We start from the raw sequence: 71,778 nt of genomic DNA, 5'->3' as shown, positions 1-71,778 counted from the left end.
ATAAGTCAATGTGCACCATTATCTTTAATTAAACTCATTTTTCTCAGAATGGCCAAAATGGAGTTACGTCTTTGTGTCAATGACCCCTTGACTCAAGTTGTTGTAGCCTAAGGTACAGTTTGTTTGGCTTATAATTGGCAAAAATTATTTGGTTTTTGTTACTGCACGCATGTATCAATATACCGAAGCGTAAATTCACATAAACGCATGCCAGTCACGCATTGTGCAACTAACGTTAGTAGTGCTTGGCCATAAATGGGTACACAATATATCAATACACAATTTTATGAGTCTCTTTTTTTTTGCCAATTAGAAGCAAACAAACTATAGCTGTAGGGCCTACACATGAACATGTATATTTAGTCTTTCAATGAAAGGCATAAAGTAAGAAAAATGAATGGACATGGGGAGCCTCAAATCAAGGAGCATTTGGTTGGGTAAACATACAAAAGTTACAAAGTCTGGGATCTTCTGGTGCAAATTTTTTAGTGATATTCTTGATTTTGGGGGCCATTTTGCTTTGGTTTTGGTTACTTCCAAAATCAACATGTCTCTTAGAAATAGTAATTCTCAGCAGCCTTTTTTACAAAAAGGTGTCTTTATGTGTGATAAAAATAAAATGGATCTTTGGGCACACCAAATATATTGGGTCTTTGGGCCAGCACTTGATTCTGAGTTTCCCATCACCAGTCTGTGTTTGAAATTCACACCCACATTTAAATTCATTATTACGATTTAAAAAAAAAAAAAAAGTGACTTTTTGCGGTGAAAAAAAAGCGTGCCTTATTGGAAACTGCAATTCATTCAACATTTTGACTAATAATGAAAAAATTACCGTAATTATTTTCGGAAAATATGTAACTAAGGAAACTCAGAATCAAGTACAAACAGCTTTATTGGACTGAGAATATTGGAGTGATTATGTAGGCCTACTCCTCCTACAAAATGTATAAACCAAAATAAAAATGTGCACACTACACATTGACATAGCCAGTGGGGCTGGTACACCCCCCACCCAGAACCCATAAATCATGGACCATCATACATATCACAGGTCCTCAGTATATGACAGTCCCTGGGGCTGTGTGTACCAGCTTACGGGGGGTGGAGGATAACCATAATGCATATTAACAAATAAAATTTGCCAAAATCTGTGATGTGCTTTTTTTCAATTTCAGTCCAAGTCCAAATTTTCACATGTCTCTCTCAAGTAATTCTCAATTTCTGGCCTTGGCATTGATTGATGATGGAGACAAGGGGAGATCACCGACACCACTAGTCTGTGACATCATGATTTTTTTAGCACTTCATATGCACAAGTTTGTGCCCCCCCCACCTGGCTATGCCACTGCTGCTACATGTGACAATCAACAATTCACAGGTATCACCATTTCATATGCTATAATGTATGCCTGCTCTGTTAAGGGACGCACCATTAGATTCTCAGGTGGGGGAGCAAAAAAAAAAATTTCCCCACCAACACTAAAAAAAAAACCTTTCCCCACCTAACTTACAGTGAATAAATGCATGAATTTTTTTATTTTTTAAACTGGCTGCCCAAAACAAAAATCGCTGAAAGGCGGCGAAAAACATTTGCCCCGACCCAAACTTCTTACCCCCCTGAGAATCTAATGGTGCATCCCTAATTGTGAGTCAAGGCAGTTTTAGTTCCAAGTATTCTGTGTTCTAATCTGATTCATAATAATTATACACTTGTCATCTGTCTTTTAAAACAACATTATTATAATAACATGAGATTGTGCACAAATTGGGTATCTGAAAAATATTTTAAGTGCATCATGTAATTGTATTGCTCTCAGGGAATTATGTTATGAAAAAAGTATGTAGCAGAACTTTGTAGAAATACATGTAAATGAGTAAGGCCAAGTAAAATAAAAAGCATGTTTCACATCCAGATTTTTGAAGAAAAAAAAGGAGGAGGGGGCTTTTTATTTATTTTTATCGCAAAATCGGTGTAAATACCCATAATTAGAGCTGTTTTAGCGTACACAATAATGCCTGGAAAAAGGAGGAGGCCTCTTTTTATTTGTTGTTCTGAGAGGTAGGCCCCTTCTCAATATCTCAAAACCTTCCAAAAGTGTTTCTTGTGTATTAGCAAGGCTATAGAAAGCATCTCAACTTCCTTCACATATTTTGTGAATAACTGAATTTCAAAAAATAAAACAATAATTGAAGAAACCTCAAAAAAGGAAGCGGGTGGGAACGTGAAACATGTTTATTTTTGTATTTGGCCTAATTCCCATCAACTTAAATTGGCCTTTGGCTCCAGATTTTGTTTCCTTATTGCCAAAAAAACCTGATGCACCATTTGATTTTGGGGCTGGAAGTTTTTGAAAAAAAACTTCTCCCACTACATGAGCAAAAAAAAAAAAAAAAAAAAAAAAAATTCCTCACTGTCACTAAAAAAACTTTCTCCGAACTTTGTATAATACAGTAATGCATGAAAAAGACCCGGGGCAATACCTAGTGCAAAACTTTGGTGGTAAAACAAATTGCTCCCAAGTCAAATGGTGTAGGCCTATCTGGCTCCCAAGTCAAATGGTGTAGGCCTATCCAGTGTCCATAATACACAACAAAAACTTCTGTTTTGACTCTATCACAAATCCAATTTCCTTTGCCTGAAAACATTAGTGCAAGTCAAATTGGCCTACATATTAAAATATTGCCTTTACAGATGTGGGTGTCATTTTCCTCAGAAGGGGGATGCATCATGAAAATGGCAGTTACCAGTTAATTTTCTTATGATACCCCTATTTTGGGTTGAGAAATTGTTTTTATGTCCCCCCCCCCCCGTCTCAGGTTGTGTATGTCCATCCTATCTCTGGTTTAATTTTTTATGCCCCCTTCTGCACAGGCTCTTGATAATTTTATGACCCCCATTTCTTAGTGTATACAAATATTCCCCCTTATCGGTTGTGTAAAAAACTATGACCCTAGTGTTTCAATGACTTTCCCTTATGAAGAAAATGACAGCCTCTTAAAAAGCATAGGTCTATTGTTTCATACTATGCAATTATGTTCTTTTTATGTTATGTTGTAGAAGTTACACCAAAACTTACATTTGGGTTGAAAACTATTTAAATTGATAGGCCTAAAGATGATTGATTACCACAAACCAAAAAATGAAACTCCCAATCTGTTATGGGAATAGAAACATACCTCCAGTATGATGTCATTGATTTCCCAATTCCAGAAACATACAGCACTAACTTTTTTTGGATTAAAACTATTTTCCTGTTATGACAAATGAAACCGCTAAATCTTGATCCTTTAGTTTATAGAACCAACTGGCAATAAAAGTCAATATTTTAGGCCTAATGATTCGTCAATTTTGAAAAAACATATTTTAGGGTGTTTTGCTGTGGCAATTAAGCTCAAAGACTAATTTCTAAGTTATGCATTCTAATTTTTGGAAAACACATTTTCTAATCTCTTTCAATCCAAATTAGCAAAATTAACATAAAATATTAAAATTGCAAGCAAATTTGAAAAAACATATTTTAGGGTGTTTTATGCTGCGACAATTAAGCTCAAAGACTAATTTTCAAGTTATGCATTCTAATATTTGGAAAATACATTTTCTAATCTCTTTCATATCCAATTAGCAAAATTTACTTAAAATATTAAAATTGTGAGCAAACTGCTAGGCTATAGTCAACATTTTAAATACTTACGACTAGTGCCAAATCTGCAAAATTGCATGTTTTTGGCCCTATTTCCAAAAGTTGTCAAAAATATTAAAATTTGTCTTTTATTGCCAGTTAGTTGTAACTAAAGGATTAAGATTTAGCTATGTTTCATTTGGCAAAACAGGATAATATTCATTGAATCCAAAAAAATAGTGCTGTATTTTGAAAATAGTGCTGATTTTTCTGGAATCGTAAGTAAGAATGTTATAATTTTTCTGGAATCATAGGAGTAGAGCATGTATTGTCGAGTAGCTACTGCAGCAAAGTTAGTATTTTGTACTCAAAACCACTGTCCTAACATGATAAGTTGTGCAGGGAAGTTTAGCGGTTTCATTTGACACTTTTTGCTTTTTCTAATAAAAACCCATTTTGCTCACAGTGTATTTTAATATATTTTTGTAACTTTTTCTCATGCATTTTTTGTTATACTTTCTCATTTAGTTTTGAAGTAAGTTTGTATCTGTGTATGTGTGTGATTTTTGTGAAAAACTTTTGGAATTTAAATGCTGGTTTTGGTTGTCAGTGGGCCGGTAGAACAAAGTGTATCCAAAATCAATTAGGGGAAGTGGGAGGGTCAAGGGTTAGAACTTCCACTTGTACATACCAGCTGTCATGGTTAGTTGTGACAAGCAATCACTTCAAATGTAATATTAACTGAGTATATCAGTGTTTGTTAAGGAGTGGTCACTGTTTATACCACATGCATGGGGTATGGAGGAATTCAGACCTGGGGGCACTCAACTTTGGAAGTGATGGGGATGTGCGGACAGACACCACACTTTCAGGTGGAAGGTCCCAAAAAGTAGTCTTTCTGTGAGACTGGAAAATCTGACCAAGGGGTCATTCGGTGAGGGAGTTGAAAAATGGGGCTCAATGTGGCCGCACATCCCCTGTCACCCATTTTTAGTGAGTGCCCCCTGGGAATTCAGGAGGGGACATTAAAACAAAATTAACAGACAACCATGCGAGGGGGGGATATGAAACTTTATGTTAAGACCATATAAATTAAAAAATGTTACTTTTGCTAGGAAAGTAAGGAAATTTTGTGTGAAAAAAAGTAAATCCTCCACCTCCTTGTGTAAATAATGATTGCTCCCTTAGTGAACTATGATGATGGAGCCAACCTAAAAATCCCGCCTAAAATAATACTTTCACTTTGGGCAAGAAACAGATGCATCTGCTCTCTATCTTGAATGTCATGGGAGCTATAACAAGCCGGATAACAAGCCCATGCTTGTTCTTCAACCAATAAGGGGCATGATGTATTATAAATGGTATTTTAATAATATCTGTGTATTTTAGCATATTGCAAATGTAGGTCAAGGAACTGGATGGTGGGGCAAAGTAGGGCTCACCTCAAATTTTAAGAGAAAATAATAATTCTATGTAACACCATGTACTAAAATACACAGCATGTAGTACAGAGATGTTACACTTTCATAGTTCACTATAATTGTGTCAATAGGTTATTTTATAGGTGAAATTAAGGAAAGTGTTGTTTCAAATAAATGCTCATGCATTTTGATTAGGAACATACCCAGGTGAACATCTCAATATCAGCCTGCTCAATCTCTTGATAATGACTAGCGCCCTCTCTAGTTAATTTCCTCGGCTGTTAAACTACTTGTTTGAATATCCAGTCCAAAAGTGCAGATTGCAGAGATATAAATAATTATTAAATGCAGAGGGTGAGACTGGCAGGCTGAGTTGTCTGATAACCCAGGGGATGACATCATTATATTTCTCAAGTTTTCATTTTAAAAGAAATATCAAACTTTTGAAGTTTTCATTTTAATTTTAAAAGAATTTTATCAAATAGAGAACAATTGCAGATTTTTTCCTGCATGTAAATAGGGATGCAAATCTGTTTCTCAAAACTGACAATCCGACTCATGAGACATGACTAATTACAGCATACTTCTGAATTACCATAGCGATAGGTGAAAACAATTTTTGAATGTATTGCCTTGGACTAGACGTAGCATTGATTATCAAAGAATAGGCATGAAGACCTGGATTGTAATTTTATGGAAATTTCACATTTTATGCATTGTCTGTACATTTCACATGCACCTGTACGATTTAGTGTCTTTGAAATGAGCGGTATTGTATTCCATCTATGATTGCACACATACACGGTGATAAGTGCAGCCTACTTATAGTGCAGGGCAATATATTCAAAAATTGTTTTCACCTATTGCTGTGGTAATTTATCCTGTTACATCACTACTTCTAAAGTGAATTGGGTTGCAATAAATGATAATACAATGTTTTTAATTTGTAAACATGCTATAAACCTGTTTATGAAAATGGACTATATTATTAGGTCTGTGTTTTAGATTTGAATTTCATATTTTTGATTGAGATAATTTGGACAAATATTTGAATTTTCAGGGTAATGTTTGAAAGTGATTGTGAACCTGCAAATAAACAGGGCTCATGAATAAATAATCTGTAATAAACAACCAATGAAACTAAATCTAGCAATGATCTGTGTGTTTTGTTCTGTGTTAAGACTGATAAGGGACAGTTGACAAACACTTGTTAGGAGGGCCTGATGCAAAAAGGGGGCCCTTAAAAGTTTTGACCCTCCTAAGGGGGATTTGAAAAAAAATGACGACAACGTTCCTGGGAAAATTGAGTTCATAATGATTTTCTATGGGGTTGACCCATAATTTTCATGTCAAAAAGGGGGGAGATTTGAAAAGGGGGGCCCAAAAAATGTTTGTGATGATTTTTTGCATCAGGCCCCCTAACAAGTGTTGGTGAATGGTCCCTAACATTAAAGAGTTCAGATGCATAAGCCAATTTGAAAGGCCATGTTCAAGGATGATACCCCTTTGGGCACTACTGAAAACAAATTGACACAAAGACTAATTAAAATTCAAGTTATAAATTTTAGTTGTGCATTCTCCACACACCTGCATAAGCCTGTGCAAAATGCGACGGAAAATAACCCCACTGTTTTACGGGCAGTAGGGTCGATCAGTCAGGATTTTTTTCTGGAGGCCAAAATTATGCCAAAAATATCACCCAAAGCTTGAAAATTTGATAAAAATGTTATATTTTTTTGAAAATTTTCAGTCAACATAATCAATTTTGGCCCCAAAAGCGACATGATTTTAGCAAAAGTACAAAAAAAGAATTCTTCCAAAATGCAAAATCTGGGTCAGCTGGGCCCATTTTTTCCTCGCCTATGCATCATTAACTCTCATGGTCAAGCTTTCAAAAGATTTACTACTTTGAAGACACCTGCCATGCTTGAAAAGGTTGACTGCACCTTTAAAACCAAAGGGGACAGGCTTTATATTTGTATGATCAATGCTAGAAAGTGATCAAGGACAAAGAGATCATTTTCAGATTAAGGGTGTGATCAATTTCCCTGGAGGGTGGCACTTGACATCCATCCATGAACATGAACATGAACTTCCAAAAAGCAATTAGTAAGTTTTTAGTGGGTCAAACAAATTAGTTTGTTGGATGACAGCGAACACACTAAAAACTTAATAATAATGTTATGATCTCCTGTTGTAAAGCACTATGGACCACAATGGCATCATCCCAATGGCATAGTTCAATAACCTCAATTAAACAATCAAAGTACATAATTTTACCTCAAGTTGCAGGGTATGAGTTTTTGTACCCAAATTTCCAGAGGTCATTCAATGAATATACAAATGCATTGGGGTTAAAGAACTGTGCCCTGATAGATGAACATGTTGTGGACCCTAGTGAAAGCCTACCCCACAATTTCAAAAAGCACCTTAAACATAATTATATATTGATCTGAAAATGCACCCTTTTTATTATTACAATTATCATTTTTTGGCATTATTTCTAAATACCAGGTATTTGATGATGAATGCTGAAAACAAAAAACCTCACAAGGTCAGAAAGTAAACTTGATTTCATACAAAAAATTTTCAAGGACCCCTTTAATTAATAATTAACAAAGAATACTCTTTTTAAAATAATTTCTGGATTTTATTCCATAATTTTGCAACAACAACAATAAAACAGCGGTTGCTTGCAGGTGTGTAACGAGTTGTGATTCTTTGTGTATTTCAAATAATAATTTTGGTAAAGCCTACACCTGCACTATTCATTCTTGACAGATCCTTTGGAAAAATTTACTTCTATCAGAAAGTAATTTCTCTTTTTCGGATAAAAGGTAGCCCTGAAAAGGGCAATTTGGTTTGTCTTTAATTGGTTCTAGTTCTGAAGTGAGTTTACTGTGCTGCTGTGCCCTCTACCTGGTTGCTTCCTTAACGAATACATGTTTCAGTGGTCCTCATTGCATCAATTGCGTTGCGTACCCTCCTCGTGCACCGTATACTTGTGTATGCCGCAGTAAAACGGTTGCGAAGATATTGGAGGCTAGCTGGTGATCCTCGCTCATAGTGAATGCGTACCAAAGCCTTATGCTATTATCTTTATTATTTCCATGTCATTAGGGGCTGTGCAATAATTATGAGCCCTGGGGAGGGTAAAATGGGGGAGGTGGCAAGAAATTTTGGCGAGCCAAAAGGGGGGCAAGCAATTTTGGCAAGCCGAGAGGGGGGGCAAGCAATTTTTGGCACGCCCTAAAAAGGCTAAGGAAAGTACGGAAACGCTTAAATATGCAAATTTTCCTGCTCATTGCGCTCGCAACATGTATCTAGACCATTAATTTTGTCTGGAGTGGGACCAGGGAATGGGACATGGTTTTGGATGCCACCACTCCAGACCATGTCCAGATGGCACCGTCCATTTTATATCATTTTATAAGGCAAATTAAAATAAATAACATGTAGGCCTATATTGCCCGAACTTTTTCAACAGTTAGTGAGGGAAGCCCTTATTATTTGTTAACTTGTTACAAATTTACAATTAATTTATGTGTTTATATTTGGCATTCTGCTAAACTCAAAGGGTCACTCGAAGTGGTATATACTGTAAAATGTGAATGAAAGGGATATTCTGCCCACCCCCTTGATTGCCATGGAAAATCAATATTGGCATTTTTCTCAAAAATGCTCATTTTTTTCAGAAATCTGCTGTGCTTGTTGGATTTGCATCATTTTCTTTCCGAAAATGTATACTTTTAATTTACATCATTACTTTGCAAAACAATGTCTAAAATTCCCCACTTTGAGTGATCCTACATGCCCAGTGCCCCTTAATTATATTTTCTTATTTAATGCTATAAAGTACTAAACTATATCATTTTTCACCCTAATGTGGCAGTGATGTAAGTGCGCATTTCATTGGGCGTAGCTTCATATTGCTAGCATTCGCTCAAAACGCTAGCGTACACACATGCGTGCACAGGAACATGTTGACGTCACTGCCACATCAGGGTGAAAAATTGTATAGTGAATTTTTTAATTTGGGAGGAGTACGTCCCAATACACACTGATAGTCTAGAAGAATTAAGAACACAATACATGTTTCCAAATACAATATAAATATACAATTTATTTTAAACAATCTTGAACACATACAAAAAAACAGACAAAAAGTATATAAATATATATTTTTACATATTCAGTGGCTAACCACAAAACAACCCCAAATTGGGCTATTCCAGTTGAAATACATTACATACCACTATGGAAAATATGACCTAAATCTCCCGCATAGGGGGTAGATTCAAATGAAGTCACATCTTCAAGTAACCCCAGCCTGGCCCAGGGGTGTAGCAAGAACCTCAGGGGCCTGTGGACAAGGAACAGTGCAGGACCTTTTAACATCTCCTTTATATTCTCTTTCCCCCTTACTTCATTTTTGCTTTTGCTTAGGGCCCTTGGACTCTTGGGGCCCCTTGTCCACCCTGTCCACCCACTTGCTACACCCCTGTGTAAGCCCATTTGAAATTCACACTCCCTGTATGAAAGATTGAGGTAGTGTCTTCCATAGGGATATATGGATTTCAACTGAAATACATGTTGAACAATGATTTTGAGCATAATTTTCACGGTTCTTCTTGTTCAAACACTAAATAATTCTGACGTTCAAAACAATGCTTTTTAAGTTATTGCAAGCAAATTGTTTTGACACAAAGATGATTAAGTACTTATATGAAAGGATACTATAATGTATTTACTATCTAGAGATTCTCTAGCAGAATTTCCTATATTACATACTAGGTTTGATTTCTACAAATAAAAACAATATATGGGAAACACACAAAGTAAAAGCAACTCTAAAAGGTCTGTTCATACTACGCCGCAATTGCTTTGCGATGCGGTTATTTGCCGATATATCGATTAATTTTTGCCGCAACTCATCGCATTTCCAAGTTAAAATGTATTTAACTTCATTGCGATACCGCAAAGCAATTACGGCGTAGTATGAACGGACCTTAAGACACATTATTTTGATCATATTGACCCCTTTCTTCAAACATAATTTGGCACCATCAATCATTTCAGCTTTATGCAAGACCCACATTCAACTTGAACTTGGGTGAATGTTCGACTATATTGATACATTCTTGGAGCAAATTAGTGTAGAACTTGTGCCCCCCCTTAAAGAGGAAGCCCCACCAGAGCAGTTCTTCTGGGGTGAACCAAACCTGCCTGGTTATCAAGTTAATCAGTGACAAGGTTATCTCTGAATTTGCGAGGTGCTAATTGATGTTTTATTGTTATTGCATCAATTAGCACCTGTCAAATTCAGAAATAACCTTATCACTGATTAATTTGATAACCAGGCAGGTTTGGTTCACCCCAGAAGAACTGCTCTGGCGGAGCTTCCTCATTAAGTTTGGCCTGGCTCACCTCTTCGCAAATTTGCAAACTGCTAAGGCATTGAAATATATTGAAAATAATTTCATGCAAGAAATAAGTTGGGGTACTTAGTGGAAAGGAGGGTACGGTGATGTACGGCACCTTTGGGTGATTTTCAGGCTTTTTTGTATAATTTTGTGGTGCAATTTCAAACTTTTCTCCCAAAATCTAAGTAAAATTTGCAAAAAATGTTGCCACAATTTACCGTAATTTTGACCAAAAATAATCAAAAACCAGTCTATTTTTGTGTCTCTTTTTGGTCAAATACAATATAATATATGAGTACATTTTCAAAAATCTCAGCTGCACATCCCTACAACAAACCCAATAGAAATCAAGTTTCGTCACTATTAATAGTTGGCCCTAGTTTGACTAAAATATACTCCACAAATGATGATGCAGCATTTACCAGCATTAACATTGTAACTGTCAACACTCATCAAACAAAACAAAAGGTTGATGAAGCCCTATAAACATAACACATTTCAATAAACTTTTTCACCAGGTTCGCCATCGCAAATAATAAAGGAGACAAGTAGAAAAAGTGATCCCGCCTAGGAATTGAACCCAGGACCTCAGGTTTACGAGACCTGTGCCTTAACCACTCGGCCATGGGAGCTTCATGATTAGGCTGTTTGAAATTCGAACCCATAGGCGAATTCTGGGTTCAAATTTCAAACAGCCTAATCATGAAGCTCCCATGGCCGAGTGGTTAAGGCACAGGTCTCGTAAACCCAGGGTTTCTGCTTGTCTCCTTTATTATTTGCGACGACGAACCTGGTGAAAAAGTTTGTTTATTTATATAATTCCTGTAGATCATGCCACTGTTTTTCCATATAACACATTTCATTCATTACAAAGCAAACCTCTTCCTCCTTCCCTCCCTCCCTCCCTATCTTTAACATTGCCAGAAGTGGGTCCAGAGTACATTGTTTAAATACCTGACATATACCCAACATTTTGACTGAACCCCTTCCTTGAAGAAATTTGTGTCGTTCATAGTGCTGCATCAACCTTCCTGTTTGTTCCCTAAGGCGACAAAAAAAAAACCATGTTCTACGGCCCTGACCAACCCACAATTTTGCGTATTGGAGATTTTTTTTTTTTAATTTTGCTAAAATCCTGTCAAATCAGCCATTTTTAAAATATGCTTGTAAACAAAAAATCTTCATCAGATTTTTGGGATATTTTAGGGTAACTTTAAAGGTCCGCCCCTCTCGTAGAACAGGGTTTTTTTGGTTGCCTAATACAGTATTTACAATAAACATGTCGCTCTTATTTACATTACATTCTACTCTTCACTAAGTTGCTGAGGTCAATTGTGAGTGTAAGAAAGTCAGTCTTGAATTCTTCTTGGTCAAGGTACGCCATCGACCGCAGAAGAGACGAGGTTGACATGCCAATGACAAATGGGTCAAACGTTTTGTATATGCTGGATGCACAGCAAATAGCAAGGAAGAATTAAAAAATTAACTGTACTGTTTCACAGTTTCACTAGCTAACAAATGTCATCACATGCTTCACCTCTTCAGGGATTGGAATTTGAAACTTTCAAATAGTTTGGTCATAAAAAGAAATTTTTAATATCTAGTACTTTTAATAGAAAAACATTTGGCATAATATTGTTAAGGGGGTACTACACCCCTGGCCAATTTTGTGCCTATATTTGCATTTTTCTCAATTTTATTTCAGCACAGACAACAGTTGTGGAGTAAAGTAGTATGCAGACTTTTTATTAGACATATAATATTGTATGTTACATATCTACGTTATTTAATCTATTGCCGTTCTATTCCCAGTAATGTTTAAGTTCTAACGAATGTTTGATGACATAAAATCGATAATATATTTCTACCAGATATTATACGTAACATATTATTGATTTTATGTCATCAAACATTCGTTAGAACTTAAACATTACTGGAAATGGCCATGCGTTTTGAGTTGGGCCAGTAAATAGGTGGAGATGTTACATGCGCGCGACATTTTTGGGTTCATCTTTATCATTTTCTCAGTTAATATGCAGCTTATGTAGTTAAATTTGGTGTCAAATTAAAGCTTGTGATGATACCAATACAATAAATATAATAAATGTTGTAAAAAGTTATTTGCATTTGAATAATTAACATCTAATTAGCATAATGTGCAGGGTGGAGGAGGATCAGGAGGAGGAGGATCAGGAGGAGCAAATTTAATAAAAGTGACCCCCAGGGGTCATATGATGCAAGAGGTCCATTTCTTTTTTTCATATTTTTACAATTCACTCTAAACTACATATTATAACACCATACAATCATATTCCAGGTAATGTAATTTGCATATGATGTTATATATATGTTCAAATATGGAACTTTTGAAATATGTGGGGTGCACCTAACTTTTTTTTTTAATTTTTCAAATTTTCAATTTTTTTCCTAAAATATTTGATATTTTCAGTTTCATAACTCCTTAGTGTTATACCCTATGTCATTTTAAAGTGCATTTTTGGGTTCCTCAGTTCATTTGCAGCAAGAAAATGTATACTTTTATATGTTGGGTATGATATGTGAAAGATATGGACATTTAAATGAAAAAACATGCAATTTTCATCTCGCGAAAACATGTAACGCAATACCGGCCCAACTCAAAACGCATGGCCAAATAGAATGGCAATAGATTAAATAATGTAGATATGTTACATTCAATATTGTACGTCTAATACTCGGGAGTCTGCATACTGCTTTACAGTCAAAAATGAAGGAAAACCAATATTTGATATCAATAACTACTTGCTTTGAGTTGCTGAATTTTCAGTACAGTAGTTGTAGTCCTTGCCCCTATAATATACATATCTTACTTGTCACCAATGTGCTATAATTTTTGAGAAAAATGCCCGGGGGGGAAAAATGCAAAAATAGGTACAAAATTGGCCAGGGGTGTAGTACCCCCTTAAGTTCTCATACATCTTAAAGACAATAAATTTAAACATGTGTTTGTATCAAGTTCTCATATCAACAATAGTAGCTTTCTACTAGCATCGCTACTAGTTTTCATTCAATGGTGGTGAAAGACAGCATTTATTATAACAACTAGTTGTATTTGTTGTCACTGAAGAAAAAAAATAAGCACCTACCCAAAATGACTGTTTAAACAAATTTCAGCATATAATGTATCCCAATGGTTTTGTTCTACAAATGATTGGGATTCTTTTATTGCATCACATGCATTATGGTACACTATTACTGTGTAAGTGGTAATTTTCACGAGGGTTTTATTTTTGTGAATTTCGCGATTAGAACTTCAACCGTGAAAATAACACCTCGCGAATATATGCAATGATGTATTACAAGTATAGGGAAGGACTGGGCAATCGTAAAAATAACATTCACGAAAATGTGTCTCTCACTACAAATCAAAATACAGCTTTTAGATTTCTTAGCTCTTTTAAGCAAAATCTCTTTCAGCACTACCAACTTTTCATCCCATATCGCTGATTGGTTCAATAAATGAAATATGCTTTTTTGTAACCAATCAAAATAGTTCTTAGAAGCAAATAGTACCCACGGGTTAAAGGTGAACCTCATTGAAAATAAAGTTATATATCAATGGAAAGCTTATGATGTCAGGATATTAAAAATAATTTTTTCCGATTTTTTGATGGCCAATAAAGCTGAAAAATTAAAAAAATGATTGAATTTTTGGTCTTTTTAAAGCGCCAAAAAGCACCCAAATCAATCGTCTATGACCTTGGGAATGCTCGTGACGTAAGCTCAGGGTTCGCAGTCACGTGATGTTACTCGGAAACGTGTAAACAAGACTTGCTTCCTGTACTTTGCAAGCTGCCCGGCAAGTCTGATTTTCACAATAAAGCTTGAAATTATAGAGGAATCTTCAAGTTGCTGGTTCCTTCTATAATTATATATTAGAAATAATAGAATTATTGTCAACACATAAATTTTCCGTAAATTTTTGACAAAATCAGTCATAACTGGCTGGGTATAACTGGGTAATTGAGTTTGAATTTGGCGCTGGGATCAATCCCATGCGCAAATGCTTGCTGCTACCGTATACCGTTCATGTCATGAACTGAATAAACATGATCGAATAACAAATTAAATACTTGTTTATGACATTCCCTATATTGTAAAATGTCTGATTAAAAAAAATATCGTCTTGCAGTAATCCAAAAATTAATAAAAAGCCGCCGATTTCATCAAATCCAGCCCATAAAGGTTTTCATATTTAGCGCATTGCGGTAATACATTCTTTCCACACAATCACGATTGAAAGAAACAGATACTCGGGCAGATATTTTATTATAAAATAAATACAATTTAGGCTTAGTAGACTGTTATTTGATGGAATTCTGAAATCTGAATAAAATTAAAATATTGTCACTTGTGTCATGATTCTTTAATGATAGTACAATCAGTGTACGGTACTGAAAAAGTGAAATATTCATGTTTTATGGATTACCGAACACGATGCGTAAATAGCTGCTGAAGTGCAGGGACGGATATGCACAAACACAGCGACTCGCTTCGGGGCTTCGTCCTCCGTGTTTCATGGGCAGTGGGGTGTTTCAGCAAATTTGATCAATCGTTCCCTTATAGAACTCCTTATATTTGGAACATTTACAGGAATAAATTTGGCTGATGAAGTAGCAATAAGTTGGAAATATCAGAATGTGAATATCAAATTGGTCATTTTGTCTGCAAGTACAGTACAGTCGCGAATACTGAACACTCGGCGTAGTGAGACTCAGTCAGTCACTGAGCTCATCCCGTATGTATCTATATACGAGTTCGCCTAGCATACATGACCGGTTGTAAAGCTAAGAAATAATTAAAAAATCCTGTAGGCCTACATGTACCTTATTCTATTTCTTCATTTTCTCATTGTGATAAGTTCATCTCAACTTGATGTGACGATCTGAACTGGTAGCACTAGCAGTTATTTTTTTTGTAATCTGTTTTCATTCCGGTTCTTCGGCGAATCGTCGCTCTTCGTGCTTTACTGTAATATTCCCTATGCATATCGTGGATGGCTTGGCCTATCCCAAATCACCCGACCAGCACTTTTCCCATTTTAAATCCACACACTTTATTCAGGAACTTCATTCATAATTTGATCATGATATTTCCTTCATGTTATTCTTATTTTATTGAAGATATTTTTCATGTAAAGTAAGTTGACAATGACTGAATTAGCGTGCATTGGCCCGATGCATGCCACAGTAATACACGGACATTGTGTTTACAATCAAACCCGGAAGTAACTGTGTGTCCCTGGGCTGGCGTCATCACTAAAAACGCCCAATTTGAGCGATTTCGTTTTGTAATTTAGGGGGTGCCAATATCCAATCTTTGCATGGAGATTATGTCTAGCCTGGTACGCTATGCAAATAAAAAAGTATTCTTTTCTGCTTCCTGACATCATAAGCTTTCCATTGATATATAACTTTATTTTCAATGAGGTTCACCTTTAACAAACGCCAATTTGATCTGCATATTTGTAAGAAAATTGTACACCATTTGACAAAATCAGACTACATTAAAAAATACTAAAAAAGTGGAATTTTTGCATTCCAAGCAGCGATCACAAAAATGACAATGTGCAAATATGTTCCTTTTGTGTACTGTATAGTTCAATGTATGGAAGCTTAGAACCGCAAATTTAAAAACAATCGAAACAGTTCACTATTGGCAAAGTGCGAAGCGGAAATTTCCACTTTTAACCATGTTTACAGTACATAGAGAACACATTTTTTTCAGAATTCAACTGATTGATAACACTTGAGTACATGTGGACCTTATCAAAACACATGGCACATAGAAATTTAACAAAATATGGCACAACTATGTTTAAAAATACGTATCAAACAAATAATGCTGAATTCGGCAACTTTGTATTGGGTCACTATTAAAACAAATAATTATTTGGCATGGATAGGGAATAATTAGAAAAAGATTTAAAGATGCAGCTTAATGGTGGGAATACTTGAAACATAATATGAAAACACACTAATCATGAGAAATTTAAGAAAACTTGCCGTTTCATAAAAATAATACTGCATATTTTTACTGCATGTAGAAAAACACACTTTTTAAGTTAGGTGGCATTTTTTTGCATACAAAACACTTACAATTTGTTGGGAAAACTTTATCAGTTAGGAACACACTTTTTGTTTGTATTATCATAAAATGAAGAGCTTGTTTCCAAAGCATGTTAAGTCTACAACCACATGTTTCTCATTTACTTGTGTGATACATTCACAATTACTTTGACAAGTTTGACATTAGCAACAATGAGTTGTACCATCAACAAGCTATTATTTACCACAACAATGCTGCTTAACAATATGCAGACTATTGTTCTCATTTGGGAACCAAAGGCCTCACACAGTATTGTTACTATGCATCCATCCACTGTTTGCTTTGTAATGGTGCATCCAATTGAAATTACTATACCTACAGCGACACAACCCATTGCAAAATCGCACAGGTAAATCAGAAACATGTGTTTGTGGACTTAACATGGTTTGGAACCAAGCTCTTCAAATACTGAAGTTATGGATGTTTTCAGTCTGTACACACTTTCCTCAGAATTTGCAAAAGTCCAAACAGACTGAAAGACTTCAAACACAATTGGTCATGTACATCACATACTGTGGTATCTCAAAAGGCTGCCTTGTGTGATTTGTTTAATTATAGTCATCTCATTGTGATAAGATACACCATAAAAGTAATCTCACAATATTATTATGGTATGATTGATCTCATTATGTCCATTCTTTCAAGAAAGCATGCTGAAATATATGATAATAAAAATCATCCAAGGCAGGCTTTCGAGATACGACAGTACATAATTATTGCAGACGACGAATTAGCCATGTCCTTGAAAATACACAAAATAATCAAACACAGAGTTCAAATGCAAAACCTGATATATGAGCCTTCACTGCTGCTGACACATCCAGTTTTCTCTTATTTGACTGGCCAAATATAATAATATATAAGAAAATAATACAAAAATATGCGATACTTTTGATCATAGTTTCAAAAATTTACTGTGGAATTTTTGAACTGGGTGTCAATATAAAGCTAGCATTTTTATAGGGCACTTGTAAGTGCCCTTAAAACTCGAAACGTTTGAAAATGGCATTTAGCTGCTGTTGCATACAAACTCATCAAATGTTCACTTATTTTTTCAACACATCAGGATTTAGGGACTGCACACTGACAATAATGGGCATTATTGGCTCAGTTGATGGCGGTGGAGTTGAATCTGAAGCGGCTGTAGGCGTTGACTCCGGTACATAAGTTCTACTCAAATTGGTGGGATCTGTTGGCACTGTAGAAGTCAAATTTGATGGCATAGATGTCCCTCTCATTCCTGCATACGGAGCAGGGAGTAACCGTGGCAATTGTTGCTGATTATGTTCTACGGGGGAAGGTTCCTGCATAGGCAATGATTGTTGTGACGTAATTCTCTGATTAGAGTGTGGTGCTCGTTGTAAATGTGGCAATTGCTGTTGATTATGTTCTACAGGGGAAGGTTCCTGCATAGGCAATGATTGTTGTGACGTAATTCCCTGATTAGAGTGTGGCGCTCGTTGTAAATGTGGCAATTGCTGTTGATTATGTTCTATAGGGGAAGAGTTCTGCGTAGGTAATGATTGTTGTACTGTAGCTCCCTGATTAGAGTGTGGCGCTCGCTGTAACAGTGGCAATTGTTGTGTTTTCTCTGCGGGTAATGTTACAGTAGAAGTCTGCGCAGAAGACGATGCTTTCCATGAATTTGGATTCCAGACCATTTGTAGTTTGGGAAGGGCTGCATGCAGACTTCCTTGTACATTTAAGGGTATTACAGTTGGAACACCAGGTTGTTGTACATTCAAAACATTTGATGATGTACTTATTAATGGTACAGTTTGTATATTGCCACCAGGTTGCTGTACATTCAAAACATTTGATGCACTTGCTAATGGGAGAGTTTGTATATTGCCACCAGGTTGCTGTACATTCAATACATTTGATGCACTTGCTAATGGCAGAGTTTGTATATTGCCACCAGGTTGTTGTACATTCAACACATTTAATGATGTACTTGTTAATGGTAAAGTTTGTATATTGCGACCAGCTTGCTGTACATTCAAAACATTTAATGATGTACTTGTTAATGGTAGAGTTTGTATATTGCCACTGGGACGTCGATACAATACCATTGGTGTTGCGTTTATATTGGCTGCCTTGTTCATGATCTCCTTGGCCGTGTTCTCATCCACATCAATAACAACTTGTCCAGCAGCGTTCGTTTGCACTTGCACAGGTCGCTGGGAGGTCGTGAGGTTATGTTGGGAGGTAGCGGGGTTATGTTGAGAGGTCTGCGGGGGGACATGTTGGGAGGTTGGTGGGACATTTTGAGAAATCTGTGGGACACGCTGAGAGGTTGATGTGACACGTTGAGAGGTCATAGTGCCATACTGAGTTCCAAACGTTTGCTGGTTGATAGGTGGGCTATGTTGAACATGCGATGTTTCAGTATCAGCTGAACCCACTCTGCCCACAGATATTTCCATAGGGTCAGAGCTGTTCCTTCTGGTGGTAGAGGGACGCATTGTTTGTGCAGGTGTAATTGAAACAAACTCAAGATCAGAAGAAGCATCACTGATGTCGGAGTAGGCGTCGTCTTCAGTTGAAGCTCTCCTTGGGACAACAATCTGTGTGAAAGTAGAATGAGAATTAAGTCACCTTAGAAATCATGTGACAAGGGAAATGAGTCTACAGTAATATCAAAAATATTCAGTTTCAATTTCTTTATATCAGTAACTAGTAAGGCCGTGGTCGACATGCCTTATGTCGACATCGGTATGTATCCCGACATGTCGACATCAAACAAAAATTCTAAAAAAAAAAAAAAAAAATATTAATTTCCAAAAAAGCAAGTTATAGGCCCTAAATTACTTATTATTCAAGGTTGGAAACTGCTACTAAAAACAAAATTCCATTTTTTTTATAAAGATGGATAAAGTTGTACATTTTGATTACTATTGCTTCTATTGAACAGTCAGGGACACATTGAATTAGTATACATTGCTAGCTGTTCAATAGAAGCAAAAGTAATTAAAATTAAAAACTTTATCCAACTTTGTAAAAAAATTGGCTTTTTTTTATTCTTGCTTGAAAAAGATATTGTACATTTACATGAAGGAGATATTGAAAATGGCAATTTTGCAAGGAATTGTACTTGGAGTGAAAGTGATAGAGAAACGTTAATACGTTATATGAAAATAACGAAGAGGCGACATGAAAATACAATGAAGCTATGTTTAAAATTTAAACATGACTTTTCCAACAAATTGAAACACAGGTGGGCATTTTGTATGGAAATAATTGAATCTGTCTCTAAATAAAGAAACAATGAAGATGACCACAGACAATAAAGCTCCATATTGCATAATTCTTGTATCAAGATGAATTGGAAGGCTTTGTAAGAATTATAGGCATTAGGGTTAATATGGCATATACACCACTTGACATCATTGTTTATCAACAAAATCGAGGGACTCGTCTATCGATATGCTCGAACGAACCGCTACGCTGTTGTACTATATGAAATGTTGTGGGCGATTTAAAATGCACATGCCCTGAGCAAACTACGATGCGTACGCACACTGCAGGGCAAAGAAAAATGGAAATTGCCATAATTTGTGTGCATACTGCCGGGCAATGATGTCACATGTCAAGTGGTCTATAGTACCCTCTCCTCATAAAAGACCAGTTAACCCCACATATCTCAAACTAACCTGTTCCTGAAGCGAAGTCTCCACCTTGAACTTGCTGTACTCTGATGCTTCTGATAGTACCTTATCTTGCTCAGCTGATGATGCTTGTCCTGATGTCTGCTGCTCTACCAATGACATTGATTCATACACCGTCTGCTGCTGCTGTTGTTCTGGTTCTGAAGCCGATGGCCCTTGTAAATTCCCACTATCCATTTGGATATTGGCAGTATCTTGCTCTGCAGATGTGTCTTCCATACATGGCAGAGTCTCAGGTTGCATTCTTTGTAAGTTAGAAGCAACATCGTCGGTCCTTGTCAAAGTTCTTTCATACAAAGATTGTTCATGTTCTGATGATGCCATTTCTGTTGCATTCAGTTCATCAGTTGGCATACTCTGAGAGACCGATGTTATGGACGGTACACTCTGTTGAGGAATGTCTCCTGATTGTGTTACTGGTACTGTATTGTCAAGTGATTGTCCTGCAGAAGCAGCTTGCTCACAGGTCTGTCTTTCCTGTATTGGATGCACGCTCTCCTCGATCTCATTGTTAACTTCGTCATCAGCATCAAAATCAGAGATTGGAGAATACTCAGCAACAGATGGCCTTCTAGATACTGAAGCAGGCATGTCTTGGGGAGCTACAAGAGGTCTTTGCGACAACTCATCTCTTTCGTGAGGAACACCACCTTCATCATGACTAGCATGTCTGTTTGAGGAAACCAGATCATCTTCATCTTGTATACTTCTCAATTGAGATGTCTGTTGTTCAGCGCAAGCCACAGTGTTATCACCACAGTCCATTTGGGCTTCATTGGATGTAATGTGATCAGCATGGGTTTGGATATCACCACTGGCAGAAACCTCCGTATGTGGTGAAGACACCTGTCTTGGAGTCAATGTTCTATTATTCTCTTCCAAGGATGTTGCTGAGAAAGTACTTTCCGTGCCAAAAGTGGAAGATGTATCCAGTACATGATGAGTGCTTGGTTCATTTTGAACAAATCTGCATGAAGGTCTTGGTGCATTTTCTTTCTTTTTGGATGTAATAAGATCAGCATGGGTTTGGATATCACCACTTGCAGAAACCTCCTCATGTGGTAAAGAGACCTGTCTTGGAGTCAATGCTCTCTGATTCTCATCCAAGGATGTTGCTGAGAGAGTACTTTCTGTGTCACAAGATGATGCAGCCATTAAAAGTTGAGTGCTTGGTTCATTTTGAGCAAATCTACATGTAGGTCTTGATGCATTTTCCCTCTTTTGAGTGACATTTTCTGTCTGACATCTATCTGGGATTTCACTGCATCTGGATGTTACTTGTTGAGCACCAACTTCTTCATTTGGTATGGCACTGGATACCACGCAAGGTTGAGAAGAGGTATTATCTTGATTGCTGCTGCAAGCAGGGGTTCTCTGATGTTCATTTTGTTGCTGAATTGTTTGTGCATTATTTGCACCATGCTCAGAGTCATTTTGAGTTGGTATAACTCTGAGTACTGCTTGAGTCAATCTTTCAGATGCACTTGACACTTGAGGTGACTCCTGTTCTTCTGGCTCCTGTTTGACACGCAAACGACTTCTGACAGATGTTTGCTGTGATCCAGAAGAGGCATTGTTTTGCACTGGTGTTGGTGCGTTTAACAGGTGCGTCAGAGTTGGATAATTGTGATTAAGCCGTTCTGTAGCGGTGTCTTGTGTAGGCTGGTTCTGGGTAGGATTTTGAAGTGAGACAAGAGCCAGTGGATCATATGATTCTGGATGATTCTGGTAATATTCAATATGTTTATGGTACTCTTCTTTTAATTGCAAATCCTTCCGTTTCTGTTCCTTCATCTCTTTGATCTTTTCTCGAAGTCTGTAAGCATCTGGACTGGAAGGATCTATGTCTTGAAGTTGCCTCTCCGCCTTGTTTATCTTGTTGTTGAACACCAGTATGCGCAAATCCTTGAGAAGAACCCTCACCATCACTTGGATGATGTACACTTTCACAGGCGTCATCTGAGTATTTTCCGACTGGGATTTCAGCTGTGCAAACCTTCTCTTCAGAGAGCATATCTGCGCAGCAACACTCACATTCTGCTGGATCCGATCAAGCTGATGGAAGTACTGTTCACAAATGACTAAATAATCACCAACACTCCGAGTTTGCTGCGGCGAAGGTGATGGATCTCTTGAAGGAGAAGCCCTCCCATGCTGTGAAGGTGACGGATCTCTTGATGGATAAGCCATCCTTCCATGCTGTGAAGGTGATGGATCTCTAGATGGATGGACATCACATGAACCTGGTCTGCTTCCTGAAGGTGATGGATCTCTTGAAGGATAAGCCATCCTTCCATGCTGTGAAGGTGATGGATCTCTTGATGTATGGGCATCACATGAACCTGGTCTGCTTCCTGAAGGTGAAGGGTCTTTTGAGGGAAGATGAGATGCATTTGAATCTGGGGTACTGCTTGGAGTCGGATGACGACCTGGTCTCTGAAAGCCTGGATTCTGCTGATTTAACACAGCTTGTTGGATAACGTTTTCTTGAACAGAACTATTTTGATCAGCTGGTGGATGGGCATCATTTGTCTCTGTTCCACTTCTTTGCATCTGTTTATCTGGCACACTAATAGTTGGATTCTGCTGTCTTAAATTTCGAACTGAATTACTCGCAGTAGCTTGCAGATTTTGTATAGAATCTCTTACCATGTTGTCCAAAACTTCGTTATTTTGTTCTGATGGACGAGCTTGTGCCGGGTGTGCACTGCTTTCAACAGCCGGGCTGATACTTGATCTCATTCTTTGCAAATGATCTACAAGCAGCTTATTCCTGATGCTGCTGATTATTCTTTCATCTTGTTGATTAACAGGCTCATTATTTTCCTGCAGATTTTGCTCTATGTTTTGTAGATAACCAAATTCCTCTTCAAAGGAGCTCAGGTCTGCTGACGATGACTGGTTACCACCTCCGCTACCCCTGTCAGGTTGCTGCATTGCCCAATCACCATACAGTTTCCTTCTGATATTATCTACGAGCTTCTGAAACTTGGGAACCCATGTTTCACTACCAGTCCCCAGGTGATGATATAAATTTACGAGATATCGTTCTTCTCGAAGTGGTGTTGACTCTGTTACCGATGGCTGTTGTCTTTGCGGTTGTCTCTCTTGCTCTTGGTGTGCGAGTTGACCTTCTTGTTGCTGGGTCACATGACTTGCATGAGGTTGACTCCTGAGCTGTGGTTGATCAGGCTGGCTCTGACACCCCTGTATTTGTGGAACCTGTTGCTGCAGAGGTTGGTGTACAGACTGCCACAGTTGATGTCCAGGCTGAACTTGTTGTGATGGACGTTGTGCAGAATGAACTTGTTGCCGTACAGACTGCACTTGTTGCTGTGGCAGCTGCTGTGACTGTCTTAGTGGCTGCTGTGGGGTCACAACTTGTTGGTGCCTTTGCTGGAAATTATGAGCTTGTTGCTGTTGATACAATCGTTGCCGTGAAGGATGTGCTCCTTGCTGCAAAGAAGAGGCTCCTTGCTGCTGTTGAGTAATCCTTGGCATATGAGCCATTCGTTGGTCATGTGATGATGGCAGACTACCATGTTGCTGTACTGCAGACATGTTGGGCTGTTGATAAACCTGACTTGGAGTATTTAAAAGCTGTCGCACAGCAGTACTTGCTCTTGCATTAGGATGCTGCTGATGCTGGCTTGATTGATACTGTGGTCTTTGAGATAGCTGTTGTCTGGGTTGAAACATGGGTGCTCGTAGTAACGGTTTTGGCTGCTGATTCTGCTTTTGTGCCCTTTGCTGCTGTAGTTGCTGCAGCTGCTGATAGGTCTGAGCAGATACTTGTAGTTGCCTTTGACACTGCTGCTGCTGCTGACGCTGCTGAAGTTGCAGCTGCTGACGCTGCTGAAGTTGTGCTTGCAAGTGTCTTCGGATTTGATCATTTTGTCTTTGTTGACCATTGAGTTGTTGTTGAGTAAGTTGTTGCTGCTGATGCTGCCACTGCTGTTGTTGCTGCTGCTGTTGTTGCTGCTGCTGTTGTTGTTGCTGCGGATGCTGCCACTGCTGTTGTTGCTGCTGCTGCTGTTGTTGTTGTTGCTGCTGTTGTTGCTGCTGTTGGTGTCGTTGCTGCTGCTGTCTTTCTTCCTGCTCCTGCTGATATATTAGATGCAATAACTCACGCGCTGTCTGTTGTTGCTGGCGACGTTCCTGTATTTCTTCACTTCTGTCCATCAACTGCTGCATCCTCCTTTTCTCCGCTTGTATCTGTAGTTGATACCTTGCTGAAGTGTTTCTACCTGGACATGGTGGAAGAGGCTCCTGGGGTGGTATGTTCTGCCTTGATACAACAGGCATGTTTGTGCTACTATGATGTGCCATCTGGTGTGCTGGATGGCTTTCACCAAACCTCTGTCGCACCTGGCTATGGGGTCTCACCTGACCTTGAGCAATGCTACAAGTAGATGTTATAGGCACCATTGGTACTGGTGACACACCCGAAATTGGTGATACAGTTGATGTACTTGTCACAACTTGGGAGGTACTACTTGTCACAGTATGGGATGAAATAACAGATGAAGTTGCCAAAGACTGGTTGGAGCAAGGAGGGCTTACAAGTGGTCTTCTACTTAGAGGTCCAATTGTTACATTTGGTGGAGCCCATTGACTGCCTTCTCTTGCTGCATCTTCAATTGAAAGAGCACATTCATGCGCTGGTTTAGCTGTGCTATTATTAGAGCTTACTCCCTCAGGGCAACTGTTATGTCGAGAGCGTGGCTCTTGTGATGAGCTTGAACCATCGCTGCTTTTCTGTACATCCCACTGATCTTTCAATTGTTTCAGCTTATTCAGTTTTTGATAGGACAACATGATGCTTTTAATCAACTCATCTTGTTGAGCATCAATATCTGTTATACTTAGTCCTTCCATGTTTGACTCAGTAGAAGATGACGGGCCACTTTCTGCTGCTGATGGTTGGTTTCCCGCATCCTGTGCTAGTTGTTGCCCCAACGGCTGACTGGCTGTTGCAGATCTACTTGAAATTGCAGCAGCTGCAACAGTAGCAGCTGTGATTGAAGCCGCGCAAGTGGTGGCTGCAGTAACTTCTGTAGTTGCAATACTGATGGAGGTTGCACCATCTGATGAAGTGACAGTTTCTGTAATAGCAGTATTTATGGAGGTTACAGCAGCGCCATCTGCAGAAGTGGCCATACGTGTGGTAGTTCCAGCAGTAGCAGCCACTGTTATAGCAGTATTGGAGGTTATAGCAGTGGCATCTGCTGAAGTGGCCATACTTGTGGTAGTAGCAGTGGCAGCTTCTGAAATAGCAGTATTGGAGATTGTAGCAGTGACATCAGCTGAAGTGGTCATGCTTGTGGTAGTTGGAGTTGTTCCTTTTGCAGTTTCTGCAGTAGCAATATTAATAGAGGTTGCAGCAGTGCCATCTGTTGAAGCACCAATTTTAGTGGCAGTTAAATCTGGATAAACTTCATCAGATTCATCTTCACATGTCATTTCTAAAGTCATAGTTCCTTCGCTTTCACCCAACACATTCCGAGACTCATTTTGTTTGTTCTCTGATCCGTTTTGGAAAGTGTTATTTGTACTTTCGTTGACCACTTCAGGTTCTTTGTGCTTTCCTACAGTTGTTGGTTCATTAGGCTTTTCTACAGCAGTGGAATCCCTTGGCCTCTCAACAGCTGCTGGTCCAATGGAAGCAGATGACTGCTGTTGCTGTAGTTTGGATACAGGTGTTCCTGCTGGATCTGCAGGCACTGTTTGTTTTGCATGGGTCTGGGGGGAGATAATGATGGTAGGATCTGTTCCGAAGCACTTCTTTCACTAACATCAGCAGATGGAGCTGGGGATGGGATTGATAACAGTCCTGGTGGGTCATTCTGATCTCTCCACTCCCTTGGAGCTGGTGAGGCAATTGATATCAAGTTTATTGGATCATTGGCTTCTATTGAACATTCAGTTATTGAAGATGATGTTCCAGCTCCATCAGAGTGACGACTTCTGTTCCTTTCTGGTTTATCTTGATGTGATTGCTTGTTTTGTGGGAAAGCTTTAGCAAGCCTGGATTCATGTACTTGTCGTCCAGATCTATCCAATCTCTGTGAGCTGTGTGATGAGGCCAGTCTCTCCCGCTCAACTCTTCTATGCTTTTGCCCTGCCAATGAATAAGGTCCACTTTTTGAAGCTTCATTATGCCTTCTATCCCCAGACATGTGTCTCTGACGATTCAATGGCACTATAGGTACTACACTGCCTCTTCTGTAATCCTTATCTTTGGTGAGTTCACTGGCATCTGTTGGTAATGAATGTCTCCTTGGTGGGTGCTGAATTCTGGCTATCTTTGGATCAATCTGGTGGCTGGTTGCATCAGGATGGTTATTTCTGTGATGACTTGGACTGCTGGATACAGCAGGTTGGATATTTCTTTGATGGCTTGGACTGCTGGAGACAGCAGGCTGGATATTTCTTTGATGGCTTGGACTGCTGGATACAGCAGGTTGGATATGTCTTTGATGGCTTGGACTGCTGGATACAGCAGGTTGGATATGTCTTTGATGGCTTGGACTGCTGGATACAGCAGGTTGGATATGTCTTTGATGGCTTGGATTGCTGGATACAGCAGGTTGGCTAGTTCTTTGATGGCTTGGATTGCTGGATACAGCAGTTTGGTTACTTCTTGGATGACTTGGATTACTAGATGCATGAGGTTGTTCATTCATTTGGTATTGGTAACTTGGAGTGGAAGATGCTGCACCAGGTTGGTTACTCTTTTGGTAGCCAACAATCTTTGATACTGGAACTCGTTTGGGTTGGTTGGTTCGGTATCGGCATTGGTGTTGATTTGAATAGTACGATACAATGTTTTCAAATGGTTTACAGCACTCATCGCACCAATATATTTCCTTTTCTTTTTCTGAAGGTGCGTCGCTCCTACTCTCAGATGGCTTTGGCTGATTCTTACTCTGCCCAGCTGAAGTACTAGCTCTTCTGGGACCATCATTACTTTTCTTAGGACTATATTTCTTTTGCTTCTGCCCTTGCAAATACCGCTTTTTAAAATTGTTAAAATCTGTATCTGGAGCTTGAGGTTGCTGAGCTGATGCTGGTACAGCAGGAGATGTCAAAAGAGTGGCGCTCAACTGTCTTATAGCATTGCCTAGGAATGGCTTGGAAAGTGAGATGTGCGTGTTTAAGTCGCCTTGTTCCGGTTCGACCGGAGCATCGTCACTTGGTCTGAACACTTCTTCATCAATATCAGCTGCCATCTGATTAATATCATCATCAGGGTGATGCTCTAATAGACTGCTGCCATTGCTTGAGTGTGACATGTTCAGGTCTGTGAACACGTCACTGTATTTCTCTGCAACTTCACTAGGCAAACTATCATTGCCGATCACAGCATGAGTGCTCATCTGACTTTCATCGTCTGTTCTATTTTCTGTAGCTACTACATCAGACTCCTTTGTCTGTTCCTCTTGCTGCTGTACTACAGCATTACCATCAGCAGGCAGTATGTCTTGCTCTACATTGTGAGTTACACTAGTGTCGTCTGCATCATGCTCTACATCAGCCGATGGAGATTGTTGCTCCACAAACGCACATCCACTATCTTCCACAACATTAACACCAGCAGTGGTATTTTGCTGCTCCAAGTTGTGTGATATACTTGTACCATCTTCTACAGTTGGATCTTGCTGCTCAGAAGTGTACAACACACTTGTATCATCTACACATGTATTGACATCAGCAGAGGGCGCTTGTTCCACTTGAGTTACATTCCCTAAAGACGCTGAAGCTTCAGATAAATCTGCCATAGCAGTCTGTGGAGTGTCTACATTCTGCTTCACCTTCTTAAAAATGTTGGAAAATTTTGCTCGAGCTGTCTTCAAACTGAATCCTACTTTCGGTCTCAATTCTGCTTGACCATTAGCTGAAATCTCATTGATGTGCGACTCGAGCACACCACTGCTTGGTACTTGTTCTTGCACTGGTGGTTCTTGAGCGGACAAGTACCTCTTTTTAAATGGCATATTCCTTCTATCATCTACTTTTCTTTCATTCAAGGGGACACTGGCTTCACTATAATTTGAACATTCACTAGCACCTTCACCAACATCAACATTTTGTGGTTGCTGAACCGGCTCCATTTCACTATCCGAAGTGGACTTTGAACGTCTGCCTAATCTGATGCGAGTTAACGCTGAACTATCAATGTAACTTGAGACTTTCTGCCAAGACGGTGGACTGTAAAATTCTGCATCTTTCATTCCTTCATCTGCTGTAGGGGTTCCAGGTCTAGCTGTGTCTTCTAGCATTCCTTCATCTTCAGTCGGGGTTTGAGGTACAGCTGCATCTTTTTCCATACCAGCCCCTTCAGCTGACTCTTTTGGTTCAGCATCGCCATTTTTTTCTGACTGAGGTGCATTTTCCTGAACTCCCTCTTGTTCTGATAAACTATTCAAACAGTTCCCAGTATCCACATCTTGATCCCTGTTCTTAGAATCATTGCTACTTTCATCGTTAGGTTCAGGAAGTTCTGCAGGAATGTTGTACTTTGCACAAACACTACCTAGATAACTATAGACATCAGATTTGCTTACTTTTGGTTCCATTCTGCTTGCTGCATCAACACCTGTCTCGGTTTCTCCCGAATATTCACCAGATATTTGTTTGCTATGGGCCTCTACTTCTTCAGAGACTTCAGCTTCAGTAGATGCCTGACTGTTTCCAGTTGTCAATGCTACACTGGTTCCTGGCACAGTTGCTTCATGTTGCTCTTGATTTGCACGCTCTGTACTGTTAGATGGTTCTAAAGAGTATTCTTGTACATTAGACAGTTTCTTGGAAGGTACCTTGGTATGCCCCTTTGGGCTTGATGAAGATGTTGCTCCATGTTTTGTGACAGGCACACTGCTAGAACATTGGCTCTTTACAGGCGTTAACTTTTTGCTGGAATCAAGACCTCTCTCTGCTGAAATTACACCACTACTATCCTCTGAAGAGAGACTCTGCTTCTCAACATTGTCTGGTTTCATACTGGATGCTGCTGCTTCTTTCTGGGAGATATTACCTGGTTTATCACTGCTAGACCCTTCTGAGTTTCTCACGGCTGCTTTCTTCTTTTTTCAAAATGTCACCAGATTTAGAATATATGGAACTCATCAATGTCAGCTTTTTAGGCTGGGTCTGATCTATTCTTCCTGACTGAGCAGAAGGCTGCTGCTTTTCAGAATTTATTACAGTGGCTGAAGCTGTTGGCAATGTTTCTTCAGATGGTGTGCTTGGCATTTGGCAACCGTGTTCGTTGTCTTTCCGGTTTGCATTGGAAGACACAGATGATTTTGAGGGGTTACTGTTGGAATTTGTATTCTTTATTTTATTGCTGATTTCTCTAGGTTGAGATGATGTAGATGCTTTTGTAGATGTAGTACTTTTCTTGGTGGAATGGGAAGATGATTCGGCTTTAGAAGATGTAGATGTCTTTGAAATACTTTTGTTGAAGGAGTGAGATGGTGATTCTTTTCCTTTATTGCCAATATCTCCCGGTTTCGAAGATGCAGGCAACTTCAAATTCTCTCTGTTGGAAGAGTGAGATAGTGGTTCCTCTCCTTTACTGCTAACCTCACCAGCTTTGGAAGTACTATTGTTGGAGGACTGTGGTGATGGCACATTTCCTTCATTGGCAACTTCACTAGCTTTGGAAGATGAAGACGTCATTTTAACTTTATTGGACAAGTGAGATGGTGCTTCCTCTCCTTTACTGCTAACCTCTCCAGCTTTGGAAGATGCAGACATCTTTGAAGTACTTTTGTTGGAGGACAGGGGCGATGGCACATTTCCTTCATTGGCAACTTCACTAGCTTTGGAAGATGAAGATGGCATTTTAACTTTGTTGGAGGAGTGAGATGGCGAAGATGAAGATGATTTAGAGGAATGGGATGGCGATTCTTTTCCTTTATTGCTTGGTGCCACCATGCGGCGCTTTTTGGAAGCTTTCTTAACTGTAGCTGTGTCAAATGCTGACAAGAAGTTTGCAAATGCAGATGAATTGGCTACATTCTCCGATGAAACTTTGGTTTTAGATGTACTTGGTGATTTTGAGTGGGCTGTTGACTTAGTAACAGAACTATTGCTAGAAGATGAGGAGGTCTCTGGCTTATTGGAGGATGTGTCAGTTTTTTTACCAGATGATGACTTATTGGAGGATGTGTCACTTATTTTACCAGATGAAGGCAACTTATTATGACCTTCTTTTTCTTTTAAAAGCTCTGCACCTGCAGTTCCTTCTTCAGAAGACATACGCGATGACAAATGGGTTTCAGTGTCATCTGATGATTGTTGTAGAGTCAAAGAACTTTGACTTCCACTTTTGTTCTCTGTCAATCCCTGAGTGGACAACCCTTTTGTCTTTGTTTTAGAGCCATCTTTCCTCCTTTGCTTTGTTCGTTTCTTTGCCATCTTGGGGGCTTTACTGATTCTGCTCACACCTGCTGCATGCGATGTTGATGGCTGTTCCCTGTCACTTACATCAGATACCATCTGATTTGCTGCTGGTATTGACCCTTCAATCCCCGATGATTGTTCCATCGCCGATGAATGACCACTTTCTGACACACTATCATCACTGCTCTGTACCAATGTCTTTGATGTTGTTTTTGAATTATGTTTTCTCTTTCGTTTTGTACTCTTTTTCACACCCGACACCGATGTCTGTTCTTCATCAACTTCAGATTTCCTTGTGTCACCTGCTTCTTGAAGAACAAAATCCTTCATTTTCATTTTCTTCATCTTTTTTTTCTGACCATCAGAACTCGTTCCAGACTGAGGAGGAGGAGGATGCATCTCGCTGAATTTCATTTTCTTTGGCGATGGGGTGCCATCTTTACTATGCCGAGGTTTCTTACTTACTGGACAACGAAAGAATCTATGACGCTTCCATTCATGTCTCCTGTTGTACCACTCTAAGCAATATTTGCAAAAGAATATCTCCAGATTCTCCAGGATAACACTGCATCTCCTCCTTCTGGCATCTTCTATAAGCGCATCCGCTGATGTTACATCCTCTGTATTCATACAGGTACTTGAGGAAACTGAAGTCTCCTGGACAGGCGTTCCCTGGGGATCAGAGACTGTCTCCTGAGGTTGAGGTGTTCTCTGGAGATCAGAGACTGTCTCCTGCGGTTGAGGTGTTCTCTGGGGATCGGAGACTGTCTCCTGAGCTTGAGGTTGATTATGATCAAGGTTCCTCAATATATCAACATCCACCTGTTCTTGTCTACATGTATGCACAACAAGATGACTTTCAGTTCTCTCGTCCCTTTGAATTTCAGCTGGAAGAACTGTATTCAGACTGTCTTCATTATTTTGAATACTGGCATCTTCTAATGTGTAATGAATGTCATCATTTACACTGGTTGATTGGTCAATAGTTCTTGGTTCAATTACATCATTTTCATTGGCAGTCACATTGCCTACATTATGACCAATATTTGCAGTGTGATGATCTAACTGCTGCACAGTTCTTTGTTCAAATACATCACTTTCATTAGCAGTCACATTGGCTATATTATGACCGATATTTGCAGTGTGACGATCAAATTGCTGCAAAGTTCTTGGTTCAATTGAACCATCATCAGCTGTCAATCTGGGTAAATGATGAGCATTTGCACCGAGATTTACAAATTGCTGAACTCCGTGATGAATGACTTGCTGGACAGGTGCGGATTCCGTAGAAGTCACCGTGTCTAAATGATGACCAATGTTTGCAATCTGATTATCAGGTGGCCTTGATTCAACTGAGTTTGCATGTCTATTAGTGCTCAATGCCACATGCCCTATACTACTATTAGGCAAATTCGAAGCTGCAGGTTGTGAAAGTTGTCTGTCATGATGATGATGTTGATGATGATGAAGATTTCTACTATCACTGTGGTGATGATGATTACTGCCAACTGAGTTTGCATCCCTATTAGTGTTTAATGCTGTATGCCCTATACTACTATAAGGCAAATTTGAAGCTGCATTTTGTGAAAGTTGTCTGTCATGATGATGGTGATGATGATGATGATGCCCACCATGGTGGGGCTGCGCATCATTCCTTTGAATACTAGTACTCGAATGCATCTGATGTTGGGAGTGTTCAACATTCCGATGACCACATGTGTGCTCGATGGGTATCTCCATCACATCATCATCGCTATCACTAATTGTCACAGTTTCCACATCCTTATCGGATGTGTGAGTTTCAGTTACTCCCATCACGATAATATCGGTGTCAAATACTTTCTTCTCTGGAGCAGAAATAGCATCCTGCACATCAGTTTTTGCTGTATCAGGAACTTCAATTTTATTTTCTCCAATTGTTAACACTGGTTCACTGCTAACTTTCACTTTGCTTTTATGAACAAACGTTGCTGGTGAATTACTTTCATTTGTTTCCGAATCTTGAGATTCAGACTTTGCTTTACACAAGTTGATTCTTTGTCTTTTTGCTGGTGGCATCTCCGGTGCATCTGATCTTAATGGGCTTTCACCTTCACTTGTCATAACCATTGCAGGAGCAGACCTTGACATCATCTGTGCATCTGATCTTAATGAGCTTTCACCTTCACTTGTCGTTACCGTTGCAGGAGCAGACCTTGACATCTCATGTGCATCTGATCTTAATGAGCTTCCACCTTCACTCGTCGTCACCGTTGCAGGAGCAGACCTTGACATCATCTGTGCATCTGATCTTAATGAGCTTCCACCTTCACTCGTCGTCACCGTTGCAGGAGCAGACCTTGACATCATCTGTGCATCTGATCTTAATGAGCTTCCACCTTCACTCGTCCTTACCGTTGCAGGAGCAGACCTTGACATCACCTGTGCATCTGATCTTAATGAGCTTCCACCTTCACTTGTTGTCACCGTTGCAGGAGCAGACCTTTGTTTCCTTTTTGAAACTTTCCTTCCATATTCAATTCCACATTTCTTGCATTTCTGCAATTTTTTTCTGTTAACAACGTTTTGTGGTCGTTGACAAAATGATTAAAGAGTCTCATGTAGCTTAAAAAGTATTTGCTACATTTGAAACATCGATAGGTACCGTTCCAATAGTAGTTATGCCACTTACGCACACCATGTATCTTGTTTATTTTTAAATTGCGTAGTATTTTAATATGTTGCTTGTGCCTTTGAAGACCTTCCCATTGACTACCTCTTTGTGGACTACTCTCCCGTTGACCTCTGACCTGCTGAACTCCTTGACCTGGCTGACCCTGGGGTACTTTTGCACTTGCAGGTACCTTAAGCCTGTCTCGGATAGGATCTTCATTTGGTGTATCATGTGGCACTTGTCTTGGTTCTGCTGGCCCAGGAGGTGGCGGACTATGCTGATCTTGGGGTCTCATCATAACAATCTTGTATGTTTTATCTGCAATGGACAAAAGAGAAAAAGAAGAAAGGTCAATTTAATATTTGTATGCATTTTGAAATCATTAATAGAGTATGACATGAGTACAAATTTATTCAAAACACATAGGCCTACAATTTTTTTTTAAGTCAACCATGAATGATCCTAGCATATAGCTCTAGATCCAGAGACACTCCAAAGCCGAAAAAATAAATGACTTAAAAAAAACATTTCGAGTATAGTCCCACCCCCCAATTTTGAACAATTTTCACCCAAAAATGGGATGGAACTATACTCAAGTCAGTACGGTACACCAATGTAAGATCAAAACAAGTCATACATGTACATCAGAACTTCCACATTCCAATAGCGCTTTAGCCCTAACACTTAACCCTGCTTTTTGATATCAGAAGTTAAAGAAGATACGAAAGAGGGGGACAGATGAACAAAGAAGTCACTTGGCACCCCCGGGATTCGAACCTTTGACCCCCCCACATGCCAACCACACGATCACGGACTGGTAGCTACACGGGTTATCGCTGCCCGGGCAGCAATTCTGTGAGCATATAACACTTCTAAGGGTGATTGCGTCATCGCAGACCCTGGGATTCATGCATGCGCTTCATTTTTCATCATGTTTTTTGTGGTATAATTTGGGTGTTAGGGTTAATTTATTTAATCTTTTGGTTGTTTGATTTGGTCATTTATTCATTTTTCTAACAAAACATATAATGTTCAATTCTAGACATGGACAATACCAACAGATATCATACTATATACATTCATTAGCTATTTTAACAGATTTTCGCTTCTTTATCAAATTATTAATCTTTTTCTGCCTCTTTGTAGTAATTTTTATTCTGTAAACCTGAGACCATAGGTATTATGGTGTCTGCTGTAAACTGTGCAGTATATTTGTGTACAAATTGATGGTGTTATTTACGTATATTTTAAATTTAAATTAGCCAAATAATATGACTTATCCTTACATTTCATTATAAAAAGTTGTTTTGAAGTTGAACATTCTGATGTTCTACCCCTTTTAAAGATGCAAACAGGATTTAAGATAAATAGCACCATCAATCATTGTTCACCTTTACTTAAAAATTACTTCATTTTACATTTTACATGCATCACACAACCATGAAAAGAACTGTATGATCTATAGATAAACAACACCACCACCCAGTTTAAGAAACTGTTGACTTACAGGTAATGCTAAATATTGAAAGTCAGTAATTGTTTACATAAAAATTTGCATCTAGTAAAAAGAAGTCACTCATTCAAAACTATTTCAACATTCCCATAGGGCTTAAAATTCCATGCCAGAAAAAATGTTTAGATTGAATAAATATCTAATCTTGCTATACAATGGACTGATTACAGTGTAAAACTTCCCACAAACAAGCAACTGTGTGTTATTACCCAATGATCAATACTCTTTAGAGATAAATGTATTTGCATAACAGCAAAGATCCTAAAAATACATTTCTTTTTAAGATATTTAACAAAAGCAAAGCAGTTCAAAGAATGAACAATGAAATTGATTAGATAACACGTATATGATGAAAATGAAAACCCAGATAATCAATTCTAATATAGACCCTGGAAAGAATCTCCCAGGGTCTATGATTCTAATTACATAAGACTTATCAGACCACCACAGAAGATCATCTAGATCAAATACCTTCCAACAAACAGTAGTCAACAGCAAAGATATCACAAAGAAAAAGTAGAAGGAATGAAGTTGAAAAGAATTTATTTTAGTCCAGAATATGGGAGGGAGTAATGTGCCTGACTGACTGTCTAACACACAACTTGCGTGGACAAGAACCTCATCCCAATGGCAAAGTCCAATAACCTCAATGACATAATCATAGTGCAAAATTTGTCCTCAAGTTGTAAAGTATGAGTTTTTGTACCCAAATCTTCAACGATGAGCATGTTGTGGATCCTAGTGAAAGTATCTGCTAGCAATACTAATTTCGCATTGAAATTGGAAACAAATAAAATAAACTCCTGTCCTTGTCAATTCATGATATCCCCAACCAGAACCAAAAAATAAATTTTATGCAGCCTAATCACTAACCAGAGAAGATGTCTTACCCTTCCCATAAACCTTTGCAACATGATACATCTCCTCATTTCATCAAATAACACTCCCATTTACTTTGTACAGCCTACAGGTTTCCTTTGTTTTTATTTTGAGAATAGACTAGCTGAACATGGGTCGCTACTCGCTAGTCAAGAAAATAAACAGATTTTGCAACATCTGGATGTGCTCTGTTCACTGAGGCATATTTCATCACTGTGGCACAACACAGCAAATCAGTACAGACAATTGAAATGAAGATATGCATTATGGGAAGTGTTATACCTTCTCTGATCCCTAGACTAATTCCAATCAGCCGTCTACACTTCGTATGTACTGTGTATGCTTCGTAGTGACGACTGATTATCTTACAGCCAATATCATGACGGACTTCTGAAAACTATTCAATGTGACTTTGGTTGTGCGCCGTGGCGCGACTGACTAGCGGCGCCCGTGTACCGATAAGCGTCGCTGTACCGCGCCGCTGTGACAAGATCGCGCTCTGAACTTCTAAAACAACAAACTCGGTCAAAAGGTCAATTTGGACACAACTGCGCATGCTCTATGCCACAGGAATCCTGTTGCAAAATCCGTCACTTTTTTTCCACGTAGTTTTCTCAGTCGTCAATCCAGACGGTTGACGACTGAGGGCAGCAGTCTACTCTGATCCCTAACCTTGCCAATGGATGTACACCTTATACTTGACCTTATTTCTCAACAATTAACACAATATTTCTGTTCCCACTGTCCTACAAAATTTGCTGGTCTCTAATACTTGCTTTGGTATATTTTTGTTTTGTTACAGAATAATTTGGTTGCCTTTCACACTGCCAGATTTAGTGTCGTTGGCCGGCCAGTGGGAAAAGTCTTTGCAAAATAGTGCACCACCATGGCTGTCAATTCCTTCATTTCCAATAGGGTGCACTACACCAAATCCTTTGGTGTAACCCTTCATAGTCCCACCAAAAATAGCGCCTATGTGAAATATATTGGCATCCCGAGGGAACTGAATTTGAGTAATATTGGTTGTTTTGATATAAACGATAGAATAAATGTTCAATAATACAAAATACAAATCTTTTCAGAAAATATTCCGAATTGAATGTGCATGGTGATAGGCTCTCGGAACAATATCATGGCTGGAACTGAGTAAGGAGGCATGAGTGTCGGATGAAATTCAGGATGGCGCTGTTCAGGGGTTTAATTATATCTCTCAGGTAAGTCTTTTAAGAAACTTGTTTCAAAAAATTTAATTGCAATAAAAAAATTTAAATTAAAGATTAAAATCTTTATCTAAGATATTGGTTCAATCAAAATAATAAAATATTAGAGGAGGTAGAAAAACAAACTTACTTTCTTGTATTTTCATGTGCATTTCAATGGGACGTTTATTTAGTGGTGTGCGCCCATATGTAGTTTAACCCTATACAAAGCAAAGGGAGAGTCCCTCAAAAACCCCACTATTAATTTTATATTCAATACAAGCAGTTGATATGCAATGATGCATGTAAATTACACTAAAAAGGGCATTTTGTGATCCACAGCATCATCCCCCACTTTTCTCTAAAAAAGTTGAAATTTTTATACCACTGGAAACCTCAAGCTACATAATGTTTATGTACAAAAAATTTCTTGCAGATTAATTTGTTTAGCAAAAACATTGTGAAATTTAAATTACGTTATGGTACACCAGAACGAAATTCAGTGTAATACACTCGCACACACAAAATTGGAATCAACTGAAATTTTGGGAATATGCTTTTTTCATGGATATCTATTGAAAATTGTCATAAAAAGAGGATAGTATCACGATACTTCTTTAACTAAGCAAAAAAAGTTGTTTGGTTGTTCTTAACAGACCGACATTAATCTTGAAAATATGAAAAAAGTTTTTACTGTAATAAAGAATGCGAACCTAATTTTGGAAATTATGAGAATTGCTTCTTTTTTTTTTTTTTTTTTTAGAAATGTATTTTTTCAGAAACTGTTTTAAAACATATATCGTCACCTGTCCTGTATCATATAGTGACGGATTTGCAAAATACACATTTCGAGAAAATTGAATTTGAAAATTTAGCGATTTTCAATTGCGGCATACTCTTGATTCAAATGTTATTGTCGATTAAAACCTGGTTAAAAGTAACACAAATGTGTTTTCACTATCAGAGCATTTACTTATTCTGCAAAAATCAATATTAAATAAAATATGTCACTATCTGAAAAGGACTAATGACAATTTTGACGTTCAAATGACAAAATAAATTGTGCAAATATGTCACTACCTGTGAAACAGTTGCGCAAATATGTCACTATGTGAAAAGGACAAAACAGCAATTTTACCTTGCAATGAAAAAGTTGGGCAAATACATCGCACAACTACGTCACTAGGTAAAACGTCAAATTCTTCAAATTGCAAATACGACATACTGGACTTGCGCAGTATATATGATTGGCAAATACATTGTTATGTGATACAGACATTTCAAGGTTTCGCAAATACGACATAATTACCTAGCTGGGGGGTTTACACCCCCCAGCTAGGTATTGTAATCGTTCGGGTTCTTCCGCTGGCAACAAACCACTGTAATCTTCCCGTTTTCTTCCGCTGGCAACTAAGTGAAAATGCACATGTTTTTTTTTTGTTACCCTTTGAGATTGAAACCCTGACTTGATGCTATGTAAGAATTATTTGACTAGTGAAGATATGGTTTGGTCTTTTTGAATCATTGTTTTTCTAAAGGAATGAATGTGTTTGTTAGTTTGTTACTGTAATTTGTTATTTAACCTAAGGCACTTAATTAGTTGAAAAGGTAATTAATGACCTGTTGTTTCTGCAAGCCCAGGAATATATGTGTGGGAGGATTGATGGCTAATATGATTTTGGATGTAGTTAGTTGGAATTGAAAGGTTGTTGCAGAAAACTTGGATAATAGTGACAGTAGTTTGTGTAGGAAGCAATAGTTGAAATAATGGCATATGGGCACATGAACAAAGTGAATAACTTTAGGTGATTGCAAAGCCAAAGGTTTTCTTTAAGGTTGAATGTCAATGCAGTGGAAATAAGCAGTAATGGCATATTTATATAGGTTTTTTAATAGAAATTTGATTTTTGATATGAACCATGCAGGTGTGTTAAAGGCACTCCTTAACAGTAATTGTAGTATAAATTTATGGGTTTAATATTATGTTTACTATTAAAAGTACTAGTATTAGGCTCTGGCTTATCTTTTGATTTTGATTTTGCACCCGTATTTTACAGACTTTGGTGGTATGTTTGGAAACAGGGGATTAATGAGCCAGGCTTTAAAATGTTTAGCATTTATTTCTGTATGGTTATGTCCGACCTCTTTCTTTGTATTAATGAAAGTGTTCTCTGGTCTCTTTCTTTGTAATGAATGTGTTTTTGGCTTGATTAGTAATTCCAATGTTAGTACTGGTATATGAAACTATCAGATGTGTTTCCTTTGCAGTAGGAACTTTAATTCTTTCAGTGCCATTATCATGGCATATTTACAGGCTCTATGTTTTGCTTAAGTAAATGATTGTTGGGGATTTTCTTGTCTTCTGATGTTAGGGTTTTTGTTTTATACTTATATCTTAGAGTATGTATCTTATTTTGTTTGATTAAAAACATCTTGCATTAATATATATTTGAATCCCAGTTCCTATTAAATTTGTGTGGTTTAAAACATTAACAATTGGTGTTCTTGTATTTTACAGGGAAATTAAACATGTTTTAAGATTATAAAAAAAACAAAAATAGCTTGCAAATGGAATAGACCTACATGAATGCGGGACATGAATTCATTTGTTTTCCCTACCTTTTTTGTTTGTTTATGAAGTTGGGGAAAATAGTATAAAAGCCTTTAAAAGTCTAGTAATTGGTAACTGTAAAAGAAGTACCTTCATGATACCTCCGAGTCCACTGGGTATTATATGCATGCGTGCTTGGCAGCACTATTGTGGTGCCACATTACATTTGATGTAGTATATATGTCATGGACTGTAACATTTGAGCTGTTTAAGGGGTCAATGGGTCAGGGTATACAAGTAATATTGTAAATAATTTTTATTGCACAACCTTATGCCCTACAACAAGTTAAAACTGCATTTCTAAAAGGTTTCAGTGTTAGATGAATTGGTCACTGCATCGTGGTATGATAAAATTCCTTCTATAATCTGTGGATAAATGTTTATAATCTGTGAGTTAATGGATCATGGTTATCACCCATTTGCTGTTTTCTGTAATCATGGTGATCTTGAATGAGAAATACTAGCTAGTACTAACAAGGTAAGACTGATCATAGTTTAATTAATTTAATTCTATAGTGATAGTTACAGGACTATTCATGGGTATTGGAATAATTCTGGTAGACCCCTAGCACAAGTATAACCCTAACCTAAGCAACCCCAATTATAACCCTAACCCTAATCCTCACCGTTTATAAACCTAACCTAATCCTAACCCTAATTTAAATTTAAATTATAAGGGGCTGTCATTTTCTTTGGAAGGGGGTCATGAATATACTGGGGAGTGGGGTCATAGAATTTTAGACCAATTATAGGGGTTATAATTTTTCAACACCCAAAATAGGGGTATAGAATTATTAAGGGCTGGTGACTTTTTCGCGCTGTGCATGTATTCTTGCACACAATCTTTCATTATATAATGCAGATATTTTATGCATATAAGCGCCTTCCTTACACACACAATTAAATTTTAACGCACTCCACACACTTTCTTTGCTCTAAAGTTTTGCTGCGCTCCTCGCCTTTGTTCCGCAATGAATAATTTGTCTTGAGTCTGTGTAGGTGGAAGTGGGTGGGTGGGGGGGGTCATAAAAATTTCGACCCAACATAGGGGGGTCTAAAAAAATTGTGCCCATAATAGGAGGGTCATAAAATTTTTACTCCGGTCACCGACCCCCCCCCCCCGACGTAAGAAAATGACATCCCTCTAACCAAACCCTAAAACACAGGGTGCACAGGGTAAACCAGAATTATACCTGGGTAATAATAATAATTCCTATTCATGTTTTAGTCCAAGACACAATCCCAGCAAACACAAAATGTTTTCGACATCATTCACAAAAGGTTATAAAAGGTTGTCAGAAAACGTTTAAATGTCGGGTTATATAAAGGGTATATTAAGGTTATAAAACGTTTTCATAAAATAAAAAAACATTTTATGATATTCTACTGCTCAGCAAACAAAAATGTTTTACAAAAACATTTAAATGTCGGGTTATATAAAGGGTATAAAAACATTTTAATAACATTCCAAAAACATTCTTGAAAACTTGATACAAAACATTCTAAACAGAATGTTATTTTGGGGTTGAAAAAATATTTTGCGAAAAATGTTTGCCCAAAATATTTTCAAAAACGTTTTAAAAACATTTTCATGACCTTTATATAACCCGACATTTAAATGTTATTGAAAGGTTTTGAAAAAAACATTTGAAGAACATTTTTTGTTTCCTGGGTTCAAATATTTTAACATAATGTTATTTTAGTATTGACACAATATTTGGCAAAATGTTTGCAAAAATAGTTTACAATAACATTTTTTGAAAACATTTAAAAATATTGTTGTAGTGTGTTTTCATACAAAACGTTTTAAAAGCGTTATCATGACCTTTATATAACCCGACATTTTAATGTTATTAAAAGCGTTTTACCTAAACCAAAAGCCAAAATATAACTTATTTAAAAGCGTTTTTAAAACGTTTTTGTGTTTGCTGGGATGTTTATCATCACCGTTCAACATCTTTATTACCACTCCCGTTTACTAACTGCTCCTGTTTACTCTACTACATAATAATAATAATAATAATACATGGGATTTATAAAGCGCCCTACGATGTAAAAACAGCCTCAAGGCGCTGCACAGAATCTTAAAAACTACATACACTAATACAATATCAACTAGGGCCTACATGCTAAAAACAAAATAGTATACATGAAAAATAAGCATGATAAACTCATTATACACACCATAATATACTAAAACATAAAATAATGTACAAGTTACACAATCAATAAAATACCGTAAGCTTGACCAGCAAACTACTGGTATATAAAATTAGTCTACACTCTGAAGACACAAGTTTAAAAAGTAGCAAAATGAATAAGATTAAAAAACGCTTTTAAAAAGGCAATATTTGCACAAACCACATGCCACCTTATTTCACACTTCTAAAAACAATATAATTCAGAACCTTGCAGAAATGAAATTGCACAACTGAAATGAGATGACGATCATATTGTCTAACAAGATACATTGAAAAGATGAGTTTTGAGTCCTTTTTGAAAGAGTTTATGTTTGATACTGAACGAAGCTTGAAAGGCAACTTGTTCCATACCTTTGGTGCAGCTGCGGCAAATGATCTTTCGCCGTAGAACTTGGTTTTACACTTCTTTGGAGCTAGCGTGTACAAAGGAGAGCTTGTGAAGCCGATCGTAGAGTCCGCTGTGGCTTATACTCCTCAATAAGATCGCTAATATATCTAGGAGCCAACCGTGCAATGCCTTATAGGTAAGCAATGCAATCTTGTATACAATCCGCTGTTGCACGGGAAGCCAATGGAGGGCTCTAAGAACAGGCTTCATGTGCTCATCCTTTCTGCACTTGGTAACGAGGGCGCCGCAGTGTTCTGCACTCTCTGTAACTGCGATTTCATTTTCTTGAAGTCCGTACAAAACAGCATTACATGAGTCTAAACGCGAGGATACAAATGCATGTACCAACCTCTCCACAGATGACTTGTCAAGATAGCGACGCAGCTTTCCAATACGGTAGATTGCAAAAGAGGCTGCACGGACAACACTCTTAACATGGTCTTTCATGTCCATAGATGAATCGAAGATGACGCCGAGATTCCTTGCGACCCGCGATACCTCAATTTCAGATGTATCAATGGTGAGTTTGGGAAAGGATGGAGTTTTCACAAATTTTGAACTTATGTGAACCACCTCAGTTTTTGAGTCATTCAAGACAAGCCTGTTTCTGATTGTCCATGCTTTGATGTCGCGAAGACAGAGTTCTAGTCTCGGGATGGCGAAATTGCGTTCACTTGGGTGAAGAAGCATGTACAGCTGCGTATCATCAGCATATGTCATGAAGTTGATGTTATGGGCGTTAATAACATCACCGATGGGGGCTGAGAACAGAGTAAACAAAAAGGGGACCATTGACCGAGCCTTGAGGGACCCCGTCATTAAGGTCGAGACTGTCCGATAATTCTCCATTGATAACAACCGACTGAGATCTGTTTTGAAGATATGACTCATACCATTTCAGTGCCGTTCCTGTTATGCCGTAGCGTTCACGCAGACGTTGAAGTAAAGCTGGGTGGGAAAGCGTATCAAACGCTGCGGAAAAGTCTAGAAGTACTAAGACAGCTTCAAGATGTTGGTCAGCGGCGTTGAGAATGTCATTGTGAATTCTGGTGAGTACAGTCTCTGTGGAATGGAATTTCCGGTAGGCAGATTGATTAGGAGCGTAGAGATCATTTGCAACAAGATAGTCTGATAGTTGTGCTGCAGAACCGCGTTCAATTGTCTTTGATAAGAACTTCAAGTTTGAAATTGGCGGTAATTCTTCAGCTCATTTCGGTCAGAGTTCGCTTTCTTTAAAAGTGGAGTCACTTGCGCAGACTTCAGTGACTGAGGAAATACACCAGACATGAGAGACGCATTGACGATGTTGGTTATCTGTGGCAGCAGTGGATCCAAACATTTCTTCAAAAGACTAGTTGGAATTGGATCCAATGGACAGGACTTTGTAGATGATTTCAACACAATCTGGCAAACATCCTCATCTGATACCTCACGAAATGCAGTGAACTCACTCTCACACGAATCAGTTATATCAACAGATAGTCCAGGTGGATTAATGTTGTCAAGCGTATCTAACAGTCTTTTCACTTTCTTCTTGAAGAATTCTCCAAAGCCATTCGCGAGATCTTTGCAACATGAGTGGTCAGGAAGCACACTTGACGAGGAGGACTTGCTCAATTTGTTGACAATCTTGAACAGTTGGCGGTCATCACATTGACTGATTTGTGCACGGTGGTATTCACATTTTGCTCCTTCAAGTTGTTTGCGATATTCTTGGCAGTGTTGGACATACAGCTGGTGATCCACTTCCAAACCAGATTTTAACCATTTACGCTCACATTTTCGCTTTTCACGTTTATATGATCGTAGCTTGTCATCATACCAGGGGGCATTAGGTCTGTGCACTATTGTCCGAGTTCTCATAGGGGCATGGGAATCAAGCAAGCTGGAGAGCACATGTTCATATCGGTCAACTAGAATGGAAGGATCGCCATCGAGATGATCAAATTTGCTTTCAGATGAACCAAGGGTCGACGATGTAATGTCAGTTTTAAACTGTTCCAGATCAATACGTCGTAGGTTCCGCGAGCAAACTTCAACTTTTACAGGAGCTGGTCTTTGCACATCCATAAGACATTTCAATGGTTTATGGTCTGATGGAAGACCATTCAAAACGGCCACACCAGAGATAAGCTCATCAGATGAACGCGAGATAATAACATCCAATGTGTGACCGTCCTTGTGCGTTGGACCATGGACATGTTGACAGAGTCCACATGAATCTAAGAGATCCATAAATGCAGTCGCTTCGCGATCAGAGGAATCATCAAGATGGAAGTTCATATCACCGGTGATCAAAAGATGGCCCGGGGCAATGGTCAAAGTTTCCAAAAGCTGGGAAAACTCTGTCATGAACATTTTCACTGTAAGTTTGTTTTCAGTTGATGGTGGTGGGCGGTAGATGATGACCAACCTGATTGATGAGGATCCATTTGACAACAGTACATCGAGATATTCGAATGACTGGAAGATATGAATGTCATTGAGTCTAACATTGAATCCCCTATGAACAATCAAACAGGCGCCGCCGCCTCTGCGGTTTACACGAGGAGCATGGTGAATGGCGAAATGGGGCAGAGTGTTGATAATATCTGCAAGAGGAACTTCATCACGATCGTCTCCATCCAGCCATGATTCAGTAACGGCTAGAACATCAAGTTTCTGATCAATTATAAAGTCAGCAATAGACGCCGCTTTTTTAATTGAACGCGCATTCCATGATCCGAGGCAGGCTTTTGGCAATGATTTTGTCTTTTTTGGTTTCTGTCCAGCTCCGACTGGGGCTGCAGGTAGTTCAACAAGATAGCGCCGCCGCGAAGGCGGTGGTTTCAAATCAAATGGCTTGGGCGTGATATGAACTTCGATTTTGCGTCCTTTCCCCTTTCCTCCACGGCAACCTCGTCTTGTTTTTCTGGCAATACCAAGGTTGCTCAACGTAGTCCAGATAGATGGTTCAATATTATAACAATGTTGTTGATCACACCTTTTGTTCAGATTAAGTAGGATATCCTCACTGTATATTCGTGGAGGCATAGTGTGAAAAAGTTAAAGTACAATAAACTGTCAATGCACTATGTTAGAGAATTGCTTCCAAATTCTGCATTTGTATAATACACAAGAGATAACGCTGATCGTTGAGATTCAAAAATAAGACAAAATAGCACAATTGCTGATTCCAAAAATTCAATCAAGTTCTGTTATCCATTATAAAATGTACTCACGCAATTCCTATATTGACGAAAAATACACAAAAACGTCTTTAAAATATCAAATTTGATGAAACATTTACAGAGCGAAAGTGACATGCAGCCAATCATCAAAGAGGGCGCTATCTATACATTGTAGCTCCCGCTAGTTTTGAATAAAATAAACACACTATCTGTGGTCATCTTGTGACTCCTACATTTTGGTCATCAAAAGTATTATGCCCCCCCGTATTTTTCTTTCCGAAAATGTATGAACCCCTGTATATTTGGGATCCTCCTACCAAAGAAAATAATAGCCCCCTAAGGGGTATTTATGGGGCTCAAACTCAGTGACAACAAACCTCACAACCAGGGGACATTTTGCAGGGGTCATGTCAAATCTTAGAATTGCTGCATTTTCTGGCAATATGTAGGAGTACGGAGCTCAAACTCAGTGACAATAAACTTGATGAGAAGAGTAACATTTTGGAATATTTTGCATGGATCAGGTCAAAGGTCAGCTGGGGTCAAATCTTGAAATTCAATATCTGGACATCTGTAAGGGTGCACGGGCTCAATCTCGGCGACAACCTCATGACCAGGGGAACATGTTGGAACATTTTGCAGGGGGCAGGTCAAAGGTCAGCTGGGGTCAAATCTTCGAATTTCAATATCTGGACATCTGTGAAGTGCGGGCTCAATCTCGGTGACAACCTCATGACCTGGGGAACATATTGGAACATTTTGCACGGGTCAGCTCAAAAGACATCATTCTGGGGCCAAATCTTAGAATTGCGTTATCTGGACATCTGTAAGAGGTACAGGGCTCAAACTCGGTGACAACTCATGACCAGGGGTGAATTATGGAACATCTTGCAGGTGTCTGGTCAAAGGTCATCTGGGTCAAATCTTAGAATTGCATTTTCTGGACATCTGTGAGGAGTACAGGACTCAAAACTCGGTGACAACAAACCTCATCACAGGGGAACATTTTTGGAACATTTTGCAGGGGTCAGATACCTCCACAACACCAACATGCCCCAGCTAGGTTTGTGGTCTATGACCACCATTTGCCTCTAGTTTAATTAATATCTTACTAATTAAGTCACTTTGAAGCATAGTTTTTAGTGAATATATCTTTAACATACATATATAGAGTACATGTAGAACATAACACACTGAAATGTTCTAATTTGCTCAAAACGTTCAAAATGTTGAATGGGACCCCATTGGAATTAAGTGTGGGACCCCATTGGAATTAAGTCTACACAGGAAGCTAGACTTTATGGGTCATCCTGGCAATTCGGCATTTTGGTGTCTTTTTGGTGTGCAGCTTTTCAATGTGTTAATATTTTGTATGTTTCATTGTACAATTTTATGTCGCTTTTTGCCAAATAGGTAAATATGAATGAATGAATGTACATCACAAAAAATCTTTTTAAAGTGGTAAATTGGAACTTGGATTAAAAAGCAACAGAGACCATGCCAGCAAACCAGAACTCACATCCGCGAATCAAATGTCTTCCTATGAATTGCGAAAGCCTGAAATGACTTACCTCGTCAAAGTCATCATGGCATATTTAAAAGAAAATTGTCTCACCAAGAACTTAAGGAGTTAAAAAAAGTTGCCTTGCCGAGGTGTTAAAAAAATTGCTCCACAACAACTGCCCAGCCCCTCTTGATATCTGTTCTGTGCTCTTATGGTAAGAATCACACTTTCACATTAGCTTGTGCTCCTTTATGCTATTGTTGCTATTGTCAGATTTAGCGCCTTATGCTAAATCTAGTCAATCAAACAATTACAGGCCAAATAGATCAACCTCTGATGCCATGCAGTAACCATGGTAACCTGATATTAAAGTAATATTATTGGAGTAAATCATCCAGATACAGCTACAGATTGTTAAATTAAGAACTTGATCTAGAATGGGTGGAACTTGATCATATAGTATGATTGGTTGCCAATGCCTGCATGTAATAAAATATGCTGGTGATGCCCAGACGTACCCGTACACAGGCCGCACCCCCCTCCCCCAAATTTGCAAAAGTACAAAAAGTTCCAAAATTTTAGAATGTGTGGCGCAGCGAAACAAAAAATCATGTTTTTTGGTCAAAAAAAGGTCCAAACTTTTCACAAAATTGCCCCCGGATAAAAAAGTCCACTTTTTCAAAATCAGCACCTCCCCAAAAAAAAAATCCTGCGTACAGGCCTGGTGATGCCAGTATTTTGATGAGTTTTATTAATTAACCTTTGGTGAAAAATAAACTTACCTTTGTAAACAATTGATCTTGTTGCAAATCTTGATGGCATTTTTGGTCCAAATCAAAATCTAGTGGATCTTCTCATCCACAGTTCTTGCAAAAAATGTTTCACAGATTTCATAAGCATACTGCTTTCCAAAAAAGAATATCATACGCTCTTCAACAGCTCAACTGTTTTAAATTGTCACAGATTTGGAAGTATGTTTCTCATATAAAGGTTTTCAAAAAGCTCTTCATTTCTTCTACAGTTCACAAGTATAATATCAATTGGAATTGTTATATCACAGATGGTACAATATAAAACATGTATTGTTTTGCTTTTCACAAAGTTTTTATGAGTTCCTCTATAGCTCATAATGTTCAACAATTTATATGTACATGTAATACATACATTTAGCGATTTGGTACATTGCTCTTCAAAAATGCTTTCAAAAGCTCCTCTAGGTTCTATAGCTCAAATGTTTAACAAAATGATATATATATCACAGATTTGTTGGTATGCTTTTCACAAGGGTTTTCTTTTAGCAAGAACACTTAAATCACAGATTGCTAGTTGCTCATTTTCATAAAGTTTTCTCTTCTTTGAAAATTTTTTATCACAGATTGCTAGTTGCTCATTTTCATAGTAAAGCTTTATCACAGATCGCTAGGTGCCCAATTCATAAAGGTCTTCCTCTCCATTGGGAAAAGCCCGGGGAAAAGCCAAACATTGTTCCCAAGCCAGGCAAAAAAGGCCTGAAAAGCCAAGTTTATCACAGATTTCCTAGTTGCTCAGCATAAGAGCCACTGTTAAATTAGTTTGCATCAAATACAAACTGCCGGCGATCGTTGATTGCAATTCACTCATGTTTTACTTCACAACATGTAAAAACAGAGATACTTGGAACTTACTGTCCAATTTGTGTGTGTCTGGTTAGACACGCTGTCACAGAATTCTACACATAAACTAGTCAATGCTCCAAATTTGCATCAAACACAAAATCTTGGTGCTTGTTGGTTGCCATTCAGAAATCACTAGTGCACCAGTACCATATCCAATTGATTTGTCCAGCTACACTTCTGCGCTAGTACCCATAGTACATCATACATGTATTGTATGTAAGTGTCCTGCCATTCTGTATCTCACTTTTTGACTCATTTAGTGTTACTTTTCCTAAGAGTAACATCTTGTATCAACACATAAATATGGACTTGTGCCCTGTCCAGTGTGTGCATCCCATTACAAAGTCCTATGCAGTGTGTGCATTACACGTCAGTTCAAAACAACTCCCTACAAAAATTGTTTGCAGTTCAATATTTCCAGCGCTATTCAATGCACTGCACTGTCGAGCTGTTCACTCAACTTCTAGTACTGTCCGAAAAGTAGCAGGCCAATGCCGTCAGTCTCTCGCTCCGCATATCCCCATAATTGGTGCAGGCGCAGCCAAATCATGCACTGCTTTGCTCTCCAAATCAGGTATGACAATCCACCGGTGTGACCATGTGTGACATAACTATGTTTGCCTTGGATTGCATACTGAAATTACTATTTCCACACACAGTGTGACTGGTTTTACATCCCAGTGGTACTGTTTGTAAACATGGTAAAGGCCCCAGGTAAAAGCACAATGTAGTAATGCATTTGCTCAAACACTGGGTCAAATTAAAGTCAAACCAGTGCCAGTAACCAACGTCAACAAGTGCTGCATCACACCGCTTGCTTTTCTAAGTTATACATGTATAAACTAGTGCTTGTGTCTTCGTCCAAGCCAAATAGCCAAATGACACTTTTGTGCGAGTTGCAAAGTTGTTTTATAGCAGATTGTGGAAGCATATAAATCAATGAATCAATTTGTGTGATCAATTTCCTGGTGCCCAAAGGTGTCATCGTTCCCAGCGCTACTGAAGCAAAATTGTAGTATGTTTTATTCATCATTTTTGTTTGCTTATTTACATTGTACATATCCTATGGTATATATTTTTGTGTTTAGTCCAGGGGCCAGGTCCCAGGGGTCTAGACCTACTTGTCATTGATCAGCAGCAAAGAAGATATATCTTATACTTCCCACAATGCATTTCTTCCATTTCAATTTTCTGTACTGATTCTGTACTGGGGGGGGGGTTGATAGTGACAAAAAGTACCTCCATGAACAGAGCATATCCGATCCAGATCACGACTATCAGCCCATGTTTAGCCAGTCTATTCTAAAAGGGGCCTGTAACCAGGATTTATTTGGGGGGGGGGGCTGATTTTGAAAAAGTGGACCTTTCTTCAAAATTTGGACCTTTTTGGACTAGGGGGACAGATTTTGAAAAAGTGGACTTTTTTCCCCAAATTTATACTTTTTTTGACCAAAAAGGCATAAAACCCCAATTTTTTCGCTTGCTATGCTCGCAAATGGCACTTTTAAGGTAAAAAAAAGGGGGACATTTGGGGCATTTTGGGGATTTGGGGGTGTCTGCCACAGCCCCCCCCTTGGTTACAGGCCTGTGTACAAAATAATGAGAGTGTCATTTGATGTAATGAGGTAATGCGTCATGTTGCAAAGGATTCTGGGAAGGGTAAGACATCTTCTCTGGACTATAGCAGATGGTTAGCTCTTCTATACAACTTGCAAGGTAAGCAGAAGGAGATCAAATGCAGCGATTGAGACCTTGGCTTCACTCCACTGTATCAATCATACCTTCAACATCCTTGCTAGGTCTCTTGATTAATTCCCTCCATCATGGCCAGCCCCCTAACACCAGAAAAAAAAACCTGCTTGGTTGTCCTCCAAGGTGTAGGGTCAGTCAGATTTGTAACAATTCTTTTGATTAATAAAGTTGCAGACCTGAAACAGTATCTTTATAAAAAAAAGAGGAAAATGCTCAAAATGCTCAAAAATGCTGAAAACAGCGCAAAATTGGGGTAAAATGGCTCAAAATGGGCTGAAAATAAAAGGCCCTAAAATATAAAAAAGAGGAAATAAGCTGAAAAGAGGAAAAGTTTCAGATCTGAAGTTAGGCTATAGTCTGCAGCATCAGGAAATATGAAAGTGAAAAAAAAGAAGTGAATCGAAGGATGATCTTCCAAATGTAGGATGATCATATCCCTGGGATGAGAGATAAAATCCCAGCATTAGGGATATAGTCTACTGTAGTAGTAGACCATTTTAATTTCATCCCCTAATCCCTGTTCTGATCCAACAGCTCAGCTCAGGTCTGTCAACTCTCACGCATTAGGCGCGAGTCTCACACATTTGGTCACTTTCTCACAGTCTCACAGCAAGGTAGTATAATCTCACGCCTAGGTATAAATCTCACGCAAAAAGCTGGAAAATGAGCAAAATCTCACGCATCGTCAAAATAATTTGTTGTCCCTACCCCCCTCCCGCTTTTCGGATTCTCGAGCACTGTGGCTCAAATAATCATGGTCAAAATGAACATTGTACTAGTCGGTAAATCCCGATATGCCTCTGTCTCGCGCCAAGCAATTCCAAAAAGTTGACAGCCCTGGCTCAGCTATCCATGAGTAATCAAAAAACAGGTGTTATGTTTTATGCATGGAAAGGTATGAATTGTTTATCAAAAAAGGGAATGCAGAGCAGTCTATGATGGATGGAATCCGGATGGAATCAGACAATGGACGCCAACATTTTGACCTCTTTCACACCCCATACCACTTTTTGTGACAGATTAGAACTAGATCTAGTTCCTCCAGAGTGGGTGTGTGTTTGCGCGCATGGCCGCCTTGCGGCCAGCGAGGCGCGCCAGCGAGGACTGGTGGATTTTGTAATGTCAGAGAGGGGTTGTCATGGTCCCATATACTGATATACTATAGGCACTGAACAAGTGCTATGACAGATTAAATGGTCACTGGGCAGCAGTGCTTGAAAGTTCCAGATGTGTGCCAAATTTCTAATACATAATCTGAATACACCCAAATGGTACAATAAGGGGTGCACCATTAGATTTCAGGGGGGCATGGGAGTTTTTGGAAAAAAAAAAAAACTTCGCCCACCAGTGAGACGAAAAAAAAAACTTCGCCCACTAGTGAGATGAAAAAAAAAATTTTTGCCTCACTCACTGATCAGTAAAAAAAAAAATTCCCCCACCCAACTTTGTATAAAGGTATACATTAAAATTGAAAAATAAATTAACTGCCTTCGGCGAAAAAAAAAAAATTCTGCCTGACCCAAACTCCCATGCCCCCCCTGAGAATCTAATGGTGCGTCCCTAATAACTATGCATTTTGACCCCAACTGACTTGACTGAATACATTTGTACCTTGTACCTTCTACATTTGTACCTTGTACCTTCTACAATCTACATTCTATCTTCTGTCAAAATTTGTGAGTTTATGTAGTGAGTTCACTTGTCACATGTTTGAAATCTTTGAAATGCTTTCCTATCCCCCCACATAAAGTTCATGCAAAAAAGTAAATGTGTGGTGACACTAATGGGAGGCCCATTGCCAGGGGGGTGCATTGGGGGTGATGCACCCTCCCACCCTATCTGCAAAAGGTCTGCTTGGTCTGTTTAAAAAATAGCAAAAATTGGGCCCAAAATGTCAAGAAAAATGTATAAAATTAAATATACCCCAAATCATGAACTTTCTGTGAAATTTATTAAGAAAATAGGATCCAACTAGAGCGATAACCGCACCATAGCTGAACCATGTGGCTTCGGCAGTATATTGTGGTAGCCTATACCACTGTCACCAGCAGTCTGTAATGGACATAATCTGAAATGCTACGAAGGTACATGTATGACCGCGCGAGTGTTAATGAAAGAGGAAAAGTAAAGAATATAAAATGAACTAAAGCAACTGTGCCCTTTGCAAGGGCACGAGGTACCATAAGTTAGGCGGATGACTGTGACGATCAAGCAGCAACACTGTGCAGGATAGTATTAATTTTAATAAGACTGTTTCATTAATTGCCGTTTTAATATACCTTGATCGTGAGAAGCTGGCATTTTGAAAACTTGACTTTTGACCTCTGTATTACCCCCTTAATGACCTTAAATGAATTTTGAAATATTTAAAACATGTTAAGAATGTCATAAGGATCATTGCATTTAAATTTCAGCTCAATTGAAGCATTTTGAAAACTTGACCTTTGACCCCTTTATTGCCCTTAATGACATTAAATGAATTTTAAAATATTTTCAACATGTTTAGAATGTCATAAGGATCATTGCGTTTAAATTTCAGCTCAATCGGAGCATTTTGGAAAACTTGACCTTTGACCCCTTTATGACCCCTTAATGACCTTAAATGAATCTTAAATTATTTTTTAAATGTTAAGAATGTCATAAGGATCATTGCATTTAAATTTCAGCTCAATTGGAGCATTTTGAGAACCTCAACCTTTGGCCCCTTTATGACCCCTTAATGACCTCAAATAAATTTTTAAATGTTTTGAACATGTTTAGAATGTCACAAGGATCATTGCATTTAAATTTAAGCTCAATCGGAGCATTTTCAGTTAAAATGACCTTTTTTGACCCCTGTGACCCCTGGATGACCTCCGACGTTTGGAAATATTTTATTATATTCTTTATGTTTTCCTCTTTCATATGACACCACTCATGGGGTCATACCTTCGTGGCATTTAGAGATATGTCCATTTCAGACCAAATGGTTAGTCAGTAAGCTAGTAAGTAAGCTAGTAAGTAAGCTAGTAACATTCACTCTTATAGGCTGATACCATTTCATGGTTCAGCAAAAATCAATTACAGATGGGATTTAAAGGTCTATATTTGGCCAGAATGAAGATTTCTCTTGAAATGGTCTCCATTTGGAAAATCTGCACCCCCCCCACAAAATATTCTGGCTGCAGGCTTCAATCAATCAATCAATCAATCAGTTACATTTATGTCTTCGCGTCAAAATCATTTCAAAATGTTCAACGGCGCTCATTAGCTCAAAAACTACTGCTGATAAGCATCCTGAAAAAGGTGGCTCTTCAGGAGCTTCTTAAACTGTTCAAAAGTACAATTTTTGATTTGATCTGCTAATTTATTCCACAATCTGGGAGCATAGGCAGCAAAAGCTCAGTCACCGAACACATTGCATTCTTGGCTCAACAAGAGAGGTACCATCTGAGCATGATGAGTAAGCTGCCTTTGTGTAACTCGAATTTGAAGCATATCAATGATGTCTGATGGAGCTTGACCGTGAAGTGCTTTATAAACAAGAGAGAGAATTTTGTAATCAATGCGTTGTTTGATGAGAAGCCAGCTTTTAAATGAGTTCTGAAGCGATGGAGTCAAACTTGCGTTTTCTGAAAATCAGCCTTGCTGATGTTCGTTGGACATTTTGAAGTTTGGCTGATGGATTATCATCACTGTATAATTTCTATGTGACCCGGGTATACATGTGACCCAACATTGGTTATAAAGCCAAATCACTATGGACCACAATGGCCTCATCGCAATGGCATAGTTCAATAACCTCAATTAAACACTCATATAGCGTGTTTCTATTGAGTCCCCTGCATTTTACCGGTAAAACTGTTCGCCGTCAAATAGCGGCGAAAAGGCGGATAACGGTCAGTTTCATTGCATGTTGTTTACCGGTAAACACTCGATGAACAGCGTCAATTGACACACCTTTAAAGTTTGCCGGCGAAAGGTCGTGCACTGGGGTCAATCGCAAAGCATTGTGGATTTTAATATTGTAGTATTTTCTTAATTGTTTGGCTAAAAATGAGGTAGCAAACATGAGAAAAGAAGACTGAAGAATAATGTTTTTATATTAGCGTTTTCATTCGTTCTCGTACATCAAATTACGCCATTGGGAAATCCCCTCAGTGATATCGACGTGAGTACTCAGTATTGTTTGCGCGCTAAAAAAAAATAGGTCTTAGAATTTAATCTTTCACAGTTTAATTTCAGTTAATTCTTTTTAGCGAATAGTAATTTAACATCAACAACATAATATTAAATTCATGAAATCTTTCTAATTTTCTGAAGCACACACCGCCGCGGATCCGAGTTGATTTCTATTTTTTTTCCGCATGCACAGCTGGATTCATCCGCTGATGTTGTTGTTGTTGTTTTATTTCATGGCTTTTACTAGGGTCATAAATCAAAATGTTAAATATTTAGCATAATATGTATAATGCAGGGATAATGCATTTTGAATATTTCTTCCATTTACTTTATTTATAGCAAGTGAGTCAAATATTTGTATGTGATTAAGCCTAAGAATTTTTGCGAACGGAATGGTATAATCATGGTATAATACATAAATAAGCTAGCTCATTGATGATGCAGAGGTCAATTTCGCGACTCAACTTCCGCTTTTCTTCCCTGTATGCGCATTCAATCGAACGGAGTGAGTTTCTATTGCGTTTACGGTAAGCGTCCCGCTATTTTCCTTCCTCAAGAAGGAAAACGTTACAGGTAAAAACTCGCCCCTGTTTACCGGTAAATAGCGGGGAAGGTCAGTTTCTATTGAGCAAAAATAATCCCTTTACCGTCTTTTTACCGGTAAACGGTCCCAATAGAAACACGCCTATAGTGCAAAATTTGACCTCTAATTGCAGAGTATGAGTTTTTGTACCCAAATTTTAAAAGGTCATTCAATTAATGTACAAATGTATTGGGGTTATAGAACTGTGCCCTGATAGATGAACATGTTGTGGATCCTAGTGAATATAAATAATGTACATGGAGAAGACAAAAATAATAATTGTCAGTCAACTTAATTGATTTATTATTGATTTGATTTATATTAGCAATAGCATCCATCAATTAGGGTCACAAAAGAGGGACAGCCATTCCTATCTGTGGTAGCATAGATATTACTTAGTATCTATGGTGGTAGCTACATTTATCTCATAATGTAGGTAGGCCGCAAGTCACACTGTATACTATAGCATGATGGTATAAATGTTTTTAAATAATTTGAATTGTTGCGAGCAATTTTGCAGTTTATTGTAAATTTGCGCTTACAAACAGTAGTGCATTTAAATGGGTAAAAAATATTTTCTAATTCAAATTTTAGGTTAATTTATAGAATCTTTTAATTAATATTAATTAATATAAACCTGGTAGTAACAATAACTAGCAATTATATGTTGGGTATAAGGCTGCATAAAATTAATGTTTTGGTTCCCGTCCAGGGGATTTTCATGAATTTGATGAGGGTGTTGTTTTTTTCCATTGTAAAATGAGCATTTGTTTAGTAGTTTTTGGTCTTTTCCAACAGTGTTTAAGGAAAGGAGGAGGCCTTTTTTTTCTTTTTTTTTTTATGTGAGATTCTGAGGATAACCCCTAGAGTACCACAAAACAGGACTTCTTTCCAAGAGGGGGGGGCAATTTTGTGAAAAGTGGACTTTCTTCCCCAAATTTGGACCTTTTTGACAAAAAAAAAAGCTTTAAAAATCCTGATTTTTGGGCTCCCTACGCTCTTTTGGACTTTTTGATACTTTTTCAAATTTGGTGGGTGCGTTGCACCCCCGCGCTACGGCTCTGCACAAAAAGAATTAGAAATGATCCTAGGTCTCTCTAATAAACTTATTATGTATGTCGAGTTTTCCTATAGCATTCCAAAGTCTTATATTTTTTGAAAAAAAACCAGAAGAAATCCCAGTAACTGAGGTGGGAGGTGACGAGAACCAAAATATTAATTTTTTTCAAAGTAAATAAACATGTAGTATACCATACGTTTTGTGAGAACAAAGCTGACTACATGCGGCTGACAGGCCATGCATGAAGTTAGAACTGGCATGTATACAAACCAATACAACTTGTGACTCACATATCTTCACCAGCTATAATAAATCTTCTCTTCGCTGCTATAATAAATCATAAATGCTGACGTGGCAATTTGTGACTTGCTACATAGTTTATAGCTGATGCATGTAGTAGCATGGTAGTAGGGATACTCCAATCTGAATTGTAACTCAAGTTCAATGTTTACATGGACCCATGATAAGGCCCTTCACATTAGATTCTTAGACCCCGTTTACACAGAGCCTGAAGTCGACTTTAGTCGACTTTGAACTTGACTTCATTTGTGTGTAAACAGGGTTGCCGCGTTTTGAACTCGACTTCAGAAGTCGACTTCAAATGATGACCCGGAGCAACGTTTGTTGAATTCAAAGTCGACTTCAAACTCGACTTATGCAGTGTAAACGAACACGTAATATGAAGTCGACTTCATAATGGTAATTTGAAGCATGAGCAAATGATGGCGTAAAAGTCGAATTCACAATTTGTTTTGAACTAGACCGTGTAAACACCCCGTCAAGAAATAATTTATGCTAATCCTTAGTCGCAATCTGAATTCGATGTCGCAATTGACGTTTACCGATTTTTAAAAAGGCACAAGGTAACTTTTAATTATTAATTACTTATTATTTTCTTTATTTTGAAACGGGCGGTCACAGGCCAATATCAACAGTACATTTAGGCATTTTATACATTGATAATAATGCCGGGGTGTTCTTTGTTCATTCAGCATCATAGTTGGATGATCGAAGCAGGGATATGATCGAAGTAAGAAAGTAGCAAATTAATGTAATTAAAATTTCATTTAACAAAGGAAATGTCAAATAAAAATCAAATAATTAAAATATTTTGCAATTTTAAATTTTGGATGTGGGAGGGAAACAGTAAACACAAAATCAATTGTTGTGAGATGCATGAAGTGAATCATGAGAGTGAGTAAAGAGAAAGTTAAAGGTTTAACCCTTACGCAGAGTTAAAATCCTGGTGTGAGTAAGTGATGTTAAAAGAGCAGATGAAATTCCTAGATGACCACAGGTTGATAGGCCTATAATGGTAACTTTTTAACCTGTTTTCCAACTAAATAATTATAAACCCATTTCAATAGTCGTGTTCACATTGTCGGACGTACGCCCGGCGGAACTTGGTCGGCGCAAGTTGCTAGGAGTAGTGTTAGGCGCTGCCAGAGTAGGTGCAGTGTGAACGATGGTCAGCGTAAGTTCCGCCAGGCGACGTCCGACGATTTACTCCTGACAAAAGTCAGGAGTAGCGAGCTGGTGTAACCTCCGCCAGGCGTAAGTTGCAATGTAAACGCAGATTACGCCTGGCACCCGGAGTAAGTTTGACCTTTTGTTGGTCAGAACTAAGAAATTACATATCGCGTGGTTGATAAAGGTCACAGATACCGGAAGTGGTAGCCAATGTTTACGCCGACCAGAAGTGAATGATAGGTGGAACTAGTCGGCGTAGTGCTAGGAGTAGGCTAGGTGTGGACACGCGGTAGGAGTAAGGAAAATATTTGTGGAATTTTGATCAATGTTAGCGTAAGTTTACGCCGGGTGTAAATCAAAATGTGAACACGACTAATGTGGTTTGACCAAGGAAATTACATGTCAAAATATTATTAATTAGTTATCATACCTTGGCCAAACCAATGGCCAAACCATCCTTTTTCCAAGATTCAGATCATCTCTAGGGACCCCGCCCACTTTGTTGGTGATCTAGATCCTACTAGTCCTGAGATTAGTCTTATGTTAAAAAGCCATAATGTGTGATTTGCTTCACAGCGATGCTATATTACTTTGATTTCTACTTTTTGCATAATTATAATGCCCAGTGGTGTACTAAAATACCACATAAACATGGTAAAAGACTAAGCCTGAAGTGCTTTAACAGTAAAATTTAACTTTTTATATTAAAACTGGGTCGACCCGGTTTTATTCAGAGTTCATCGATCGACTGCTTGCTAGCATCTCCTCCTTCTGAAGAAAATGTTCAGAAAAGTTAAAATTGCAAAAATGAATACCACTCAAATATCTCGTTATAATATAAAGTAAAATAATATTGACAGGGGTTGTGGAACAACCCTACCCCTTGGAGGACACCTATGAACAATCAATTTATTGTTTTTGCCTAAGGGAAGACAAAGGCTGAAAAGGTACAATCAACAAGATGGATCATGTGCAGACAGCAATGATGTCATATAAATTTCCCTGTATTAGATTTTTTTTAAAGGTTTTACATATATATATCAATACTTTCAGAATCTATTGCTTTAGTATACTATCCAGGTCAATGTCCTTTTTAAATAGTCTTCACAATCATATTTTTCGAAATACTCTGATTCACCTGAAACTTCCACATGTTATCACCTCACCTTTACATTTATTGCCTTGCTGCTTCCTGTCTAATATTAATAATTATATACAATGAAACTAAATAACAGAATAATGTAAACTTTAAAAGGAAATGAAACAAACTGTTCCTGTCAGATAAACACCAATCCTGATGTAAACCCCTATGGTAATTTCCACCTTGCAAACACAGATGACGTATCATAGAGTTAGGCCTACTAGTTTATCATTCTAGATTTTGTTAGACCTTCTTGTATTTTTTTATCATATTTTGACCATTTTCATTAATTGCTGCCAACCCCCCCCACCCCCTTGTCAGTTGCCTTTCCCCCTTCCCCCTTTGCCTTCCCCTCTGAAAGTCATGGCTATACCACTGAGCAGAACTTCAAATAAAAATTCCCTTAAAAAAGGAATGGGCGCCCAACTGTTTGGATACTTTTTTTTTCTCTTTAAAACAATAATGTAATATTAGCATAGAAAGAAGTCCATTAATTTTGTATTTTAAACAAAGAATATACGCACAACATTTTATCCCGAACATATCAGAAAACAATAATAAAATAAAATCCAAGCAAATTGTGGTTTTATTTCTAAGCTGGGCATACTTTTAAGCAAAACAGTTGCGAAGTAAATCTAGCAAGACCGAAATTAGACGCTCTTTGCAAAGTCAAGCCAAACAAGAGAAATGTGTCTGATTGGGGAAGGTGTTCTGACAATCCAAATACTTAGTCCACCTCAAATGACCTGTAACAATTTGTGATTGACATTACTTAATTCACCTCGGATGACTTTGATCTGACATTCAACTTTTTCGTTCTTACACCAATCATATCCATAACAATTTAACTCTTACAACTTCCTGTCAACTCTCTAATTTAAAACTCTAAATTTCTGTCTGTTTGCCTTTTCTGTCTACAGTTTGTTACAATTATTATGATAAGCAAACATTGCTGGGTAGATAACAGGATTTAGTTATTTACTTAATCCAATCATGGAGGTAGTATAGCTACAATCTTGGCGAAAAATGTTGCCACACCTGAGCGTTAATGGCCAACATCTTTCCCCGCTCCCCTATTGCAATGTTGATTTGGACAAAATCGTTATCATTTCTACATTACAGTCTCCCAACATTGGAAAATGGGGGTGGGGGGTGGGGAAGGGCAAGTGTAATCTGAATGTGCATTTGCAACTATTATACAAAATAGTACGGAACTATCCCATATTTAGCTTCGATTGCGTGCTTTTAACACCAGAACGTGCTGGTGTGGCCCTGGTGTGGGAACGAATTTCCGCCAGAGTTGTAGTAGGCTTACTACCTCCATGATCCAATCATGGCAATAACGTCAATTTTGGTCTTCAGTGTTTTAAAATACAACAATGTAGAACATGTATATATGCCGTGTTGTTTGCATACAGTTTTCCGCCCAATTGTGCCACCATATTGCAACTTTGGCAATAACCGCTATATAGATTCTATGGTAATTAGCAAACAAAAGCCATCAGTAGAGTCCCCGGGGGGCCACTGGTCATTGACAAGGGGTATCATGCGTGGCCAAAAATCACGTAAAAAGGGTCTTTTTTCACGATCAGGCACTGTACGTACGTATCGTGAATAGGGTGTCAAAAACATGGAAATTAGAGAAAAAGGGTATCTTTTTCACAACAGATTTACGTATTTAGGGTCCGTCCAGACTCCAGTCCTTCATAAGTTTCATGTCCTTCATGTTTATCCCTAGACTTGACTGTGTAGCTCTCTGTTTAGTCTCTTCTTTAAGTCCATAAAGATTGCCGACTTCGCCCAGCTGGCCCTGTTAATATTTTTCCATTAACCCATTCAATGCTACACAACCCTACAACATTCAATGGTGATGTACACATGCAGTACATGTACAATGTACATTGCACATGCACAGCACGTGTATACTCTGATTTTAAGAGTTTCAATTCTCCTTTATAAAGTCCAAAGTTTCTCATTTCATTTTAAAATATTTTTACTATTATTTGAATTTTCTATCTTGTATTATGGATAAAAATAAAGATTTCAAGCTAATTTTCATGTTGCATACAATTATTTAACCACAAATATCTACGGTAGAGGATTGATTGATTTGACCTGTGACCTATTATCCACAAAATAAATAAATAAAAACATGCATGTTATTATCGCCAAAAGCATCATATTTTTGTCAGAATTTAGTCACAATAAGTGATATTGATTTTATTTAAAAAACAAATTTTAAACTTTTGAATAAATTGTGAAAACATCAAATGAATATTAAAAGGTAAGCATGGTAAGATGGATATGGTGCAGAATTAAAATACGTTTTTGGATTGGTATCAAATTCTGCAGTCATACACGAATCCTGCAAGTCTTGGCTGAACTGATTGAGCACCATGCATCGCAGTCGCTATTTACCGACTTATTTTCATCCTAATACTTTATTCAACTTATGAAATAATACCACTATTATTCATCCGATTCCTTCCAGAAGTAGGCCTTAATTGTTGTCATTTTAAGCTTTTAAAATAAATTATTAATATTATGCACTTTTCATCTTTTCGCAATAAGGCCTAGGTCATAAAAAAAAATCTGACCACTATTTTATGATAAGTTGTCTCACTTTGAAACACGATTTGTAGGTCTATAATAATATTTGGAGGATGGAGAATAAATTTTCGAAACTTTAATAGGGCCTACAAAAATGATATAAAAACATTTCTTGACTTCTTTTTCTCTATTTTCTTTTCTTCATTGTTGTCTTTTCTTAGTTAGAGTTTTGTAAATTTTCTTTTCATTTAATTCCCTCTTAGGCTCTCTGATACTATAAATCAGCTTAAAATAATGTAACGTTTATTTTGTAATTTTAAAATAGCTCATATTCTGCCCTGGTAGCAGAGCCATTCTGAGTTACTATTAAAGAAATCAATGAAAATGGAGCTTCAAGTAGTATTACTTGCTTAGGGTGTCGAAAATATATGTTTTACTTGCTAAGGGGTAAAAAAATGCCAATACTTGTTTAGGGTAGGATCATACTTGTTATACTTATTTAGGGGTGTATTTTCAGTCGTTGCACATACTTGCTTAGGGTGCTTTTTGAAACTCCATGGCCACGCATGATACCCCCTTGTCAATGACCAGTGCCCCCCGGGTAGAGTCCTCGTTAATTGATCTTATCACTATGGACCACAATAGTCTCATCCCAATGGCATAGTCCAATAACCTCAATTACATAATCATAGTGCAAAATTTGACCTCAAGTTGCAGAGTATGAGTTTGTGTACCCAAATTTTCAAAGGATGAAAGTAGGCCTACAAATGTATTAGGGCTTAAGAACTGTTCCCATGATAGATGAGCATGTTGTGGATCCTAGTGTATGGTCAAATGTCACCGTCTATCGGGTTTCTAAGGCACACGGTAAACTGGTTGAACCCATACAAATGTCAGGATTTATTTGGTGTTTTATAAATCCTAATTTTGTATTTTAAACAAAGAATATACGCTCACCATTTTATCCTGTGCATATCAGAAAACAATAATAAAATAAAATCCAAGCAAATTGTGGTTTTATTTCTGAGCTGGGCATAATTTTAGCAAAACAATTGCGAAGTCAATCTAGCAAGAGTGAAATTAGAAGCTTTTCACAAAGAATCACAAAGTCATGCCTATATTTTGGCGCCTCCGTAGAGGGCGCCAAATAGAGAAGGGAATCATCCCTAGTCTGTAAGCACCAGGATCATGTGCCCATAAAGGCTCTGCGACAATATACAGCACTCAATAATATGAAGTAACACACATACATCGGACGACAAAGAAATGCCTCAACTTTCCATTCCTGTTGTTATAATTTTTTGCATAATTCCTTTCTCAAATAAGAGTACTGCTAATCAGCCAGTGAATATTATTGTCCACAACTTCCTATGCACATGCTTGACATCGCACGTACGCGTATACATATGCAATGGTTAAGGCATAAAAGGAACCTTGCAACAGATTATAATAATAAACATATGTGCCTGTCAACGAGTTGGTAAGACAAGCACAAAAATTTTAACCGCTACCCTAAAAATTTGTTCTTGTCCGAGCATCTTGTTAATTAATAGGCACGCTTATTAACAATTTTTTACGGTATAGTAAAAGCCCAAATACTCACCAACTTCATCTCCTATGAAAGAATTGCTACAATTACGTACATTGATGATTCTGCTGATCCATATTTAATTAAATTTGAAAGATATGAGATCACAGGTCATGAGATGGTCAAGATCATAAATCACATCATAAAATCATCATTCAAGTAATCATATGCTTACGGACAACCAGAGAAGATGAGCAAACGTCAAACCAGCTTCAAATTCTAGAATATTGTAGATCCTGTCACATTTTGTATCTGTTTTTATAAGATAGTTTACGTTTAATCAAATCCCAATTAACAAATTAGTGCAACATAATGCCTAGATTAATATTATTAGTGCAACATATGGTTGCAGCTAGTTCCAAGTAATCTGAATCCTGCACCTATATCCATGTCTGTGGGCCCAAGTAATCGGAACCCATTCAATTTGCTCAAATATCAATTTACGGGTTGTTGCTTATTGTTTTATCAAATCAACTTCCTGAAAAGAAGTCAGCGTTCATATGGGCATGCAAATTCAAGGTGTAGTCTACTTATAGTGGTGAAAAATCCCCGGGGGAAAATTTGCATCAAAATACACACAAATTTGTGTCAATAATTAAGGCCAAAAAAATTGTCTTGTATTTGCTTGTGTTTATGCTTTGAATTTGTTTATGCGCTGTGGTCTAGATGTAACGGCGCTTTATAAAAGAATTGTGTAGGGGTGTACATGTATGTATATTACAAATCCAATGCGGTATGCATTGTTTTATTTTATCAATTATCATTATTTGAAAATAAAATAAAAACTGTGAAATAAAATTTTATTTTTGAACATATTCACCATCAGAAATCAAATGCGCAAAGAGGATATGAGACAGTTAAACCTATTTTTTTGGCCTACCGTATATCCTCGAATAGTCGCCCCCTTCAATTAAATGCCCCCCACCATTTGTTTTCAACCAAGATGTTTCAAAAATGCTGATATTTCCATGCTATCTTATGTAGTAAGCTTACCAAGGTGCACACACGATCGCTAATTTTGGCGAAAGTCTGATCGTAAACCCGGAAGTGAACCGGAAGTCATCCTTCCTAAGTTCATAGTTCGTCATTTCAGCATGAGTTTTAAGCTTACCTAATGATTTTAACGGGAATTATCGTTCTAAAAATGACTTCTAATAAACGCCACCTTTGGAAAATACAACGCCCCCGGGGCGACTATTCGATACGGTATTAAACATGTTAAAGTGCCCACAAGATAATGAAGTAATCAGACCAACAGTTTAAGTTTATACAGGTGTTTTGTTTTGTAAATCAACTTCCTGAGTGAAAATAAGTTAATTGTTAATTGGGCATGAAAATTGAAGATGGTGTACACTGAAGGTGTGAAAAATCCACATCCTTGCACACAAATCATGCAAATATGAGGGGTATCCAATAAGTTCCTGCAACCATTGTGTATCTCCATTCAGGCATGACTCAAGTAACATTAAATTTACAATAATAACATCTATATAATACCTTTCAAATATCTTTCAAAACTTACAACGGAACCTTTAATTATGTGATCTCTTTGCATATAGTCATTGCTATTATTATATACACTGACAATTGTCAACATTGGCGGGAAATATGAACTGCAGTTAAGGGGGTACTACACCCCTCAATAAATTTGTGTCTATTTTGTATTTTTCTCAAAACTAATAACACACTGGTAACAAAAGTTATGTATATTATTGGGGCAAGGAATCCAATTACTACACTGGAATTTCAGTGACCCAAGGCAAGCGGTTCGTTATTTATGATAAGAAATAAGGTACCGCTAGGATGTACCTCATTTCCTATCATATATGCGGAACCGCTTGTCTTGAGCCCGGGGGGGGTACTCAGTACAAATGACCATACGGGGACGTGCCGCAAACATGGGTAGCATTTTCAGCCTTCTGGTATATCAATGACCCCTTTTTCAAAGCATATTTTGGTATATGAATGGGTCCTTTTTTCAAAATTTTCTCAATTTTTTCGGAAAACAGCCCAATTTTTCCTTAATCTAGCCAAAATTTTCAAAATTTTCCCAAAATTTTGGGAAAATTTGTAAAAACGAAGACAATTTTGGGTACATTCGGCCGAAAATTTTGACTTTTGGTATATCAATGGGTCCAAATTTCTTGACAAATTGGTATATTTATGGGTCTACTTCCAAAATCTCAATGCACGTCCCTACCAAAACCAAACTTGAGTACCCCCGGGTCTTGAGTCACTGAAATTTCAGTGTAGTAATTGGATTCCTTGCCCCAATAATATACATAACTTTTGTTACCTGTGTGTTATTATTTTTTGAGAAAAATGCAAAAATAGTCACAAATTTACCACAGGGGTGTAGTACCCCCTTACGGAACATGTAATAAAAAGACAGGCATGAGAATGGATTTTTTTGAAAACTGCCTGAAAAAGCATGTTAATTCGGCCTTAAAAGGTCCATTCAGTGATTTGCTCATCCGGACGATCGTAAAAATCATCCAAATTTAGATTTTGGTACCTTTGTCATTGTCATAGATGTGCTAACCATGCTAACATAGCCTGTGAGTGGTTCAGCCGAAAGTTGTGTATTTATGACAAAATAAGACATTTTACACGAATCTGTAATTTAGATAAGTACTGAAAGTATCTTAGAAATTAGCTACATGTATTTGAATGGGGCTTCAACTTCGTCAGTACTGCTGTGTTCTTTGTTTTTTGCCAAATTTGTTGTTTCAAAAATACCAAATGACCTTTTGAATGACTTATCCTTCACTTTTTAGTAATTTATAAAGAATTTTAATTTTTTTACACTTGCGCTGGGATCACTGAATGGGTCTTTAAAGGAGTATTTTATGATCCTAGCATCCTCTTTTTATTACATTTTCAGTTCTACGAAAAAAGCTTATTCCCAAATTTTCAGTTGATTCTGATTTGCATTTGCGAGTTAGGCCTGAGTATGGGTATTACACTGCTCCATAGACAATGTGTTGTAATTAGGGCTCAACTGATAACCGGTATTGTACCGGTATCGTATGGATATCGGTATCGGATAGGATATAAAATTTAATTTTAAAAAAATTGTCGAAGTTTTCACCGACTAGACCTATTCTGAAGTGGTAAGAACATACACAGTTAATTTGAAAAAAAAATTGAAAAAAAATTGCAGTTCGTTAAATTCTTAATATGCAAACCATTAACTTGTGTTTACCTCTTCATCTATCACATATTATAAATGCATGGAAATTAAATGCATAATGTGAAACTTGTATTTATCATATGTGAAGGTCATCAAAGTCATGCAGGAAACACAAAGTTGTGGACCTGAGTTGCGGGAACTTATTGACCGTCCCTAGTTTGTGCCTGCCTACATGTACAAGAAACTGAAGTCATCAGTGGAACATCTTTTGTACAAATAATAAATCAACTACCTGAGTACTCATATTGAATGTGTGTGAAAATTCAAGATACAGTCTACTAAGGTGTGAAAAATCCATATCCTTGCACACCAATCAAGATAAATGTGTGTCAGTCAAATATAATATAGGCACACTATTTATGTTACAGGTGTTTTGTAAAATCAACTTCCTGTGTAAAAACATGCAGAATTCTTTTCATAAATTAAGCATACATGTACTGCTAACTGTCCAGCGTATCCTTAAAATTTGTTTGGCTTAACCCTAACCCGCCAGGGGCTTTTTAAGCGCCGGGAAGGGAAAGAAGGAAGGAATAAACAGAGAAAACAAAGAAAAAAAGTTGTTTGCTCGGGTGGGATTCGAACCCGAGACCCTCGCATGCCAACCACTGGCTCGGCGACACTTTGCCACGGGTCTTGGGCTTCGCTGGCCAGCGAAAACGTGCCTATATATCACTTAGGGCGATTGCGTCATCACACCACGTGGGATATCAAGTAGTATTTTGTAGTACTCAGGCATGTTAGGGTTAAGGAGGAAAAAACTCATAACATCATGCATTGATAGAATGGCATGCACAAAGTTGGGCGCAATACTTGTACGCTAATTGTGCGTTGCATAATGAGTGACTGGCGAATGCTCAAATGTGAATTTATGTGAGTGTGAGTTGGGACTTTATTGACGCGCGCAGTAACAAAAGCTGAATAATTTCCACACACGGCATCATACCTCGGGTCAACCCCCGTCTGATACCTTGAATTTTCCGATAACCTGAATTTTCCACCGCCATGTGGACAACCAGAGGCAATTGTGTGGACACAACCACATTATGGTCTCAAATTACCTTCCTTCATTGAGCTACTTCCAATCATACAAATTGGAGGTATATGATTTCCATGAGCCAGTTCAAAATTGATTGGATTGTAAAATATATATGAGTGTTGCCACACCCACAACTTGGAAGCCCAATTTAAAAAGAAACACTATGTTTGACCCATTACACTCCAAAGACACCAACACCTTCCGCCATTCCAGACAACTACTTTATTTTGAACACATGGAAATGCACTGGGCTGTCAACTCTCATGCATTGGCCGCGAGTCTCACGCAATGGGCCACTTTCGCACGGTCTCACGCCAAGGTAGTATAATCTCACGTCCATGTCGTAAATCTCACGCATAAAGCTTTCAAATGAGTAAAATCTCACGCATTGTCAAAATTATATGTTGTCCCTACCCCCCCCCTTTTTAGATTCTTGAGCACAGTGGCTCAAATAATCATGGGTCAAAATTAACATTGTAGTCGGCAAATAATAATTAAGTCCCAGTACGCCTCTGTTCGACAGTGCAATTCCAAAAAGTTGACAGCCCTGAAATGCAGCATTTTCAAGGAGTCCAACTAGTCCTTCAAGAATGACTCTGGGCTTGAAAAGTTTAAAACTATCATTTATCATTCCAACTGCAGCAACAACGCGACAGCAACTGTCAAGCCACCGCACTTGTTTCACTCCGCTGTATTTGTATGGTTTATCTTCTTCTAGCACTTCTGCAAATGATTGTAGACCTTTTCTATGCTTTGGACTCGAGCTCTGATGATAATTCGCTGTCGTAGTGCACGTAAGAATATAATCCTATTGCTGAAGAGGATAATAAGCTTCTACCTATTTCTATAGAATCCTTAAGTAGCTCTAGTCTTTGTTTGCTTTGGCTAAATCCTGTTCAAGTGGTGGGTTACAATTGCATTGTATTTTGTCTAGATACCCAACAATAGAGGTTATCCACTTCACTAATGTGGGACTTCTAACAAAAGGCACTGGTTCCCGTAATATTCCTCAAACCAATTCAATGCACGACCTCGGAGTTACCTGCATGACTTTGGCGGGTTATTTTGAAACAGTCATGGTTGCACATGCAGGTACTTCTTTTGAAAGTCCTAAACAAGGTATAGCACTATTAGCAGTTGCTGATAGGATATACAGCTTATAGAACACGGATAACCTCTATGAGAGGACTTTCCTAAACCTTGTTGACTTGGGGATAATTTGAAATGACCGCCAGTTATGACGGTTTGATATTTATTATATATTTATTACCAGCAATGTGGAAAAAGAGACACATGTAGAACCAAAAAAGGTACCATTTTGTTGAAGGAGCAGAGTTCAACAAACCATAACCCCGCTTCTGGATATTGTTTGAAGTCAAATGATATGCCATTCTAAAGCTGATGGTATATATATATTGTAAGGGACGCACCATTAGACTTCAATGGGGGGCTAAGAAGTTTTGAAAAAAAAAACTTTCCCCACTACATGAGCAAAAAAAAACTTTCTCCACCAATGCTAAAAAAAAAAGAACCTTCCCCTACCTAACTGTGTTTTTTTTTTTTTTTTAACATGCCGCCAACGGCAGCGTAAAAAAAAAAAAATCCCCGAGCCCAACTTCCTAACCCCCCTTGAAGTCTAATGGTGCATCCCTAAACACGAAATAAAACTAAATTGACCAGGGCTTTATGGCTGATTCGTAGTGTACGATCACATTTTATTTCTCAGCATAGTTGCATCAGCTTGGGTCTGTGGCTTGGTTTCCAGGCACGTTGACAAGTTAATTGACTAGATTGTGCACTGGGTGCACCGCACAGTGACATCGCCCCGATATCTTCATAGTAGAAATCGCCATGGTAGGTTGAATCCACAGCCACCTATGACTATTTTATTCGGACCTTATGAGATGCATATTATTAGCGAAGTGACTTGACTAAGGCTACTGTATAGACGAGGTAATTGATTTCTCGCTCTGTGAACAAGCTTGTATCGACATTGCGGTCAATGGTTATACTCTCTCCACTTGAGTGAGTGCCGCTATAGCCTGCTGCGCGCTGTAGTCCATATAGGACCAACGCAATATAAAATTGAGAGTTTTGGTCAAATTTGGACTTCAAAGCGCACGGCCAATTTTCAAAGCGCACGCTAACGACTGTAATATCTGTTCAACACGTATTTTCAAGTGTATGAGACCACATCTGGTTTCTTGAGAAAAATTCATTTACGGGAGATATTCATCATTTTGTAACCCAGTATCCGAAGATTTTCGTCTGATATCAAAATCGTGCATAGCAATTCACGTGTATGGATCCCGTGTATTCATTTTAATGTCTCTGCTGCACCAAATAATTATTAGCCAGGTGATGTCGGTGTGCACCGGTTTGTTTGTTTTTTAGTTGTGGTATAATTTGTTTAAAATTGTAAAAGTGCAAAAATTACCCACACAACAATAAGGCCTAAAAAAATTGTTTGATTGGCGTAACCTGACCGAGCCTAAAATTAGGCCCCGCCTTTTTTTTTTTTTTTTTTTTTTTTGAAAAAATTTTTTTAATAAATAAAAAGTTCCAAAGCCTTTGTCAAACAAAATGTATAGCTTAAAAAGTAAAATAAAAAATGTTTAAAAAAATCCCGACTGACCTACCCTAATTTTTTTTTTATGTTACGCCAATCAAACTATTTTTTTTAGGCCTAACACTTCACCACTAGGTATTAAACATCGCAGGGTGTTTTTGGGCTGACAAAAATCTGGCAACTCTGTCTGTGGCCACTTATAAATCAAGATACACACTGGTTTCACACCACAATAAGTCAAACCCTGAAAAAAAAAAAAGAATTGGCACACAAACAGAAGTGGATAAGCCTAAATACCAAATGACAATTCCACAAAACATTTGTATAAACATTCCTAAGATTTTACAAATTTCCTTAACAAACCACTCATTGCATCATTTCTTGTCAATAGCATGGCTGATTTAGCAAGTATGTCTGATTTTTTTTTAAAGCCTTCAAATTGATTCTAATCCTACGATTTTCCTTGTATTTCATCAGACCATATCATTTCTTGATACCATTAGTCACACCATAGGTATTAGTTCCTCTAATACCTATGGTCACACCAGGGAAGCATGACTTACTTTAAAGCAGTATTCAGACTTTTTATATACCATTTTGGAAGATTTTCTTTTGTATGTTATTATGTTTGCTCATTTACAGACATTTTTGTGGACAAATGATAATGGAACATTTTTCTTCTTCAATAACAAGTGGCTTTTTGGTTGACTGGAATGGAATTGTGGAATGTTGATTGATATCATTATTTCAAGTGAGAAGAATTCTAATCTGACACACTTTATTGTTGACAATGTCCCTTTTGTCCTTTGTGATGGACAAAAAATGACAAAAGGACATTGTCAACAACATCTAGAAATACTGGAGAATCATCAGTCAGTCTACCAACAGCATTACACCGCTGATGACCGAGAATGGTTTCTCTGAAATATTCGGTTCAAAAAGTGAGTGTTGTTGACCAGTTTTAAAATATACCCTTGAGAACTTTATTACATATTTTTTAATATTTTCCACATAAATTTTCTCATATAGCGTGTTTCTATTGGGGCCATTATCCGGGGGAAAAAAAACGGTTAAGAGATTAATTCTGCCCAATAGAAACTGACCTTCTCTGCTATTCTCCGGATAATAGCGGCTAGAGCTTTCCGGTGAATTTATCCTACTTTTACACACCGTATTTGTAGGCCTACATTGTAGTCACGTCTCCGACCTGAGCATCAAAAGTTAAATATTTCTTCTTACGCCGTAGCATGGACGGATTTATCTTCCGAATTCATTTGACGGGGTCATAGCATTATCAACATATAAAATATTAAAATTTACACTTTTCAATCGTAATAGGTCGCTCATCTCGCCAAGGTCTACCCATGACCTGAAATATGACATTTCGCCGTTAAGTGTAATGATCGGACCACAGCGGCTTGTATTTTCCGGATAACATCCCTCAATAGAAATTGACCATTATCCGTCATTCTCCGCTATTACCCGGTGAACAATTTCACCGGAAAATTCCGGATGCTTAATAGAAACACGCTATAAATCTGCATTTTTGGTGATCGAGTCAAAAGATGAGGCTGACAATCCAGTCACAGACCCAAGTAATGTCTGTGGTCACACACAATAAACATGATTACCAATCAAACCACGATTTTCCTTGTATTTCATCAGACCATATCATTTCTTGATACCATTAGTCACACCAGGGAAGCATGACTTACTTTAAAGCAGTATTCAGACTTTTTATTGTACGTACAATATTGTATGCAACATATCTGCGTTGTTTAATCTATTGCCATTCTATTTCCAGTAATGTTTAAGTTCTAACGAATGTTTGATGACGTAAAATCGATAATATAGTTCTACTAGATATTACATGTAACATATTATCGATTTTTCTTCATCAAACATTCGTTAGAACTTAAACATTACTGGAAGTAGAATGGCAATAGCTTAAATAACGTAGATATGTTGCATACAATATTGTACGTACAATACTCGGAGTCTGTGGAGCGCTTAAGGTAGTATGAAAGGCTAATCAGGCTTGCAGCAAAATAGCCACAATAGCAAATCAGAATTGTGTATTAATTTAAAACTTAGAACAAACTATAGATCACTCCATCTATTTTTAGAGTTTCTTACAAATTCTAACATTTCTTATGTATTTCTTTATTTTTTGAAAATTACCTAAATTTTTACACATTTTAATTTTTTTA

General features: G+C 38.0%; 2 protein-coding genes across 2 annotated transcripts; both read right to left on the bottom strand.

Moving 5' to 3' along the window:
* Positions 1 to 15,902: 15,902 nt before the first annotated feature.
* On the bottom strand, positions 15,903 to 47,696 carry LOC140136439 (uncharacterized). The gene is made up of 5 exons (XM_072158163.1): positions 47,593 to 47,696; positions 29,340 to 33,663; positions 26,078 to 29,305; positions 20,268 to 26,024; positions 15,903 to 19,181 (listed from the first exon to the last, which is right to left on the bottom strand). The coding sequence occupies exons 2-5, from the start codon at positions 33,108 to 33,110 to the stop codon at positions 17,661 to 17,663; spliced, it is 14,277 nt and encodes a 4,758-aa protein (XP_072014264.1). The 5' UTR covers positions 33,111 to 33,663; positions 47,593 to 47,696; the 3' UTR covers positions 15,903 to 17,660.
* On the bottom strand, positions 43,313 to 45,169 carry LOC140136438 (uncharacterized). Its single transcript, XM_072158162.1, has one exon. It carries the CDS (start codon positions 45,167 to 45,169, stop codon positions 43,313 to 43,315), a length of 1,857 nt encoding a protein of 618 aa, XP_072014263.1.
* Positions 47,697 to 71,778: the final 24,082 nt, after the last annotated feature.

This window comes from Amphiura filiformis, chromosome 16, assembly GCF_039555335.1.
Source record: "Amphiura filiformis chromosome 16, Afil_fr2py, whole genome shotgun sequence".
NCBI classification, from domain to species: Eukaryota; Metazoa; Echinodermata; class Ophiuroidea; order Amphilepidida; family Amphiuridae; genus Amphiura; species Amphiura filiformis.
Note: the sequence above shows the minus strand (reverse complement) of the source record. Positions and strands in the feature narration are given on the sequence as shown.

Excerpts from the sequence above, each read along its gene's own strand:
- LOC140136439 (XM_072158163.1), bottom strand. The coding sequence starts at position 33,110 with ATGTCAAGGTCTGCTCCTGCAACGGTAAGGACGAGTGAAGGTGGAAGC. Across the intron at positions 26,025-26,077 it reads CCCCAGCTCCATCTGCTGAT|ACCCATGCAAAACAAACAGT; the intron begins GTTAGTGAAAGA and ends ATCTCCCCCCAG. Across the intron at positions 19,182-20,267 it reads AGACTTCGCTTCAGGAACAG|ATTGTTGTCCCAAGGAGAGC; the intron begins GTTAGTTTGAGA and ends ACTTTCACACAG.
- LOC140136438 (XM_072158162.1), bottom strand. The coding sequence starts at position 45,169 with ATGCCTCCACGAATATACAGTGAGGATATCCTACTTAATCTGAACAAA.